The 60,948-nt window shown below is 44.0% G+C and overlaps 1 protein-coding gene across 2 annotated transcripts; it reads right to left on the bottom strand.

Moving 5' to 3' along the window:
* Positions 1–391: 391 nt before the first annotated feature.
* Positions 392–29,962, bottom strand: LOC129702889 (NXPE family member 3-like). Of its 2 annotated transcripts, none has more exons than XM_055644962.1 (6): positions 29,823–29,962; positions 20,549–20,705; positions 17,863–18,650; positions 8,095–8,168; positions 5,277–5,486; positions 392–3,016 (listed from the first exon to the last, which is right to left on the bottom strand). In XM_055644962.1, the coding sequence occupies exons 2-6, from the start codon at positions 20,663–20,665 to the stop codon at positions 2,463–2,465; spliced, it is 1,743 nt and encodes a 580-aa protein (XP_055500937.1). In that variant the 5' UTR covers positions 20,666–20,705; positions 29,823–29,962; the 3' UTR covers positions 392–2,462. The 2 variants fall into 2 exon arrangements, with proteins under 2 accessions (XP_055500937.1, XP_055500938.1); XM_055644963.1 differs by lacking the exon at positions 29,823–29,962 and adding an exon at positions 28,777–28,915.
* Positions 29,963–60,948: the final 30,986 nt, after the last annotated feature.

The following is a 60,948-nucleotide window of genomic DNA, read 5'->3' as shown; positions in this document are numbered from 1 at the left end:
TCATTCCATACATGAGTGTAATCTAACCATTAACCTCAAAAGCAGGAAGTGCAAAGAGAAAAATGCAAGAAGGCAGAATATAGATTTAAGCATTTCCATACAACATGATAGAAATGTATTCATCCCCCGAGGAAAATTGGTTTGCCAACAGTCACAACACACAAGATACACGAAAGCTTGAAATTAAAATTAAAAGTGAAAAAATAAGAAAAAGGACATTGGCTGGCTGCCGTGTGCACAGCCTTAACTGGAACAAATGAAAGAACAAACAAACAAACACAGGCTCATCCCCTGGGCAAATGGTTCTAAAACTAGAGTGCCCTCCCCCTCCCCACACCGGATCCCCCTTTGTTCACCCAATGTCCCTCAAGGCAACCCCCTCATGCCGGGTCCCCATTGTTTTCCCCTGCCCCCTCACGCTCATCGACCGCTGATTGCGGGTCGATCGCGAGGCCCCACCACCGCTGAGGCTCCCGTTGCTGCTAAGGCAATTACAGTTAAGGAAAATAGTGTTACAGTTAAGGAGAAAAAGTCCAGTGCCCGCAATGACTTCACAAATGGCTGAAGTGAATGAAGATCGGGTCGGAGCAGAAAACCAAGATCATTGTTGCCCCTAATTAATACAAAAGAAAAAACTGCTCTGACGACCAACCAATCCCACTGATGGGGGATGTATCCCTGTTTTATAGCTGTAATTTCTCAGTGAACCTGTAAACCTTCTCAATTTCTTGACCCTTCGGCTAACCTATAAATCTTTGGATAAAAATTAAAACCTACATAGAATTCACAAAAATTGATTAAAGTTAGCAGATTTTATTTGAGCCTTGAGAGAGTAAGAAAGGCGAGCAACAGAGAGAAAGAGACAGCAAGATAGACAAGTAGAGATGGAGACAAATTCCGAGAGACAAAAAGAGACGGGTATTTTGTCTACATGCGGAATTGCATCCATTATGTTTAATTCCACTGTGTGCACCCACTGTAAGGAATTATCATGAATTTATTAAAGCTATCGGAATTTATGTGAAAAGCTTGGACGAGGTCATAGCCTCAGAATTAAAGGACAATCTTTTCGGATAAATGAGGATAAATTACTTTAGAGGGTGGTGAATCTGTGGAATTCTTTGCCACAGAAGGCAGTGAAGGCCATCAGTGAACACTTTATAAGGCAGAGATAGATAGATTCTTGATCAGTACTGGTGTCAGAAGTTATGGGGAGGCAGGAAATGGGGTTAGGAGGGAGAGATAGATCAGCCATGATTGAATGGTGGAGTAGACTTGATGGGCCAAATGGCTTAATCCTACTCTTCCTTATGACCTTATGAGCCTTGAGAGAGAGTAAGAAGGGTGCGCAACAGAGAGAGAGAGAGAGAGAGAGAGAGAGAGAGAGAGAGAGAGAGAGAGAGAGAGAGAGAGAGAGAGAGAGAGAGAGAGAGAGAGAGAGTGAACAAGAGAGACAATTAGAGATGAATGCAGAGTCAGAAAGACATAGAGAGAGGGCATAATTCCTCTGATTACTCCAGGTTTATGATTTAACTAGTGCATTGAATCATGCCTGAGAAGAAATGTTTAAGGCATGCTCTGAACAGGGGTGGTGAATCTGTGGAATTCTTTGCCACAGAAGGCTGTGGAGGCCAAGTCAATTGATATTTTTAAGACAGAGATAGATAGATTCATGATTAATACAGCTGTCAGGGGTTATGGGGAGAAGGCAGGAGAATGGTGTTAGGAGGGAGAGATAGATCAGCCATGATTGAATGGCGGAGTAGACTTGATGGGCTGAATGGCCTAACTCTGCTCCGATCACATGACCTTATGACCTTATGAAGTGGCTAGCTGGTAGAAGAGTGTTTGGTATCTGGAGCTTCCTAAGAAACTAAAGATTAAATCACACGCAATGGAACAGCACATTAAAGGGACACAATGGTAAACAAATTAGAATATGTTAGCAGATGTCTTCTTTAAATGCATACTCATTAAAATTGGCAAGATCGTTCACTGGCAAAAACTTAAAAAAAGGCCGAGAAATTCTAGCCTTTGGAGCCTTTATCTTGGTAAACATAACGTAGGGTAGTTGGGGAGCAACAAGCGGAACATACAGGAGCACGTGGAAAGGTCACTCATGCTGGGATCGTTCCGGTCGCAAGTGGGAAAATCAAGAGATTGTTGAGGCTGGAAAACAGAAAATGCTGGAAGCACTCAACAAGCCAGCATTCTCCGCTTTAATTTCATACGTCAGTTTAGATAATACCAAAATTATTTACTGACTCACACATAATTCAAGATAATGCAGAGGGGTAAGAAAATAAAAGATAGTTTTCTTTAACCAAATCATTGCATATTCCTACAAAATTGAAGTGTTAAATAGCGCAAAAGGAAGCTGATATCAACGTTTCAAATGTTAATCGGTTTTAGGTTGTTCAGGCAAACCTTTGATTATGTCACAACGGAACAAATAAAACTGCTTAATTATTCTCAGAAGGGCACATATATGAAAGAAACACATCTATTTCATTCTTTACAATGACTTGATGAGGGTGTATGTTATGGGGCAGGTAGTGGGCTATGGTCATTTCCCATGCATCCACAAATGCTACGTTGATGCCAGCCAATATCCTTCTCAGCACTGAATCAAGCTGATAGGAAAACCAGTCACTCTGGTAGATGCTGAGACGTTGTGTGAGAGCGCGTACGTTCGCTGTCTTTATCACCACCAATGTATCCGGACTCCTGCCCAACAGTCGTAGAATTGATCTCCGGATGGACTGCAGCCTCCAAATATACACTTCTATCGGATAAGCGGTAAAATGGGCACATAAGGTAATTCCGATAACTGTGTTTCTCCCTCCTTTAATTTCATCTATTTTGTTTGAAATGTACCGCAATTGCTGACTCCAAATATTATAGAATTGAACTGGTGGACCATGTACGGAAAACTCCACCATGATGTTGTGTTCCTTGTCCAAAGCGCAGAGAGGTCCAGCATTTCCAGAATAGCCAAGGTCAAATGAATTGAGACCTGGAAGGAAAATATTCCATTAAGTGGGATTACATTAAGTTCACATTGCTTGGTTAATATTTACATGCATTCAAATGAGCAGGATATTTTCAAACCTAGGGAACCAATTAGAGATACTAGTATGACAGGGATACATACTTGGCCAAAAGATTTATTCTGACTTCTGACTCTGATATTCACTGGAATTTAAAGGATGAGAGGGATCTTATAGAAACATATAACATTCTTAAGGGATTGCACAGGCTAGATGCAGGAAAGGTGTTCCTGATGTTGGGGGAGTCCAGAACCAGGAGTCACAGTGTAAGAATAAGGGGTAGGCCATTTAGGACTGAAAAAACCCTTTTCACCCAGCGTTGTAATTCTATGGAATTCTCTGCCACATAAGGCAGTGGAGGCCAATTCACTGGATGTTTTCAAGAGAGCGTTAGATATAGCTCTTTAAGCTAATGGAACCAAGGGATATGGAGAGAAAGCAGGAATGGGTTACTGATTTTGGGTGATCAGCCATGATCATATTGAATGGCGGTGCTGGCTCGAAGGGTCGAATGGCCTACTCCTGCACCTATTTTCTATGTTTCTGAACATATTAAATCCTTTTCTCTTTTCGCACATCCCACCTGACTTGCTGCTGAATGTTTCAAGTCTTTTCTGTTTTTATTTCAGAATTCCGGCATCGGCAGCATTTTTCTTTCTATTTTTAATAAAGGTCTCAGGAGTTGTGTTATTTGTATTTTCTTCCACAGCTATTGGTCCAAGTCTGACAGGGTCTCCCAACCCCAGTGGGCAAATGACACTTTGCTTTCTCTTCACCAACAGCTGTGTGAAAAAACCATCATGTGTGCACTCTCTGCCCATGAGCCGATGCAGTTTCCAAAATGCCATTCCCTATCTGCAGTGGCAAGAATATAATGTGTACAACATTGGCTTCAAGCTGATTTGACCTGTTGTACATCACTCATAAAGCAGATTTGGGGCGGCACAGTGCACAGCGGTAGAGTTGCTCCATTATGGGCCTGTCCCACTTAGGCAATTTTTCACGCGATTATCAATTTGCCGGCAATCGCCTGAAAAACTGGCAACTGGAACAGCGATTGTCAGAGTGGAACACACACAAATGTAGCAAAGGCGGGGGCCAGGGCAAGCGGGGGTGGGGAGTGGTGTCTGAAATTCACACGGTGCAAAGCCAAGGGACAGACACACACCGCGATGAACAGGAAAGTTGGCGCTGTATTGAAGACGGCCAGCACAGTGTACTGCAAGTCCTTTAAAAGAGGGGGAGGGAAGAGAAGGGAGAAGGAGGGAGAAGAGGGAGAAGGTGTGGAGACAACTGTTAAGAAGCCAACCCACTTGGGCCTCCTTGCGACCCACTTACGGCTCAAGAATTCTCGTTGCTCTCCATGGCGGCTTCATTCTAGTCACCGCAAATTTTTCATCATATTGACGACCATAATGAGGCCGCGACTAGTTCCCAGAATGTGGGAACTCCTCACGACCATGAAGGCGACTCCCCGGCAACCACCCGCGAACATGTGTCAACTGCAAAGTCTCCTGCAGTCGCCTAAATAGTTGCCTAAGTGGGACAGGTCCATATGGGAACCAGATCCCTGCGTTTGTTCCTGACTATGCGTGCTGCTTGTACAGAGTTTGTACGTACTCTTAAGCGGTTGGACTGGCTAGATGCAGGAAGACTCTTGTTGGGGAAGTCCAGGACAAGGGGTCACAGCTTAAGGATAAGGGGGAAATCCTTTAAGACCGAGATGAGAAAAAACATTTTTCACACAGAGAATGGTGAATCTGTGGAACTCTCTGCCACAGAAGGTAGTTGAGGCCAGTTCATTGGCTCTATTTAAGAGGGAGTTAGATGTTGCCCTTGTGGCTAAAGGGATCAGGGGGTATGGAGAGAAGGCAGGGACGGGATACTGAGTTGGATAATCAGCCATGATCATATTGAATGGCGGTGCAGGCTCGAAGGGCCGAATGGCCTACTCCTGCACCTGTTTTCTATGTATCTATGTAAAGACATACAGGTCCGTAGGTTAATCGATTTGGAATAAATGTAAATTGTCCCTAGTGTGTGTATGATAGTGTTAATGTACGGGGATCGCTGGTCAGTACGGACACGTTGGGTTGAATGGCCTGTTTCCACGCTTAATCTATAAATTAAACTAAACTAAGCTAAAGAAGACCAAATTCATATGTAACATAAAGCATTTAATATGCTCCCCTCTAAAATGAGGACTGAAAAATGAACACAATTCACCTGGAAGAAATTTAGCCAAGTATTCAAACCACTGGTAGATTGTGGAATCGCCAATCAGATAAATCCTTTTCCCACGAAGACAGGATGTAACATTTGCAGGAGTGTTAAAGTGACGAATATTGCAGGTTGTTGACATCCACTGGTTCTTATAATAAAAGCCAGATGGTGTTGTCATTGGTTTTCCCCGGATACACTTACCAAGAACTGCAACTGAAGATAAAGTGAAGGGAAAGACAAAAAAATGTGTTACACTGTATTACTGTACATTCAACTGTGCATTCATTCCTGGTTAATACATTTGTTAAGATACCAATCAAGTAGACTGCTTTCACCCAGGTCACATTGAAAGCAATTGGAGGGGATTTCAACCAGGAAGTCAATGGTAGTGGCAAATTCCAGGAAGTCCTTCAACAAATTTCCACCAAGTTTAGTTGTATTCATTTATTATATGTGGGCATCACATGTTGCTGGTATTTATTAGTCATTCATACTGGAGATGTTAGTGAAGTCCTGGTGGTGAAGATACTCCATAGACTGTTCGGTGGGTATTTCCAAGCTTTAGGCCCAGCAGCAATGAAGTAACACTGATTTTGTTTCAAGTCAAGGTATTAACTGTCTTGCGGCAAACTGGTAGGTGGTAGAATTCCCATCACTTGCTAAGTGGCACTTCTGACGAGTAGACGCTGAGCATTGCCAAATAATCCTTGGCAGTGTGATGTAGTGAGTTTTATGTTTTTATGAATGGCTCACTCTACAGCTATGGTGTGTCAGGTGTGGAGGGAATGATTAGTTAGGGTGACGGATGTGATATCAATCAAGATGACTGCTTTGTCCTGGCTGGTGTTGGAAGCAATTGCAGGCGCTCTCATCCAGAAAGATGGATGGGGATCTATCACACTCCTGGTTAATGTGTGTGGAAAATGTACCGAGTCATCAATAAATAAGTAACTCCTCACAGACCACACAGTCTCTGACCTGTTCTTGCAGACACAATATTCACATGGTTGGTCCAGTGATGTTTCTGGTCAATTGTGGTGACCCTCAAGTTGTTGATTGTGGGATACTCAATTGTGGGTGTCAAGGATACATGTTATTCTTGTTTGAGAAGATCATTATCTGCTCTGAAGTTCACCCATCTAGAGTACTCACTCTGTGACCTACTATTTCCACTGCTTCTCCCACATTTTGTACAAACTGTAGGAGTTGTGATTCAACTGCTGAGGAAGAATGGTAGCAATACACAGAAGGAGTTTCTCGCCTGTGCTTGACCAGGTATTGTAAGACTTCATGGAGTCAGGAGTTAATTTCCCAATGTGGTCTACTGTATCTGCCTGCATATCATATTGCCACCACCTCTGGTATATACTTCTAATGAAGCAGAATATCGTTCAGAATTGTGCTTGAGGATTCTGTGATGTTTTGTCTATAGGTACAACTAAGGATGGCTTTCACTACAGACACGATCACCTAATTCAGGATGACTTGGTTAACCAGTATGAGTTTGCCACTACCATGCGCAGATTCAGCAGCTTGGTCAGTGGCGGGATGATTTATTCTTATTGTGAATTGTTTGATCAACCACATTGCACTGGCAATGATGAACTCAGTAACTAAATGCTGTCTCTAAACATGCATGCAAAGAGAAAAATAATCCAAGAAGTATTCTGAACAACGTTGTACCCATGTTGTACCCATGTCTAACCTGATGCTACACTAAGCAGCTTCATTGTGATTGGGTGGTAATACACTGTACTGTTATTATTTGCCGTGAAAAGTACAATAGTCGTCCACAAAATTGTTTCCAGAAATAAAATAAAAAGGAGTACAGATCTTAGAGATTGTACCTCATCCCTAATTTTCAACAACTGGATTCTTTGGAGTGGATCCAAATCCAATCTGCATTCTACCGGGGAAAAGAGTTTTCCGCCAAAATAATGCTGTCCTTCTCTTACCCCAGCCTTAGAATATGGGGAACATGAACTGTTTACGGGGAATCACACAGCCATTTTTACTTGTTTTGACAAGTTTCGGGGGATATGGGCCAAACACAGGCAGGTGGAACTAGTGCAGGTGGGACATGTTGGTCGGTGTGGGCAAGTTGGGCCAGAATGCTCTCAGCATCTGTGATGAGGGTAACAGAGTTAATGTTGCAGGTTGATGACCTTTCATCAGAGTTAATGTTTCATCATTCCAACAATGGGCCATTTACCTGAACCATTGACCGTGTTTCTCTCTCACAAATACCGCTTGACCTTAATCTTCAGTTTCATTTCTGATATCTAGCATTTGCAGTCTTTAGATTTTCAATTTTAATTTCCTTATTTTATTACAGAGCATGTTAACAAAATCCAAGTGTTAAAACTAACCCACTAAATACTGTACATTTTGAGATGGCACCAGGTTTATCAATGCAAAACACGACTTAAAAACATTGGTTCTGCATCAAATGTGCAAGACAATTCACCTTGATGCCGCAAACAAATTTATATATTTATAGAACTTAACATATTATACCATAAATTTCATTTTTCAAATCACCAATTAAAATTAATGTCTTTGATATGATGCCTGATGCTGAATGTATATATTTGAATTTTTTGGATTCTATTCCATTATATAAAACATATTTTGCTGGTTAAGATTTACCTGGTCCAGCTAAGTTTAACATAAATTGTTAATCCAGTTCAGTGAATAACTACATGGGCCTTTAAACATGGGCTGAGGTCTTGCATATTTACAGCATGAAACTGCACCACCATTCCGCTTCTAGTTCTTAACAAACCATTAATTTATTAATTATACATATAAATAATCTTACTTGCCCGCGGCGAAGGTTTCACCATTATATAATCAGTGGCATTGGGTAATAAACGCATCTTGATGTTGACTTTACTGTAAATGGAAAAATATTATAGCATCAGACATCAAATCAATGTATAAAGGAAATGTTTACACACGCACACACACACACACACACAGGTACACACACACACCCAAACACATATGATAGATATAATAATAATAATGTATAATACATCCAATAATTTATTGTATAGCTATCGTTGTTGAACCTAACATGCCTGTAAAGCTGCAGGATGTAAGAATGTTATTGTTCTGGTTCATAAGTTTTCTTGATCTTGATCTCTTGATATTTTCTTAAGATCTCTTCCACATCTTTGAATCTTCTCTATTTGCTACCTCTGCAGGTACGGTACCTTATGTGGTTCACACAATTCTGGGAAAACCTTGAATTTAGAACTGAACAAAGAGCTCCAATTGTTTCCAAATAAATAATGTATAAAAGGGTCAGTTTGACATGTTAGCCATTGATTTATCAATCATCCTTTCAAATCAAAATGTTATATTTTTTCTATTGAACAATGTTCTCACCTTTAAGGTTTCAAAGTCTCAAGGTCAGTTTATTGTCACGTACCAATTAAGGCACAGTGAAATTCGAATAACCATACAGCTATACTAAAAAAAGCAACAAGACACACAACTACATAAAAGTTAGCATAAACATCCACCACAGCAGATTCCCTACGTTCCCCACAGTGATGGAAGGCAATAAAGTCCAATTTTCTTCCTCTTTTTCTCTCACGGTCGCGGCAGTTGAACCATCTGCAGTCAGGGCGATCGAAGCTCCCACAGCCAGCGGTCATAGCCCCCACGCCGGGGCTGTCGAAGCTTCTGCGGCTTAGAGCTCCCGAAAGTCGGTCTCTGCCCGGAGACCGCAAGCTTTACGATGTTAAATTCTGCAGCTCCCGCGAGTCGACCCCCGACAAGGATCGCGAGCTCCGTGATGGTAAATGCGCAGGCCGCCAACTCCTCGACAGTGCAGACAGAGATACGATATGGAAAAAAGAGCTATACATTGATAGAAGATTGCTTGGCTAACAAAAAAAAAGAGAATGGGCATAAATGGTCCTTTTTCTGGTTTATCGAACATATTTAGAGAAATTATGTTGATGAAGACTCTGAGGGAATGGTTGATAAGACTGGTAGCTGTGAAGATATAAGGAGACTACAAACGGATAGCTGGGTTAAATGTGCAGACAATGATGTGACAAATGGAAAATAATTGAGAACATATTAAATTTGCCATTTTGGCAGAGAAATAATCTCGTATTTTATCAAAATACTGAGAGATTACAGAGCTCTGTGAGACAGAGGGATCGAGTGGCTGAGTACAGATTTCAGGGAGTGGACATAAATTTGGAGACCAAGTTACAAATAGGTCAACCATGATCTTATGTGACGGATCAGTGTCAAAGGGTGGGCGGCCTTCACCTGAAGTCAGTCTGTTTGAATGTATGGCTAAACAGTTTACAGGATACAGCCTGAAATCTTGAAACCTGCTCTGCAGAGTAGTTTTGTTTAGTTTAGTGGACACAGGCCTTTCGGCCCATCGAATCCCTGCCGACTAACAATCACTCATACACCAGTTCACTCCTACACACCAGGGGCAATTTACAGAAGCCTGACTACGGATGCTGTCTGTACGAAGTTTGTACGTTCTTCCAGTGGTAAAACGGCATGGTTTTTCCCCGGGTGCTCAGGGTTTTCTCCCGCACTCCAAAGACTTAGAGGTTTGCAGGTTAATTGGCTTCTGTAAATTGTGAATTGTCCCTGGTGTGTAGGATAGTGCTAGTGTACGGGGTGATCGCTGGTCGGCATGGACTCGATGGGCCTGTTTCCATGCTGTGTCTCTAAAGTCTAAAAAGTCTAAAGTCTACTGCAAGTGTAGGTATAGTCACTGTCAAACCCAGCATCATCCCCGATGCCACAATAGTGTTATCTGATTTGATCCAAACGCATGCAACACAAAGCTGCTCCCTATACTTCAGAACATGTGACAAACATAAACTTAAACCTAAACCTAAACCCATTGGGATTGGCAGGTTTGGGCACCATATCTGAGGAAGGATGTGCTGGCTCTGGAGAGGGTCCAGATGAGGTTTACAAGAATGATCCTAGGAATGAGTTCTAAACTTACGATGAGCACTTGGCACTTGGCGTGTACTCACTAGAGTTTAGAAGGATAGACAATAGGTGCAGGAGTTGGCCATTCGGCCCTTCGAGCCAGCACTGCCATTCAATGTGATCATGGCTGATCATCCCCAATCAGTACCCTGTTCCTGCCTTCTCCCCATATCCCATAACTCCGCAATTTTTAAGAGCACTATCTAGCTCTCTCTTGAAAGCATCCAGAGAACCCGCCTCCACCGCCCTCTGAGGCAGAGAATTCCACAGACTCACCACTCTCTGTGAGAAAAAGTGTTTCCTCGTCTCCGCTCTAAATGGCTTACTCCTTATTCTTAAACTGCGGCCCCTGGTTCTGGACCCCCCCCCCCCCGGATCTAAACCGGATCTAAACCGCAGCTAACATTGAGTGACCTGTGGAACAAGGAACTGCACATACTGCTTTTTATGGTGGGAGGGAGGGAGAAAAAGAGGATTGGGGAAAGGAGAGGGAGGGAGAGGTAAGGGAAGGATTTGGGGAGAGGGGGAGGAGAGGGGAAAGATGTGGGGAGGTGAGGATGGAGAGTGGGGGGATTGAGGGAGAGGAGGGGGTAGGGAGGGAGGAGGGGGGGGAAGTGCGGGAGGTGAGGAGAGTGGGGAGGAGGGGGAATAGAGGTAGAGGAGGGGAGGAATGGGGGATGTAGAGAGTGGGGAATAGAGAGGAGAGCAGTGGGGGAGGTCAGGAGGGATAGTGGGAGAGGATAGGGAAGATGAAGAGTGGGGGATAGAGGGATAGAAGGGGGTAGGGAGGGGAGAGAAGTTATGGAGGGAGGGAGGGAATGACTGAGGGTAGTGGAAAGGAGGGAAAGAAAGGCGAGGGAAGGATTGGATGAGGGGAGGAGGAGAGGGGAAAGAAGAGGGAGGGTGAAGAGGAGGGGGAGGGAGTGTTGGGGGATGAGGGAACATGAGCCGTGCCTGCGCAGTTGGGGGTTAAGCATGAGTGGTGGAATATTGCGTTGGGGGAACGGGTTGCATTGGGGATCAGGTGAATGGTGGAATATTGCCTTGGGGTAGCAGACCCAACAGGTCTGCACTTAGTGTAATGATTTTTAAAACTTCAATTATTAAAATGTTGCTTTAACTCTCCTTGGAAGAATGACTGATGAATGTCTGGACCTGGAAGCAAGAACTCGGAGATATAACCTGAGGTTTCTCGGAGTAAAGGAAGGACGAGAGGGACATGAATCTCAAGCATGTACTTTCGTTACTGATTTACTCAAAGATATCTTTGAACTGTCGGAAGAACCAAGAATAGACGTCGCTCACCAAGTTGGGCGTGTTGCAAGAGGAACAAATTATTCAAGACAGATAATTGTGAAATTCCGTGACATCCCTTCAGTGGAATTTATATTGAAAAAGATCACATGGGAAGAAGCAGACATACCGTGGGGATAATGTGCGAATATTTCGCGACACACTTTGAGGGATGTCCCGGGAGTAAGATATGGAATATACTTTCCCAGAAAAATGAAGGTATCTTATAACGGTGTTGAACGCTCATTTGCAGATCCCGGAAAAGCTTTAAAGTATGCAGAGGATATCGTTAAAAAAACATCGGGGCAAGCTGCCAAGGAAGAAGATTGAATTTTTTACAGAGTTTTAAAATGGCCGAGTTACCGAGACAATTATAAAGCTTATCTCGTTGGAATGTGTTATTCAGAGAGCTTGGTTATATTCAACCTTGGATGAAAAGCTCAAAGTTTAACCCCTTGGCACCTGCTTGTACGGTAGTTAACCCTTTGGTACCGGCTTGTATGATGTATCGTAGTTATAGAATGGGATATTATGTAAGAATCCAGGGTGGATATATATGGGAAAGTTTAGATTAGATTAAGATTGGATAAATTGGAAGGACATATATACTTATATAATTGTGTATATGTTGTGTTCTATATTTGTTTTGTTTTTTTACTCCTTATGTCTCTTGCTGATTATTTTTTTTTTTCTCTCTCTGCTGTCACTGGCACTGGTTTGATAAACTCATATAAGAAAAGACAAAATATGAAACGGAATGTAACTTTTTATGAGGATTCACCAAGGGGGAGGAGCTCAATGTATAACAACATCACGGAGGTCTATACATTTTTTGCCATCATTGATGGCTATTCGTCCTTAAGGTATCTTCCCTTAGATACCTTAATAGCACCTTTTTTTTTAAAGCACAATCAAGATTTTTATCTGTTTAATTTTTTTGAAAGTAATTGTATATCACATTTTCTTTCATTTTCTAAGGCACTTTACAAGAAGGAGATGCAATATAAATCTAATAAACCGGGATGACCACCCAACTAAAATTCTGAGGTATTTGGTTGCACCATATGATTCAGGAATATTACCTTGATTTACAATGCAAGACGATAGACAAATAAAGAATGGAGGAATTACATTTTGTAGTTGGAATATAAGGGGTGCCAACGAACCAATTAAGAGGGGTAAAAATTTTTGCTCAACTAAAATCGTTGAAAAGCGACATCATGTTTTTACAGGAGACACACATGAAACAACAAACACAAATTAGATTAAAGGCGAATTGGATAGGCCAAACATACTACTCATTTACTTCTAAATCTAGGGGTACAGCCATTCTTATTAGAAAAGGTATTCCTTTTAAATTAAAGAATACTATATCAGATAAAGAGGGAAGGTATATTATAGTTTCGGGAGAAATTTATGCAATCCCACTAACTTTAATAAATATTTATGATCCGAATTTTGATAACCCCCAATTTTTTGATAAAAGTATTGACATAATATCAGAGTTTAATTACCAAAATGTGATAACATGGGGGGACTTTAACTGTGTTTTAGATTCATATCTAGATAAATCAGCAAAACAAAAGAAGAGTAATTTAAAATCTAAGACTAGTGAACTTCTAAATACATATATAAAAAATACTAATATAATAGATGTATGGAGATCTGCTAATCCAGTTGGAAGGGAATACTCATTTTACTCTTCGGTACATAAAACGTATTCAAGAATTGATTATTTTTTAGTGGATATGAAATTAATGCCATATACAAACAACCCAACATACCACATTAGTAGTATCTCAGATCACTCTCTGTTGACATTTTCAGTAAAATTTGAGGGAATGCCGGGTAAAAAAATTTGTTGGAGGTTTAATACACATATTTTAAATGACGTGCAAGGCTATCAATATTTAAAACAACAAATGAAACTTTTTTTCGATACAAATGATATACCAGGTACTTTGCCTTCTTTATTATGGGAAACTTTTAAGGCTTTTATGAGAGGAATTATAATTTCATATCAAAGTTTTCAAAATAAAAAGAATAAGACAGAACAATTGTTGTTAGAACAAGAAATCAGACAGTTGGATAATGCCAAAGATTCCACGACAGATAAACACAATAAGATAATATTACTGAAATTTAAACTTAATCGAATTTTATTGGCAAGAGTAATAAGACTATTTCAAATTACAAAACAGGAACATTTTGAGTTTGGTGACAAACCACATAAGCTTTTAGCTCACCAATTGAAAAAACAGGAAAAGGAAAATACTATAAACAAAATTAAATCAGAGAAAGGTGAATTACTAATACCTTGCCCAATTTTACCAAAACTTATATACATCTAAAATTAAAATAGAAGATAGTAAAATAAAAAAAATTCTAGATAACTGTAATCTTCCAATACTGGACCTTTTGGAACAAGAGGAACTAGGAGCCCAGATTACAATCAAAGAAATAGGTGAAACAATAAAATCGCTGAAAAATGGTAAGACACCGGGACCAGATGGTTTTAATAATGAATTTTATAAAGAATTTCATGTGATAACGACCCCTTATTTATTTAATTTATACTCCCATGCTTTTAAAGAAAACAAACTACCTGAAACACTAACAGAATCAACTATTATGCTTATTCCAAAAAAAGATAAAGATTTTGAAGATCCGGGCTCGTACAGAGCTATATCACTTTTATATACAGATCAGAAAATTTTAGCAAAGATTTTAGCAAGAAGATTAAGCAAATATATTAGTAAATTGATAAACCCTAATCAAACGGAGTTTATATCCAAAAGATACTCATTTAATAATCTGAGACGCTTGTTTAATATAATGTACTCGCATAAAGTAGAGGAAGAAGATATATCAATTATTTCTTTGGATGCAGAGAAAGCATTTCATCAGGTAGAGTGGCAGTACTTATATAAAGTACTACAAAAATTTAATATGGGAGAGAATTTTATAACATGGGTAAAATTATTATATGATAAACCGATGGCAAGAATTTTAACTAACTAATCTCAAAAATTTCAACTATCAAGGGGTAATAGGCAGGGATGTGCACTATCACCCCTGCTATTTGCCCTTATGATAGAACCCCTGGCTGAAAGTATAAGAATTCATCCGAATATTCAGGGCTATAATACCAGGGACTCAAAGAGTAAAATCTCATTATATGCAGACGATATACTTTTATATATTACAAAGTCACAAACGAGCATACCAAATTTATTAAACTTAATAGAGGAATTTGGGTCTTTTTCTGGATATAGAATAAACTGGAATAAAAGTGAAATCATGACATTAAAACCTCAAGAACCTACACACTTATTGAAGTTCCCCTTTAAAATCGCAACAGAAAAATTTAAATATTTGGGTATTCAGATTACTAGAAAATAGAAAGCATTATTCAGCGCTAATTTTATACCTTTATTAAATAAACTTAATACGCTGATTAAATTTTGGAAAACACTTCCCTTATCATTATTAGGTAGAATAAATGCAATAAAAATGATCTTCCTACCACAATTACAATACCTATTTCAGTCTATATTTGTGGAGTAGGAGTGTGGAACAAATTGAACGAGGAATTAAAGCAATGATAAAACATGAATCATTTTAAAATGATATATAAAATAATAATTTTCAAGGGGTACCGGGATGGAGGGGATGGTTGACAAGTGGAGGTTAATGTTTATCTATTGCTTTACAATTGTTTACTTATGTTTGGTTACTTCATATATGAAGTTTGTATGTGTATAATAGTTGTATGTATATATATGTCTGTAGGTATTATGGGAAATTGCCTGGGGTAGTATTATTATTATTAATTAATTGATTTTTAAATATGGTAGAAGTTGGGGAAAAGGGGTGAGATTTAATAAGTTATTCTTCTTCTCACTCCTTTTCGAGCTTGTACAGACACAGAGTTGGACATTGGCAATTTGCTTTTTGTTCTTTTCATTGCTTGTAAATATTGATTGTAATGTCCAATTGTTTGATAATTTCGATTTTGTTACTATTAATGTCTTTAATGTCTTTACTTGTTCGGAATTAATAATAAAATAAATAAATAAATAAATAAATAAAATATATTTTGGTATATATACCAAAATATTAAAAAGAAAAATTAGACTCTACTATTACTAATTATATTTGGGACTATAGATCACATAGAATCACAAAAAAACACTTATGTAAACCAAAAGAGGTCGGGGGACTTTCACTTTCGAATTTTATGTATTATTACTGGGCAGTGCATATTAAGAATATGATTTATTGGTTGGATAGTTCAACCCAACAGACAGAATGGATAAAAATGGAGAAGGAGGATTGCCATCCTTGTAATATAGGAACGATCCTCTTCTCCCCCAAAAAACTGAATAACACAATATATAAGAACCCAATTATATATGGTACAATAAGAATTTGGAAACAAATAAAATTATCTTTAAAATTAAGAAATCTATCACTGTTAATGCCAATTGCGAATAACCCTTTATTTAAACCATCTCTTATTGATAAGACATATAACCAATGGGAAAGTCTCGGAATTAGAAGGATCGGGGATATATACGAAATGGGAAACCTACTATCATTCCAACAATTACAATTAAAATTTAAATTGAAAAACAACCAATATTTTAAATATCTTCAGATTTGTGATTTCATGAAAAAATATATACAAGGATATCAAAAAGTAACTCCTGACTTATTGGAAGAAGCAATGAATATTGAAGCTGACTCACAAAAATTAATATCATATTTATATAATAGTATTCTAAATATAGACCTACCATCGACAGAGGTACTTAGAGAAGAGTGGGAACGGGAACTAATGATAAAAATTACAAAGGTTAAATGGGAAAAATACCTGATATATATTCACAAATATTCAATTAATGTAAGACATAATCTAATTCAATTTAAAATTGTACATAGATTATATTATTCAAAAACAAGATTGAACAAATCTTATCCAAATATATCCGCCACTTGTGATAAATGTCTAGCCCAAAAGGCAACTATAACACACTCCTTAGTTTCCTGCATAAAACTTTATAGATTTTGGAATGATATTTTTGAAATATTTACAAAATTATTCAAGACAAGAATGGAACCTAATACTGAAATGATTATATTTGGTGTAATGGAAGATGGGAATAAATTGAACACATCTCAAAATCTATTCCTTAACTATGGTTTAATAATAGCAAAAAAATTAATACTTAAATTTTATAAGGGTACATCAATACCAACGCTTAAAATGTGGATTGCAAGTATGTTGGACACAGCTCATCTTGAGGAAATGCGATTCCTCCTAATGGATAAATCAGACCAATTCATAACGAGTTGGTCTCCATTCGTCGTTTTTTTGGAATCATATGGTGCAACACAATTGTAAAAGAACTGTTTCAGGACTGGACGAGGGTTGGTCAAGATTATAAATAATGATCTCCTTTTCTTTTTTATTTTATTTTCTTTTCTCTATTTTCTCTCTCAACTTTCTTCATTTACTCGTTTTCTTTCTTCACACACTATATATTTCACATCTTTCTATCCTTTACTATCTAACTTCTTTTTCTTATTCTAATCTTTTTTCAATGTTAACAAAAAAAAAAAAAGAAGTTGTACATAAAATGTATTATGAAAATATATATTAGGCACTTTGGTGCCATATGACTGTACTTACTTCTAATAAAATAAAAAGGAAAAAAAAAACTCTCCTTATAGTACACACCAGCCTGGAATGAGAAACCAAACCAAACAAACGACATGAGACAAATTATCGAGGTGCATGCAAGCACTAATTCCCATCCTGTATTTTGAAGCAACAGAAATCTATTGCACCAATATTGACTTCAAGTCAATGTGCCAAAAACTGAAGGTTTTTCATATTGTACTTCGCAATTGACATTCCAGTGTTGGATAATTTCCTGAGCTCTGTGGGAATTAACAGATGAAATTTACAGGAACGTACTTACAGTATTCTTACAGTCTGAGATACCACCATCAAATATACAGTATTAAACATTGCTTTTATTTTCTCCTTTTGGCAAATACATCTTTAATTTCTGCAGTAGACTCCCAATGGAGCAGATATCTATCTCCAAACAATATTTCCATAATAGAGCAAGGCATGCAAATGCCGAAAAATATTTGGGCACTAAAACATGAAATGATTGTAATCTACAACATGCAAAACCTGCAACACTATACTCTTCCATACCTCGTATACATACAACAGCCCTGCTAGATTGAACAATGAAAAATTATGGTTAGAAATGAATGAATGTAAGCAACATACCTTTGGAAAAACTTGAGTTCATCATCAATTAATAGGGGCTTCATATATCCTCCTCTGTCATAATTCACACGAGCAGAGCAAGGAAGCTTTTTAGGTTTGTAACAGAACCAGGGCTCCCCAGTCTTAAGATCAGTAAAATTACAAAGTGGTTTAGTCTGAGGTAAAAAGAGATTGCACACCGTGGCATCTGCAATCGCCCCGTATTTGAAGGTACTTTTCAAAAACACTCTAAATGGCTGTTCTTCTCGCATTCTCTGAAGCACCTGGACCCCTTCACTAGAATGAACCAAGGTGACAGACACTTGGACTTTCCCCGGCCAGAGTAAAATAAAATTTATGTAATACAATCCATTTTGGTTATCTATGACTGTTCCTGCTGATCCGGCCTTTAACTCTGGCGTGTGGATCCGCGCTTGGAGATAATCGCCCCCATATTGTTTCGGATTTCCTTCAAAATCAAACATACGCAGCATCACTTGCAATTGATCGCCGACATAGAAAGTCTTCCCGGAATCCAAAATAACAAAGCGAACACGCGATGGGTCGCTGCTCTTCTGATAAGGCACGGCAGATTTGGGAGGTGTTGGCCATTTAAGCATTTTGATCAGGACTGTGCCCTCTGACCTTTCTTGAGGGGTGAAGCAGTGATTCTGGTAGCCATACCCCACCAGCTTATGTGCCCAATCATTTTTCAACATTTGCATGTCTTGTCCTATTGTGGAATGATTCTTCGGAGGTGGATATCTGCTCCTTTGGGAGCCCGATTCAGAAATTGAATACGTATTGAACTGTGGAAAGAAATTCAACATTATATATTTTATGGAGGTATCCTAGACAAGAAAAGTATGTTCCTTGAAATTCTAACTGTTAACATCCTGACAGCACGGAATTTATCCAGATATTTGATTTCTGCTGCCTCTTTTGTGAAGCACCGTTGAGATTTGAGCAGAGAAGGGTTAATGAAGTGTTAGTGAGCCTTCCTTTGAGTGTTTTTAGCATCGGTAAGAAGCACCCATCTCAATTCAATATTCACTCTGGCAATTGAGAAAAAAGGGAGCCTGAAGCTTTCCAGCCCAAGGAAGTCCCCAAGAGGGGAATTCCAGTCTGCATAAAGGCAAACCCAGTATTCCCAAGTTGATGAGGGGAAAAGCAGTTGCCAAGTCAGTTGCCTAACAGTTGCCTGGTTGGCCCACCTGATCATGGTCCAATGTATCCTGTTGGGCAGTGAAAGGAATGAAAGAGATGAAGCTTCACCATAATGTTCTAATACAGGGTCAGGTGTTTTGTTTACAATCATGGCCAAGGTTAAACTGTGGAAAATAATCTAGTCAATATGCCAGAAACCACGGGGCAGCTACAGAGCTGTCCTCTGTCAAAATTAGTTTTCTTACTTCATTCATAATCTTGAATATTCCACGTTTAGCGATACAGTGTGGAAACAGGCCTTTTGACCCACTGAGCCCCTGCCGATCAACGATCACCTGTACACTAGTTCTATGTTATCCCAGTTTCCCATCCTACATACTAGGGGGTGGTATACAGAAGTCAATTAACCTACAAACCTGCCGGTGTTTGGAATGTGGGAGGAAACCAGAACATGTGGAGAAAACCCACATGGTCACGGGGCAGGCATGGTGGCACAGCGGTAGAGTTGCTGCCTTATAGCGCTTGCAGCGCCGGAGACCCAGGTTCGATCCCGGGTGCCGTCTGTATGGAGTTTGTACGTTCTCCCTGTGACCACATGGGTTTTCTCTGAAATCTTCGGTTTCCTCTCACACTCCACAGTAATGTAGGTAAATTGGCTTGGTGTATGCGTAAATTGTCCCTAGTACTAGGATAGTGTTAATGTGCAGGGATCGCTAGTCAGGGTGTACTCGGTGGGCCGAAGGGCCTGTTTCCGCGCTGTATCTCTAAACTAAATTATACACAGTGCAAACTCCAAACAAACAGCACCCGTAGTCAGGTTCGAACCTGGGTCTCTGGCGCTGTAAGGCAGCATCTCTACCGCTGCACCATTGTGCTGCTTCGTGTTGTATCAACACCAAGATATTTTCAGTCTGAAATGTCCAAGAGCACCAAAACCTAGTCTGTCACTGATTAGTAATAGCACAATTGTGCATGAGAATAGAAGATAGACCAACCAACTGATGATCTGTGTGCTGAAATGTTACCATCACCTCAGTTCTTTGATAGGTATTGCTGGAGGCAATGGTAGACAAAGATGTCAGGAAAAAAATTGTGCATTTAAAACTTTCTTAAATTGTATAATCTTAATACATTAAAATTATCTTACATGCTTTTAAGGACACAGGGACCATAAATCAAAATGAGTCTGCTCTGCCCAAATCCCAAAGTGACTTTGTGGTGGTAGTATCAATAATCAAGACTACTTGTAGAAGGATAATAAGGAATTGGATAGGGGAAAAGGACAAGATAACCTCGCTAGACATGTGTTGTGCATCTCCCAGCTAATGGTCAAATATGTAGAGCTGTGGGCCACATGTGGAGAGTACACAACCCAGACGAGCCAAACAGGGAGAAACCCAGCTCTTGGTTAAAAGGCAGCAATGGGTCTGATCCTTTCCTTCAGAAACAGGTGCTCCATAAGAAATAAACTGTCCCGCTTTTCAACCCTAGTTTACTTCATAATTTTTTCTTAGAGCTTTGGTTTTACCGTTCAACACACCTTGATGAGATGCAAGTTTAGGATCAGCATCAGTATTGGCAGCAATACCAGAAACATGACAAAAAGGCGTTGAACGCGGAAGTGGAGAACAGTTTTTTTTGTATTTTGGTCGTCCATACTGGAAGGGCCCCCGCGCTCCCACTTCAGCTCAATAAATCTGAAATTAAAAAGATTCAAAAATTTAAATCGCCAAGTCACTGGAACCTGAGAGTTCCATTCAAACGTGTCAAAGAGAAATCTCTGACCATATTTTACAGATCTCATGAAAGTAATGTAGTCAGTTAATATTACATCAAACAATTTTATTTCTGTTTATGATAAACTACTGGCCTACAGCCAAAAGAAATTTGAGAAAATTGCATAGGGACACCAGCAAATATCAGCAAAGGTGGAACTGGAGGATCAAAGCAAATAGAATTTAGATGTGCAGATTTGTAGATTAATTTGCCTAAATTGCCCCTAGTGTGTAGGGTGTGGATGGAAATGTGGGATAACATAGATCTAATGTGAATGGGTGGTCAATGGTCGAAGTGGACTTGGTGGATCAAAGGGCCTGTTTTTGCCGCATCTTTCAATCATTAATAGATGCTGCCTCTCAGTGCCGGAGACTTGGGTTCAATCCTGACCTTGGGTGGCGGCTGCAATGGGTTTGCACATTCTCCCTGAGGTCATGTGGATTTCCTCAGAGTGCTCTGGTTTCCTACCATGTCCCAAAGACATGTGAGCTTGTAGGTTAATTGGTTTCTGTAAATTGCCCCTAGTGTGTAAGGAACGGATACGAAGGTGGGATAACATTGGACTAGGCAAAAGTGCTGGCGAAACTCAGTGGGTGCAGCACCATCTATGGAGCGAAGGAAATAGGCAACATTTCGGGCCGAGTCCCTTCTTCAGACCATTGGACTAGTGGGACCAGATAATGGATGATTAGCATAGATCCGATGGGCTGAGGGCCTGTTTCCAAGCAGCATCTTTCATTCGATTTGTTAAAGATATGGCCTTAGGGCACTGTAGCAGGTATTGTTTTTGACTATGTGGCATTGAGAAGTTTGTTTAAGTCTTCAAATTCTTCATTGTCTAGATCAAGATGGCGGCAGCGCTGGACAGGAGAGAAGATGGATGCATGTGAGAGACTGTGGGCTCGCCTCGGAAGCGGTCCATGGGTTTTGAGATCAACTATGGGGGGGACGGCCGGGTGCAGTGAGTGGCAGTGGGAGACAAGGGAGAGCACGTCACGGGTTGAGGTGACCAGGGTGTGGGCCACTAAAGGTCCTACAGCAGACAATGGAAACAGGCCCTTCAGCCCACCAAGTCCACGGTTATAGATTAGATTTCTGTGATGTTTTTCATCCAGAGAAGGCTGGGTTTCTGATGGAATATGTGAGAGGGAAGGGGTGAGGATGTTGCAAATGGTAGATTTTCAGTTGTTCATTGGCATGAATTGGACTAGGGACACTTTTTTGTGCAAAATGGGATACGCAAGTTGCCCCAGGAATCCTTCTCTTTTGTACTTGTTGACGTAAGATGTTTGGGGAACTGATCTATACGCAAGGAACCAAGCAAACCTTAACAGAGTAGATCTGTAATCACTGACAATGCCTCAGGAAGTCTTAGACTTCCTTACAAATGCAGACAATGCAGACAATGCAGAAATCTGAATTGCGTAGAAAATTAGAGCCCGTTTAAAACTTTCACCCTGAAACCCAGCAACGAAGCAGTGACTCACCACAGGGAAGATCTTGGTGCCCTTTGCACTGAGCTCTTTGTTTCACACCAAATGGGGCTGGCGCTAAGCATCCATTAGACTGACCATCCAACAAGCCCAGTGGCAGAGGCTTCAATGCATTGTTAGTATATTATTGTTTTTGGTTAAATGTATTATTTTCTTGCTTTTAGTTTTTCAAATATATTTAAAAAAAAATTGTTTCAAATTCTTTCGAATTTCACAAGATTTAAAATCTGTTAAGAAATATTTAAAACTTTATTGACCCCGTACCCCCTCCCCTTTCTCCCCCACACATGTCTTTCCTTGGACTTGTACCTATTTCTCCCCTTCATCCATATTCCTTCCTAATCGTCACAATTAGGAACACTTCAATCTTTTATTCTCACACTTTCAAAACCCCCCTCATCTGTGATCACATGCCGGTCTTTATCCAATCTACCTCCCCCCCTCCCCCGCTAATGTCTAATGGAGGATCTTGATCCAAAATGTCACCAATCCATGTTCTCCAGGGATGCTGCCTGACCCGCTGAGTTACTCCAGGACTTTGTGTCAGTGAGTTCTGGGATCACGGGTGCTGGACCAGCTACCTGAAGCCCAGTCGTACCACAGAATCTGCTCTATCTGGCCAGAAGCACACCGGGTAGAGGGACCTAGTTTGTTTTTGTCCTCTGCAACAGAGGAGGAACACTGCAGGCAGCCAGGTTAAGTGGAAAGTCGATCCAGCCAAATGGGTTCATAGTTCAAATAATCTGGATTTCTGTGGGATGTTGGCAGTGGTTTAAATATATGATCCTGGGCCACAAGGATTCCCCAGCCCCACTCTGAATATGACATGAATCTAAAGAAGGGTCCCGACCCGAAATGTTCCAATCCCTCCACAGATGCTCTCTGATTCATACCCAGGCGGTATGAACTTTGACCTATAACTTTGTAGCCCTTGCTTTGTAGTCCTTGCTTTATATATTAATGATTTGGACGAGGGAATTGAATACAACATCTCCAAGTTTGCGGATGACACGAAGCTGGGGGGCAGTGTTAGCTGTGAGGAGGAAGCTAGGAGGCTGCAAGGTGACTTGGATAGGCTGGGTGAGTGGGCAAATGCATGGCAGATGCAGTATAATGTGGATAAATGTGAGGTGGCAAAAACAGGAAAGTAGATTATTATCTGAATGGTGGCCAATTAGGAAAGGGGGAGATGCAACGAGACCTGGGTGTCGTGGTACACCAGTCATTAAAAGTAGGCATGCAGGTGCAGCAGTCAGTGAAGAAGGCGAATGGTATGTTAGCATTCATAGCAAAAGGATTTGAGTATAGGAGCAGGGAGGTTCTACTGCAGTTGTACAGGGTCTTGGTGAGACCACACTTGGAGTATTGCGTACAGTTTCGGTCTCCTAATCTGAGGAAAGACATTCTTGCCATAGAGGGAGTACAGAGAAGGTTCACCAGACTGATTCCTGGGATGTCAGGACTTTCATATGAAAAAATACTGGATAGACTAGGTTAGTACTCGCTAGAATTAGTAGATTGAGGGGGGATCTTATAGAAACTTACAAAATTCTTAAGGGGTTGGACAGGCTAGATGCAGGAAGATTGTTCCCGATGTTGGGAAAGTCCAGAACAAGGGGTCACAGTTTAAGGATAAGGGGGAAATCTTTTAGGACTGAGATGAGGAAAACATTTTTCACACAGAGAGTGGTGAATCTCTGGAATTCTCTCCCGCAGAAGGTAGTTGAGGCCAGTTCATTGGCTATATTTAAGAGGGAGTTAGATGTGGTCCTTGGGGCTAAAGGGATCAGGGGGTATGGAGAGAAGGCACGTACAGGATACTGAGTTGGATGATCAGCCATGATCATATTGAATGGCGGTGCAGGCTCGAAGGGCCGAATGGCCTACTCCTGCACCTATTTTCTATGTTTCTATGTTTCCCTCTCTCTCCATCCCCTCGCCTTCCCAGTCTTACTGTCTCCAACTACATTCTATCTCTGACTGCTTTGTTTTTACCTTCTCCCAACTAACAATGATCTGTTCTACATTTTCATTGGACCTCATTCCCTTTGTCCTGTTTTCACACCTTAACACTTCCTTATTTATACACTCCCTTATATATGTACCACATACTCCCCTGACATCAGACTGAAGAAGGGTCTCGACCTGAAACGTCCCCCATTCCTTCTCTCCAAAGATGCTGCCTGTTCCACTGAGTTACTCCAGCATTTTTGTGTCTATCCTCCAAAGATGCTGTACGACCCCCCTTGAGTTCCTTCAGCACTTTGTGTTTTCCTCAAGATTCCAGCATCTGCAGTTCCTTTGTCTCTGACTAGACATTCCCTCAGTAATGATACTTGCTATGGAACACTATGTTCACGTCATACCACTTGAATAAATGTCCTTTATCATTCCCACTCTTTTCTACCTCCTATCTAATAATCTAATCAGATTCACTGTGCTAATCCTCAGTGTTTTAAATGCAAATCTCCACTGGAATCTTACCAAATGCCTTCAGTCAGCCGGAATAAATACAGGTGCACAACCTTTTATCCGAAAGCCTTGGGACCAGACACTTGTCGGATTTCGGACATTTTCAGATTTCCGAATGGAAGATTTTTAGCGTAGATTAGGTAGGTAGCGCGGGCGGCTTAAAAAGTCTGGAGCGACTGCCTCCTCCCCGGAGACCGGGGAATCATTGTAAATCATTGCATAAATGTTAGTCAGTTAGTTTGGAGGGATTTTATGTGGTGGTGGTGGTGGTGGTGGGGTGTGTGGATGAAGGGGGTGAAGGGGGAAACTTTAATTCTTAGTCCCCTACCTGGTCGGCGACTCCCAACATCGCGGAGCTGGGGGCTCTGTCCGGCCGCGGGCGGCGCCGGTTGTAGCTCCGATCCCGGCAACTCTACCTCTGGCTGCGAGGCGCTCCAAATCCAGCGCCGCCCGAGGCCCCAGCTCCGCGAATGTTGGGAGAAGGCGGCCTCCGCGCCCTGGAGCTTACCGCACAGCGACCCGGTAAGGCATTGCCAGCTCCCCGCTGGTATCCCAGCGCTGTGGAGCTTACTGCACGGCGACCCGGTAAGGAATTGTCCGCTCCCCGCAGGTATCCCAGCGCTGCGACGCCGCCGACTCCCAACATTTGCGGAGCTGGGGTGGGGGGCGTCCGGCCGCGGGCGGCGGTGGATTTGGAGCGCCTCGCAGCCAGGGGTAGAGTTGCCGGGGTCGGAGCTACAACCGGCGCCGCCCGCTGGCGGCCACAGCGCTGCGGAGCTTACTGCACGGCGACCCGGTAAGGCATTGACCGCTCCCCGTCTCTCCGACCAGGTAGGGGACTAAGAATTAAAGTTTACCCCTTCAATCCCCCCTTCACATAAAAGCCCTCCAAACTAACTGACTAACATTTAAGCAATGATTTACAGATGTTTAAGTGTCTCCCGGTCTCCGGAGAGGAGGCAGCCGCTACAGTAGTACAGACCTGGGTTGACCGTGGGTCGTTTCGGGTCAAGTTTGGCGCCAAACGCGAGCTTTGGTGTGCCGATGACATCCTGGAAAAAATGGCCGGTTTTCGGAGGTTTTCGGTTTCCGGAACACCGGATAAAAGGTTGTGCACCTGTACCATTCATAGACCCTCCCTTATTCACACAATAGCTATTGCGAATGCAAAACATCTAGATTTATTAAACATGCCATTCCCTTTTAACATTAACCTGGTTCCTCCCTGATTAAATGTTTGACATTTGCTCTCCAACATTTTCTGCTCTTTTTAAAGTATTTTTAACTATTATTTTGGCAACCTAGCCAAATCACATTCATTCATTTCCTTGCATCTCTTGCATTATGAGATGTTGTACAATGAAAATGTCCACGAATGTAAATTGTTGTTGCTAATGTTTTTACAATATTTTAATTTTGTAATCTTATTAAATTCAATAAGATTAATTCAATCTTATTAAAATCCAGGCAAAAAGATACAAAAATCCAATGAATCACTAGATTTGGCATACATGCAATCAACAAGTTGTAGACTAGAAGTCCATTCAGCCCTTCTAGGCTGCTTGGCTGAGGGATTGCAAACTGTGTTACAGAAGTAGCAATATGTGGTCAGCATTGAACGATGTGCACTGGAAGCCAGCTTGGTGTTAAATAAGACAGTAAACTAGTCAAATTTACGCCAATGGATGGAGACAATAACAAAATGAAGATGAGGGCAGGAAGTTTTCAGAAACTCAAAGAAATAAATGTCTTCTGACTATGACACAGGAGAAACCAAAGATCACGCCGAAAGGGATGGAGTTAGAAAGTCATTCAGCATGGTAACAGGCCTTTTGGCCGCTACACCCACCCAAACCAGAGGACACCCTTCCATATTAATGTAGGAAAGAACTGCAGATGCTGGTTTAAAATAAAGGTAGACACAAAAGACTGGAGTAACTCAACGGGTCAGGCAGCATCTCTGGAGAGAAAGAATGGGTGACATTTTGGGTCAAGAGTTAATGCCTGACCAATCTCCCGTCCCCTTCGCCACCGGGTCTGACTAACTGTAGGTGCTGGAGATCTGGATTGCATGGGCCGTGGTATGTAACAGAAATTGGCTGGAGTGGATAGCCAGGATTAAACAAAGGTTTGTACTAAGGAAGCTGCACTCCCTCGTGGTTACTGATAAGAACCCGTGAGGTGTTCGTGGGACTGCTGTACTTGGTGCAGGTATGGCCCATTCCCCACACTCCACCCTCTTGATCATTCAGGCTATCTCCCAGTTTATCAGGATCAAAGATGGAAAAGTTCTTCCAGACCAACTCCTTTGACCACAAGCCCTTCAGGCAGTGGTCAGCATACGACATCTTGCAAGCACTGCGGGACAAGGAATCGATGGATCTTATGGGATCCTTAATCTCAAACACTGTGTAATAGGGCTCTGATTTACGGGCTGTTCTCAGGAACACATTCGGAGATGGACAACAATTGCTGATGGAACACCAGTGATAGATGCCCTTTGGTCTGCTAGTAAAGTTGCCAACTGACTCATTCAGATTCAGATTCAGATTCAATTTTAATTGTCATTGTCAGTGTACAGTACAGAGACAACAAAATGCATTCCAGACTGCAGGAGTACATTCTGAGGGATACACTGAAGCTCAGTACAAAGGCACTGTGGAGAAGGACCACAGTCTAAGGTCCTTTTGTCACTGGACATTGAAGGGCAGAGTCTGGTGGGAACACCCCTCAAATAAGGAAAGTGATATCATCCCAGGGTGCCACACGAGTGACAATGGTGTTTGTAAGGGAAAAGAGATGTGCTAATACCACTTGGTAAAACACCAACAATATTGAATGTATAGGTGGACTAAAAACTTATAAAGAATTTTGCATTGTTTTTGTTTAGTATATTTTTTAATGACTAATAAAGTTTAATTTTGCAATTAAATAAAGGTAGCATAGGAGATAATGGATGGACTACAGATCCCTCCAGTTATGCTCACAACCCCATGAATATGATCCAGGTTCGATCTTGACAGGTGCTGTCTGTATGGAGTTTGCTCATTCTTCTTGTGACTGCATGGGCTTTCTCCGGGAGCTCCGTTTCCTCCCACATTCCAAAGACATGCAGATTTGTAGTTTAATTGGCTTCTGTAAATTATCTCTAGTGTGTAGGATAGAACTAGCGTAAGCATTGGTTGGCGCGGCTCCACGGGCCGATGGGCCTATTTCCACGCTGTATCTCTAAACTAAACTAAACTAAATATAAGACCATGATGACTGTAGTGTTGATATGTTCTTATTATGGTATGTTGGAACGTTTCCCATTTAAGAACACTCCATGTGCTTCCTCTTGACTTCTGTGCATGCCTTGTGTCCCAGGTATGGAAATAAAGAAAGCAGCTATTGGTACACTATGCTTGGCAGTGGCCCTGGATACTCAATGATAAGTACAGCTGCTGCCAGATTCTGTTCTTTGAAGAGTTTCAGCCATAACAAATTTCTGCGTTGGTATTTTCATCCAGTATGTAAGACTTCGTGCAGCTGTATCTGATGCTAAGTCAGCCTACCAGTTCACACCGTTGCCACCCCAGAGATAACAAATACTCAAAATTTAATCAAATTGAATTTAGGCAGGCCAGTTTATAACAATGACATGCATTTAAATGAACTGTAATCCTCAGTACATTCACTGGTTAGAGGGATACTGTGCGGAAACATGCCCTTCTACCGACCATGTCCGCACGTCTTAGGGTTGTGGGAGGATAATGGGGTAACCACATGAAACCCATGTGGTCACGGGGGAACACGCAAACGCTGCACAGACAGCACAGAGGCCAGGTTTGAACCCAGGTCAATGGAGCTGTGAGGCAACAGCTCTACCAGTTGCACCACCGTGCCACGTATCCCATTGTACATGGACATAAGCAAAATAAATGGCTGATCGATATTGCCACCCCCCTGGAATGGAGCTGAGACTGGGAACTGTACTGCCCTTGCCCCCTCCCTCTGCAACTGCAAACAAACCCACTCTCCTGCTCACCTGCAAGGGCGGTACAGTTCCCAGTCTCAGCCCCTGTACAGGAGGGTGGCCGAATACGTCAGGACCACCAGAAGCCGCTCGCCGATGGGCCGCTACGGCGACAAGTGGCAGTTCGCCCGCAGCCCGAGCTGCGCCCCTTCATCGGGACACCGACCCCCAGGCCCACTGCAAGCACGGAGATCCCAGATCAGCAAACCCAGCCCAGCCCCGCTCCAACTCCAGAGGAACACGCTCCCCATAGGGGCAGAAGCTGATGTTGTGCAAGTTGCGTCTTGTTCTTGGGGTGGCGCAGCTCGGGCTGTGGGCGAACTGCCACTTGTCGCCGTAGCGGCCCATCGGGGAGCAGATTCCTCTGGAGTTGGAGGGACAGGGAGACACAGCGGCTTTTGAGAATGGTGGGCAATCACTTCCAAAGTTCTGCCCACACAGTCAGTACACCTCTCCTATACTTGTCTCCCGCACTAAGATTATCTCGCAGAGAATGATCCCAGCCTAACCCTCCATATTCTCTCCTAGGCGCAGATTACAATCTGTCTGCTGTTTACATTTCGTATGTAATTGTCTCTTCACTGCGTTAAGTACAGTGTTCTGTTAGAAAATGGCCATCTGTCGCGTTACATGACTTCTGCTGAAGCTCTCAAATTTCGCAACTGGTTCCAATGTCAATATAGTCTAATATTCTGGTCCCTGAACCCAAGAAGACGCCCGGTAAAACATCCGCATGCATCCTCCGCAATTTTCCGCCCGACATCGGATTTATTGATCAACCTGTGATATTGATTTAGCGTTACGCCATTCATCATGAAAGTCAATCTATGATCTGCCCGGTGCTTTAAATATTGTCGAAAACACATGAAATAATAGCTCTATGAATCAGCCCTCCATCGACTAGTTTACTTTCGGACTATAAAAATGCGGGACCTTTCAGTAAAGTCCCCTTTAAAGATTATAGTTATTTTCTTGAATCTCACTAACATAACTCATGAATAAGTTGATGTCCATATGCGGATGCAAATGTTTATTTTTTTAAGACAATTTTTACTCACCTTCTGTCCCCTCTGTTCCAGGAGTTCCTACCGTAACCGCAAGAGTCAGTACGGAAATGTTCAACCACAAGTGTACGTCACTCTTGGAGAAATTCAAGCTTGTTTGAATTTTCTCCCGAGTCACCAAGTTACACGAGTACCTGCCGTTAGCGCCACGGTGGTCCACGAATGCCGTACGGTTATCGCAAGAGGTTCCCACGATGTTTAACTCTGGTTAACTCTTATAACATATACCCATATAACCATATAACAATTACAGCACGGAAACAGGCCATCTTGGGTAATGCCCTATTTTGCTTCCGTCAGGTGGAAGCCTCACACAACCAGGTTCTATCATGAATTCGTTTTTCTCATTGTGAACACTGATATCCTGCTTTCCATATATGTTTTATTATTATTCTTGCCTTTCACCTCGAGGAGGAAGTCAGAATTTTCCTCATGGAAGTTCAAGACACAGTTTTACTCCGTGCTGTTCATGATGTCAATGGCAAAACAAAATAACTTTCACTGAATACTTTAATTTTTATTAAAATGAGTGTAACGTTTATTTCGTCTGAAGAATGGTCTGATTACTTGGTTGAGCACGGAACAGGAGCGCGTGTAGAATAAATGGGTGTTGACAACTGGATAGCAAAACTGGGAGGAGCCGACCTCAATTAACGTTTGAAGCATTCGTTCGTGCTAAATGTGACCAGGTAATACCAAATTCCTGCAGATAGTTTCAAAGCTCCTGATGTCAATGAAAAGAAAAGAATTGCTAATCGCAGGTAATTCAACGCCGTCACGAACTTGTTTATGGTATTATGTTTTAGAATCAAATAAACTGTTCGTGCCTGAGAAAACACCCTCGCGATAAAAGCAGATACAAGGAACCGCAGATGCTGGTTGACAAAGAAAAATACACGAAGTGCTGGAATAACTCAGCGGGTCAGGCAGCACCTCTGGAGAACTGGTGACTCTGGTCGGGACCCTTCTTCAGACTGAGTGTGGCGTGGAGGGTTTTTTTTGGTGGGTAGATATTGGTGCCCCAGAAACAGTATATCCGACCAACTACCAATACAATCTCTTCAACCACCACAATCCGTCTGAAGAAGGGAGTCGGTCCTCAAACTCAATCTTATCGATGTTCTCCAGAGATGACGCCTGACCCGTTGAGAACTGGATGGTGGAAAAATACTTGATGAGAGATGGCACATACTTGAGATGATTCATATAGATGCTTTCTATGGTGAGATGTGTTGTTCCCCCTGATAGATCGGGATGAGGCCACCAGCCTCCTGTGTTGGATTTGCCACAACATCCAACTCCGCCATCAGTCAAGGTGCTTTCTCAGTATATTATGCAGAATCTCTTTAAACCGAAGAAAGTTTAAGGTGATAAGGGAGTGAAACAAAATTGACTTTTTAAGTCAAGGACTCTTCATTGGAATGAAAAAAATATAAGAAACCAATTTTAAAGGTCTCTTTCCCAAAGAACATCTTGAAAGGGGCTGCACAATGAATTGATCACCCTTAAAGATGGCCAAAAAAGTGATTGCTGGGATTAGCGCCAGACTTACTGATACAGTTAAAAGTTCAAAAATGTCTAGTTGTGTAAGAGAGTACAGAGGTTATGCAATTTTATGTCGCAAAAATAAATGAGTCAATATCAGATTAGCTTATGGTTATATAATAGGTTGCAATTATACAGCAAGCAGTAAATGGCAATTATAGATACACTTATAAACACAACAACAAATACAAAGCCGATTTGGGGAAAATATTGCTGTACTCTTTGGTCAAGCAAAGACAATAAAAGTGCAATCATGGAATAACTCTATCAGGTAGATTTAAGAGTAAAAATATGTCAGCACCTCTGGAAGGGAGTGTGAAATAGGTGGTTGGTTCAGGGAATGAAGCTGTTTTTAAGTCTGCATGATAGGCTTTCAAGCTCCTGTCTCTTCTCCCAGAAGGTAAAAAAGAAACAAAAACGTTTCAGGTTTATTATTGTCACTTGGACAGAGGTACAGTGAAAAGCTTTATTTAGATGCTATTCAATCAAATCAGAAAGTTCACACATGAATACAATCAGGTTAAACTCAAGTACAATAAGTGGGGCAAAGAAAAAGATACCAAATGCAGAATATAGTTCACAGCATTGTACCATAACTGTTTCAGAGAAAATTACATTGTCCAGATTGGCGTAGGTTGGAGAATTGGAACTGTAATCTAGCTTATGAAAGGACTGTTCAGAAGCCTAATAACAGTGAGGAAGAAGCTATTTGTAAGTCTGATGGTGCGTGCTTGCAAGCTTCAATATCTCCTGCCCAAACAGAGAGCAGGGCCAGGGTGCTAAATGTCCTTGATTATGTTGGTTACTTTCCTGAGGTATAGTGAAATGTCGAGACAATGGTGGGGAGACTGGTCTGTGTGATAGTCTGAACTTCTTCCACAACACTTTGCAATGTTTTGTGGTCTTGGGCACAGCTATTCCAAACCAAGCTGTGATGCGACCCTCTGACAGTATAGTTTCATTGGTGCATCTGTGGAAGTTTGTAAGAGTCATCCTTTTACTGCTATCCAAATGCCCCATTATTACCTCTTTAATATTTGATTCCAGCATCTTTCCCACCACCGAAGTCAGGCTAACTGGTCTGTAATTCCCCTTTTTCTCTCTTGCTCCTTTCTTGGATAACTTTAGCTATCCTCTAATCCACAGGAACTGATCCTGAATCTATTGAACATTGGAAGCTACTTAAAGCAAGACTCCAGTCTGAAAAGACTGGACCCTTTCCCATGCACCTCTCTCCAATCACCACTTCACACCCAGTTACCCACACCCTCTGTGCTGTACAACATCACTTCTCCATCATCTATATATATATAAAACTCTCGCCCTATCCGACCGCCTGCCGTACGGCGCGCTTCCTGCCTTTCGATTCGTTCCCGCCATGCGATGTCACAATGCCCGATGCTCGCAGACGTCCAATCGCGACGCCCGACGCTCGCAGACGTCCAATCGGAATGGATCCATTTACATGTACGGCTACCGGCCGCGTTTCTTCCTTTGATTCCCTGCAACTCCAAAACCAGACGCAGAATGGCCGACATCTTTTCCATTTCGGTAGAGATTTCACTTTTCTTTCAAAGTATCCACTCCTCATTACATTTCGTCGTGTTTAAGTACACGTTTTTAATCAAATCCTTCACCCCCCCACCCCAAAATTTCAAAAATAAACTGGCTTCTCACCCATAGATGCAGCACCAGCCCCAGCCCATGGTGAATGTTCCATCGTGTGATGTCACAATGCGCAATGTTCACATATGTCCAATCGGAATGGATTCATTTACATATGCCTTTGCAGGAGCCCCAGCCCTTGGTGAACGTTCCATCGTGTGATATCACAATGCCCAATGCTCAAGTACATTGTTGCCATAGAGAACGCTCAGCGATTATTCAAATTCTTCACTAACCGTCATTCTGACTTTGCTTGTGAAGAGAAAAGTCCTGAATTGCATTTGTCTGATGCAGGAAGATTGTTCCAGATGTTGGGGAAGTCCAGGACAAGCGGGACACAGTTTAAGGATAAAAGGGAAATCCTTTAGTACTGAGATGAGGAAAACATTTTTCACACAGATAGTGGTGAGTCTCTGGAACTCTCTGCCACAGAAGGTAGTTGAGGCCAGTTCATTGGCTATATTTAAGAGGGAGTTAGATGTGGCCCTTGTGGCTAAAGGGATCAGGGGGTATGGAGAGAAGGCAGGTACAGGATACTGAGCTGGATGATCAGCCATGATCATATTGAATGGCGGTGCAGGCTCGAAGGGCCGAATGGCCTACTCCTGCACTTAATTTCTATGTTTCTATGTTTCCCTCTCCTCACCCCTCTCCCTCTCCTCTCCCACCCATCCCTCTCTCCCCACCCCCCTTCCCTCTCTACCCCACCCCCTTCCCCTCTCTCCCCCCGCCCCCTTCCCCTATCACTCTGTCCCTCTTCCACCAGTCTCTCTACCCCACTCTTCTACTTCTCTCCCCTTACCCCACCCCTCTCCCTCCCTCACCCCTCTTTCTACCCCTCCCTGTCACACCCCTTCCCCTACCCCTCTGTCCCTCTTCCACCACTCCCCGTCCCTCTTCCACCACTCCCGCGGCTACCCCTCCCTCCCTGCCCACTCTTCCACTTCTCTCCCCCTTCTCTCCTCCCCCTCTCCCTCTCCTCACCCCTCTCCCATCCCTCTCTCCCCCCACCCCTTCCCTCTCTACCCCCACCCCCTCCCCTCCCCCTCCCTCCCCCGCCCCCTTCCCCTCTGTCCCTCTTCCACCACTCCCCCTACCCCTCCCTCTTCCACTTCTCTCCCCTTACCCCAGACCTCTCCCTCCTCCACCCCTGTCTACCCCGCTCTCCACAACCCCTTCCCCTACCCCTCTGTCCCTCTTCCACCACTCCCCCTGTCCCTCTTCCACCACTCCTGCTACCCCTCTCCCCCTCGATCCCTCCCCCTCCCCACTCTTCCACTTCTCTCCCCCCCCCACACTCTTTACCCTCTCTCTCTCCCCCCCCACCCCTCTCTCCCTCCCATCCCATTCCCCCCATCCCTCCACACTTTTCCTCCTCTCCCTCCTCATTCCCTTACCGTGCACAGTCTCGGCCTTTTAGAAGGAACTACAGATTCTGGAAAATCGATGGTAGACATAAAAAAAAAGCTGGATACACTCAGCGGGTGCGGCAGCATCTATGGAGCGAATTGAATGGTCAACGTTTTTGGCCGAAACCCTTCTTCCGGGTTTCGGCCATAAACGTTGCCCTTTTCCTTTGGCCCATAGATGCTGCTGCACCCGCTGAGTTTATCCAGCTTTTTTGTTGTTGTTCCAGCCTCTCTCTCTCTCTCTCTCTGCCCTTCTCTCTTCTCTCGACTCATGCACGCCCGCTCCAACCCTTCCCCCCCCACCTCTCTCCCCCATCCTCTCCTCCCCCCTCTTCTTCTCCTCCCCCTCCCCCTCCCCCTCTCCACCCTCCTCCTCCCCTTCCTCACACAATATTTTTTGTGGAGGCGGGTCCACAGTGTGTGTGACTGTTTGTGGAGGCGGCCACGCACTCTCCATTCAAGAAGACGCTCATCTGTTTGTGGAGGTGCATGCTTAGTATGTGACCAAAGATCTTATAGCGGAGCTCACCGCTCCAAGATCTTTGTGTGTGACGACACACGCTACCCCCCCCCCCCCCCCCCCTCCCCCCTTTGGTGCAGGAGGCGCGCGCAGCATCTGAACGTTCAGCGATTGTTCGAACTCTTCACTAACCGTCATTCTGACTTTGCTTGTGAAGAGAAAAGTCCTGAATTGCATTTGTCTGATGCAGGAAGATTGTTCCCGATGTTGGGGAAGTCCAGGACAAGCGGGACACAGTTTAAGGATAAAGGGGAAATCCTTTAGTACTGAGATTAGGAAAACATTTTTCACACAGATAGTGGTGAGTCTCTGGAACTCTCTGCCACAGAAGGTAGTTGAGGCCAGTTCATTGGCTATATTTAAGAGGGAGTTATATGTGGCCCTTGTGGCTAAAGGGATCAGGGGTATGGAGAGAAGGCAGGTACAGGATACTGAGTTGGATGATCAGCCATGATCATATTGAATGGTGGTGCAGGCTCAAAGGGCCGAATGGCCTACTACTGCAATTAATTTCTATGTTTCTGTTTCGCTCTCCTCACCCTCTCCCTCTCCCACCCATCCCTCTCTCCCCCACCCCCTTCCCCTCTCTACACCACCCCCTTCTCTCTTCCCTCTCTCCACACCCCCTTCCCCCTACACATCTGTCCCTCTTCTACCACTCCCTCCTACCCCTCCCTCCCCACTCTTCCACTTCTCTCGCCTTACCCCACTCCTCTCCCTCCCCCACCCCTCTCTCTTCCCCTCCCCCACATCTTCCTCCTACCCCTCTGTTCCTCTTCACCACCACTCCCCGGGTCTCTTCCACCACTCCTGCTACCCCTCTACACCTCCCTCCCTCCCCACTCTTCCACTTCTCTCCCCCTTCTCTCTGCTCTCCCTCTCTCCTCACCACTCTCCCCTCTCCCATCCCTCTCTCCCCCCCACCCCCCTTCCCTCTCTACCCCACCCCCTTCGCTCTCTCTCCCCTGCCCCTTCCCCCTATACCTCTGTCCCTCTTCCATCACTCCCCCTACCCCTCCTCCTCCTCCCTCCCCACTCTTTCCACTTCTCTCCCCCTTCCCCTCCACTCTCTCCCCTCCCTCCTCTCCCCCCCCCTCCCCCTCCCTCTCCCGTCCCCTCCCTCCCCCCCCCCCCTCCCCCACATCTCTCTCCCCATCTCTCACCCCCTACCCCCGCTCTCCTTTTCCTCCCGAATCTATCCCGTTTCCTCCTCCTCCTCTCCCCTTGCTCCACTCTTCTCACCCCCCCCCCCCTGCAAACGCCGTTGGGGAAACAGACCCGACGGGTCTGCACTTGGTCTAGTCAACAATAAAATTAAAGGAGGTGGAGAGCCTTTTCAGAAGACAGAAAAGCCGTAAATCTCTGGGACCGGACAATGTTTCCCCTCTACACTCAAGCTCTGTGCTGAACAACTGCCACCGGTCTACACAGACATTTTTAACTAGTCCCTGCAAACCTGTACTGTCCCTGCCTGCTTCAAAATCTCCACTATTGTCCCTGTACCCAAAAAGGCAAGGAATACTTGTCAGGCCCATTGCACTGACCTCTGTAGTCATGAAGACCCCTGAAAGGCTTGTGCTGGCCAAGCTGAAAATTATCACAAACCCTGCTGGACCATCTGCAGTTTGCATATCGGGCCAATAGATCTGTGGATGATGCAGTCAACCTGTGCCTGCACTTCATCCTCCAGCACCTAGACCGCCAGGGGACCTATGCGAGGATTTTGTTGATTTTAGCTCTGCATTCAACACCATTGTGCCAGAGCTACTACACTCCAAACTTTCCGAGTTGACTGTGCCTGAACCCCTCTGTCGGTGGATCACCAGCTTCCTGACAGACAGGAAGCAGCATGTGAGGCTGGGAAGCACATCTTGGACCCACAAATGCTCAGCATAGGAGCACCACAAGGCTGCATACTCTCTCCTCTCCTCTACTCTCTCTACACCAATGACTGCACCTCTACAGACTCCTCTATCAAGCTTCTCAAGTTTGCGGATGACACAACCCTGATTGGACTGATCCAGGATGGGGAGGAATCTGCCTACAGACAGGAAGTGTCACGGCTGGCGTCCTAGTGCCATCGCAACAACCTGGAGCTCGATGCTCTCAAGACAGTGGAATTGATTGTAGACTTTAGGAGAGCTCCCCCTCCCCTCACCCCACTCACCATCAACAACACCACAGTCACATCTGTGGAGTCTTTTAAGTTCCTGGGAACCATCATCTCCAAGGACCTTAAGTGGGGTCAAAAAGGCACAACATAGAAACATAGAAAATAGGTGCAGGAGTAGGCCATTCGGCCCTTCAAGCCTGCACTGCCATTCAATATGATCATGGCTGATCATCCAACTCAGCATCCTGTACGTGCCTTCTCTCCATACCCCCTGATCCCTTTAGCCACAAGGGCCACATCTAACTCCCTCTTAAATATAGCAAATGAACTGGCCTCAACTACCTTCTGTGGCAGGGAATTCCAGAGATTCACCACTGTGTGAAAAAAGTTTTCCTCATCTTGGTCCTAAAATATTTCCCCCTTATCCTTAAACTGTGACCCTTTGTTCTGGACTTCCCCAACATCGGGAACAATCTTCCTGCATCTAGCCTGTCCAACCCCTCAAAATTTTTGTAAGTTTCTATAAGATCCCCCCTCAATCTTCTAAATTCTAGCAAGTACAAACCGAGTCTATCCATTCTTTCTTCAAATGAAAGTCCTGACATCCCAGGAATCAGTCTGGTGAACCTTCTCTGTACTCCCTCTATGGCAAGAATGTCTTTCCTCAGATTAGGAGACCAAAACTGTACTCAATACTCCAGGTGTGGTCTCACCAAGACCCTGTACAACTGCAGTAGAACCTCCCTGCTCCTATACTCAAATCCTTTTGCTATGAATGCTAACATATCATTCGCCTTCTTCACTGCCTGCTGCACCTGCATGCCTACTTTTAATGACTGGTGTACCATGACACCCAGGTCTCGTTGCATCTCCCCCTTTCCTAATCGGCTACCATTCAGATAATAATCTACTTTCCCGTTTTTGCTACCAAAGTGGATAACCTCACAATTATCCACATTATACTGCATCTGCCGTGCATTTGCCCACTCACCCAGCCTATCGAAGTGAACTTGCAGCCTCCTAGCATCCTCCTCACAGCTAACACTGCCCCCTAGCTTTGTGTCATCCGCAAACTTGGAGATGTTGCATTCAATTCCCTCGTCCAAATCATTAATATATATCGTAAATAGCTGGGGTCCCAGAATTGAGCCTAGCGGTACGCCACTAGTCACTGCCTGCCATTGTGAAAAGGACCCGTTTACTTCTACCCTTTGCTTCCTGTCTGCCAGCCAGTTCTCTCTCCACATCAATACTGAACCCCCAATACCGTGTGCTTTACGTTTGTACAGGTGCACAACCTTTTATCAGAAAGCCTTGGGACCAGACACTTTTCGTAATTCGGAATTTTTCGGCTTGGAAGATTTTTAGCGTAGATTTTAACGGCTGGCTCAGTGGTAGAGTGCTCGGCTCATATCCGCAAGGTTGCGAATTTGCGCCTCGATCCCGGCAGTTACTCGATCGCGAGTTTGAGTCTTCAATGTAGTTGTTTCTTGCAGAATAGGAGAGTATAGGGAGGGTTAGGCTGGGATCATTCTCTGCGAGATAATCTTAGTGCGGGAGACAAGTATAGGAGAGGTGTACTGACTGTGTGGGCAGAACTTTTGAAGTGATTGCCCACCATTCTCAAAAGCCGATGTGTCTCCCTGTCCCTCCAACTCCAGAGGAATCCGCTCCCCGATGGGCCGCTACGGCGACAAGTGGCAGTTCGCCCACAGCCCGAGCTGCGCCATCCCAAGAACAAGACGCACCTTACACACCATCAGCTTCTGCCCCTATGGGGAGCGTGTTCCTCTGGAGTTGGAACGGGGCTGGGCTGGAGTTGCTGATCTGGGATCTCCGTGCTTGCAGTGGGCCTGGGGGTTGGTGTCCCGATGAGGCGGCGCAGCTCGGGCTGCGGGCGAACTGCCACTTGTCACTGTAGCGGCCCATCGGCGAGCGGCTTCTGGTGGTCCTGACGTATTCGGCCACCCTCCTGTACAGGGGCTGAGACTGGGAACTGTACCGCCCTTGCAGGTGAGCAGGAGAGTGGGGTTCTTTGCAGTTGCAGAGGGAGGGGGCAAGGGCGGTACAGTTCCCAGTCTCAGCTCCTGTCCAGCGGGGTGGCCGGAGACGTCAGGACCAACAGGACCCCACTCCCCGATGGGCTGCTACTGCGACAAGTGGCAGTTCACCCACAGCCCGAGCTGCGCCCCCTCATCTGCAACCTGGGTTCCTCTGGAGTTGGAACGGGGTTGGGCTAGAGTTGCTGCTGGCTTTGAGTCTCCGGGATCACTGTGCTTGCAGTTGGTGTCCCGTTGGTCCTGACGTCTTCTGTCCTGACAGCTTCTAAATGGGTGAACCTGTTCACAAGAGGTACAACACCCGGGGACGTTTGCATTCCATGCTTCCCTCCCTTTCTCACTGTCTCCTACCTCCTCTCTTCCAGTACCTTAGGTGTAACAATCTTACCGTAGGACTTGTCGAGGAACGACTCAATTTATTGTACGAAACGGAGGTCATCCACTTGCTTCCCCAGTTCCCCAACACGGTCCTTCAGGAGCTCTACCTGGATGCACTTCTCGCATTTGTAGCAGCCAGAGGCACCAGCGGTGTCCTTGACCTCAGTTTTCAACTGTTTTCCCGGCACTGGCTCACTTCTCTCCTCCCACTCGGGCTAGAGCCAATCAGTCGTATCGCTTGCTAATCTCCTCCTGCTGTTGCTCCCAAATCTACAGCAGTTCTCAGTAAAGTCTGCCTGTGTTTGGCTTCTACTTTTCAACTGTTTTCACCCCTCTGACGCACTTCTCTCCTCCCACTCGGGCTAGAGCCAATCAGTCGTATCTCTTGCTAATCTCCTCCTGCTGTTGCTCCCAAATCTACAGCAGGTCTGAGTAAAGTCTGCCTGTGCTTGGTGCCTACAACAGAGGATGTACTTCCTACGGCAGCTGAGGAAGCACAATCTGGTACAGGCAATGATGGTCCAATTCTATACGGCCATCATAGAATCTGTCCTCACCTTCTCCATCATGGTCTGGTTTGGGATAGCCACCAAGCACGACACCCAGGGGCTACAGCGAATTGTCCGATCAGCTGAGAAGGTTATTGGCTGCAACCTTCCCTCCATTCCACTGCAAGGGCCAGGAAGCGAGCGGGTAAGATCATCTCTGACCCCTCTCACCCTGGCCACAAACTCTTTGAATCACTTCCATCTGGAAGGCGACTCCGGACTGTCAAAACTGCCACAGCCAGACATAAAACAGCTTTTTTTCCACGAGTAGCAGCTCTACTCAATAACCAAAAATCTGTAGCCTCCTTTTGCTCTGGTATTTGTTTGGTTCACTTGCTTGATCAAAGGTGTTTTATTATTGATGTTTAATGTTTTATGTATCATTCGTAACTGTCAGTGTATGGCATGTTGTCACTTGTGGGCGGAGCACCAAGGCAAATTCCTTGTATGTGAATACTTGGCCAATAAACATATTCATTCATTCATTCATTCATCTGCAAACTTGTAGTTGGAGTTAGAGTAGAGTTTCCCTACACTGTAGTCGTGAGTGCGTGGAGAGTATAGTAAGGGACTGAGAGCACATCCTTGAGGAGCACCAGTGTTGATGATTATTGTGGAGAATGTGTTGTTGACTATCCTCACTTATTGTGGTCTATGGATCAGAAGGTTGAGGATCCAGGAGCAGGGAAGTATGCTGAGTCTTTGGTCCAGATTTTGGAGATGAGGACACGGGCCAGTGGCATTCTGCCGAATCACTCTCAGGAAGGCCGAACTTACATCTGCCCCAGTAACCAGTTTAGGTGGGATTATGGTGATGAAGGCGGATCTATAGGTAATGAATGGGAGGTTGGCATGGGTGTCTATGTTGTCCAGGTGTTCTGGAGATGAGCTTTGGGCTAGGGAGATGGTATCTGCTGTGCTGCCATGTATGTAAACTGCAGTGAATCAAGGCTGGTGGCTGGTGTTAATGTGCGTTACCACCGACATCTCTAAGCACTTCATGATGGTGGATGTCAAAGCCACTGGATGATAGTTATTGAAGCACACTACCTTGCTTTTCTTTGGTCCCACGATGATAGTGGTCTTCTAAAAGCCCCGACGCGGGAGCTTCGATCGACCCAACTGCGGATGGTTCGACTGTCCCGACTGCGGGAAAAATGGAGGGAAAAAGATAATACGTTATTGCCTTCCATCACAGTGCGCTGTGTTGGATGTTTATGTTAATTTTCATGTAGTTGTGTGTCTTGCTCCTTTTTTGGTATGACTGTATGACAAATCAAATTCCTTGTATGTTTTTACATACTTGGCTAATAAATTCTTTGTATCTCTTGTAAAAGCAGGTGGGGATTTCAGAATGGAGTAGTGAAAGTAGTGGAAGCTGGTTCATGGAGGCCCTAACAACATGACTGGAGACTTCATCCAGGCCAGTGGCTTTCTGCTGAATCACTCTCGGGCTTATCTTACAGTGTCAGCCACAGTAAACATTGGTTCAGCCATACCTGAGACTGATGGGGTGGGTGACATTCGTCCACTGACCTTCTGATCAAAGCGGGCCTAGAATTGAGCTCATTGGGGAGGGCCCCATATTTACCAGCGATACAATCTGACTTCACTTTGTAGCCTTTCATAGCATGTAAACCTCGCCACAATCCACGGGTGAGTGTGTTATTGCCTAGGGACTCCAGCCTGGTCTGGAATTCCCTCTTGGCATCCTTAATGTCTTTGTAAAATTGCTAGATAGTTTTCTTGTAGCTTTTGGGATTGTTTGACTCATTTGACTACAAAATTGGATTTCAACGGGTTCCTCGCGGTTCATCCATGGTTTCCGGTTGGGGCACACATGTATTGTGTTTGGTATGCATTCCTCTACACACTTGCTGATGAAGTCTGTAACAGGTGTGGCACACTCATTTTGGTTAGCGACAGACTCCTTGAATAAGGATCAGTCCATCAACTCAAAGCAGTCGCCTACGATCTCACTTGTTTCCTCAGACCAGCACTGCATGACTTCCTGTACTTGGTCCTTCAACTTCAAAGTCAGATTTACCAAAATGTGGTTGGGGGATGGAGTCTTTGCTGGTTCTGCAGCAGTGGTTGAGGGTATTTAGATCTCTGGTTGGACAGGAGATGTGCTGATAGCATTTTGAAGTCAAGCTCTTGAGTTTGGCCAGATTGAATTCCTCAGCTATTATGAACAAGGCCTCAGGGCACTTTGCTTCAAGACTAATGGTGACGGTGTGCAAGATTATCATCAGCATTTTTATGGCAGGTAGTAGGAATGGCATTTCACTGTGAGGTATTCTTGGTCTGGGGAGTGGCGGTTCGCCAGGATGGTAGGCATCCTTGAGAATACTTCCAGCCTTCCAGGTGCAACACACTGTATATGAACTGGATGAAAGGAATGATGAGCCTGTGGTGGGCTGGGCTGTATTCTCCACTCTCTGCAGGTTCAGGCAGTCAACAGCAGATACAAAGGATACAATGGGCATTTATTATCACATACACCAATTGGTGTAGTGAAATTTGACTTGCCATGCAGCACACAAATAAAGATAAGACACAACATTAAAAATTTAACAATGAACATAAAAACATCCCCCCACAATGGTTCCCACTGTGAGGGAAGGCACAAAGTCCAGTCCCCATCCCCATGTCCACCCATAGTCGGGCCTATTGAGGCCTCCGCAGTCGCCGTTACGGAGGCCCAGTGTTCCAGGCCGTTCTTGCCGGGTGATGGTGCTCCGGCGTTGGGAGAATCCTCTCAGCGGCTTGGGGTGCCAGGAATGGCTGCCCCCTTACTGGAGACCGCAGCTTCCAAGCCGACAATCTGCGCTGAATGGAGCTCCAACACTGGCGATCTCGGTGAGAGATCCCAGGCTCCGCAATGTTTAAGGTCAGCGCCGCAGCCCGCGGCTGGCCGCTCCACAATCCTACAGCTCCTCGATGCTTTTGTCGCTGGTCCCAGCATACCGGAGCTCCAGCGCGGCGACCCGGGCAAGGCCTCGCCCGCTCCATTCCGCGATAATGCTTCAGCGCTGCGGCGCCGCCAAAGCCGTGGTTCTGGCCGGTCCCGTCAGGAAACGCCGCTCCAGACCCTCTGGGACGGGTTGAAGGTGCAGCCCGGAGGAAAGCAGCTTCACCGACCAGGTAGGGACTTGAAAAAGCAGTCCCACCCCCCACCCCACCCCCACATAAAAAACGTTAGAACTCCGAAAACAAAAACTCAACTAACTAAAAACTTAAAAAAAGAGATGAAAAAATGGACAGCTGCAGGCTGGGCAGCCATACCCGTACAGGAAGAGGTGTATACCATCAATATACCCTCTATAGCGCATCTGTAGAAATTCGAGAAAATCCTTGGGGACATGGTAAATCGTCTCAGGCACCTACTGTAAGAAAATAAACATGCTGATTCACTTTCTTGATCACTAGATCAGTGTAAAGGGACCTGGTAAAGTTGCTCGTGATAGGGATACCAAGAAACATGAAGCCGTTAACCATCTTTGCTGATGATCTATCTGTTCCCATTCCATTGATGAGTACAGATTGTGTTCATCCTCTCACTCCTTGAGTTAACAAACACCTTTTTGGTCTTTCTGATGTTGAGGGCTAGATGAAAAAAACATTAGGCAAGATTTCAGTATAAAACACAATCAGGAAAATTAAATCCATAGTAGTGCATGGATTGGTCCTTGTACAGTATTCCATGCTGATTTAGTATTAGGGTTGTGCAAATCAGTTTAAGAAGCTAGAGTAGATGCTGCTTGTCCTGTCGAACAAATCCACCGTTTTTTTTTGCTTCAGATCTTCAGCATCTGCATTGCTTTGCTCCAATGAACCAGTAATATCTCCGGACTAATATTTTTGTGTGTTTATTTTCTTTCAAGTTTGTGATTTTGAGAAAGAAACAAACACAGCATTTTAACATGGACAAAGTTCATTAGCTGGACACAGGATAACAATATAATTCATCAAAGCAAAAATAATTGGCAAACTCGTCAAGATTACTGTCATACACAAGAACACAAGTTGGTGCAACCATGGTAATGTGATACTAAGTTGGGGACTTTGCTGAGGTGTTATAATTCTAGTTTATTTTCAGGTCACAATGTTGCAGTGGAGGAGGTGTAGACAGACAAGTGGTGAAGGGAGTGAAATTGAGAATAAATGAAGGAAATTCAGAGAGCAAGTGCACAGCAAAACGACCACTCAATTTGCGTTTCATTTCTCCAGTGTAAACGAAACCAAACTATGAACATCGAATGCACTGCATCTGATTGAATGAAGTGCAAGTGAATCACTGTTTCATCTAGAATTATTATTTGAGGCGCATTTTGTTTTTCCTAGGTGACTACCAAAGATGTACCAAACATTTAACCACGATACCTCCAAATGCCGTCACCAGTGTATGTGAGCACGTGGAGAAAGCCCACGCAGTTCCTTCCTACATATTTTGTCTGCTTCACTGAGAAATCTCCTCAAGGTATGCCTACATTAAAGAAGTTCTCCTCTCTCGCTGCTACAGTATGCACCTTTATATCTCCCATTTCCCTTTCCCCTGACTCTCGGTCTGAAGATGGGTCTCAATCCAAAATGTCACCTATTCCCTTTTCTATACATGTTGCCTGACCCGCTGAGTTATTCCAGCTTTTTGTGACTTTTCAGTGTAAACCAGCATCTGCAGTTCCTTCCTACACACTCGTCCTGCCTTTATAGGTGGAATTGGACTCTCTTCTTGCAAGGCCCTGTTCTCGTTTTAGGTCGGAGCCCGGAATAGTCAATGGGAATTAGAAAAACAAATGTGCCGGGAGATTGTAGACAGCTCAAATAAGGTTGTTGTAGTAGGGGATTTTAACTTTCCCTATATAGACTGGGAAAATCATAGCGTGAAGGGTTCAGATGGGGTGCAATTCCTCAAAAGTGATCAGGAGAGTTTTCTTAAGCAGTATGTGGAGGCCCCCACATGTGAGAGGGCAACGCTGGATCTAGTATTGGGAAATTGGAAAGGGCAAGTTAATGAAATGTGTGTGGAGGAGCCCTTTGGGACCACAGTTTGATTAGTTAAGATAGTTATGGATCAGAACGGAGAGGGTCTATGTGTTAAAATGCACAACTGGAGTAAGGCTAACTTTGAAACATAGAAACATAGAAATGAGGTGCAGGAGTAGGCCATTCGGCCCTTCGAGCCTGCACCGCCATTCAATATGATCATGGCTGATCATCCAACTCAGTATCCCGTACCTGCCTTCTCTCCATACCCCCTGATCCCCTTAGCCACAAGGGCCACATCTAACTCCCTCTTAAATATAGCAAACAAGATTGAAACATTTGAGGGTATGAGAGAGGGTCTTGCTCAAGTTGATTGGAGCAGGTCATTAAATGGTAAAGGACCATCGGCCAAGTGGGATGTTTATAAAAGTGTACTGAAGAAAGCTCTGGATGTGTACGTCCCCGTTAGAGTGAAGGCAAAGCAGGCAAACGTAAGAAAGCTTAGCTGACGTGAAAATTAGACATTAGTCAAAAACGAGAAGGATGCACGGGACCGGTTTAGGCAGTTGAGATCAAGTGCATCCTTGAAGGCGTTTTGGGAGCTAAGGAGTAAACTAAAAAAGGAAATCAGAAGGGCAAAAACAGGCCATGAGATAGCTCTGGCAGGTAGCATTCAGGACAATCCCAAATGATTTTATAAATACATAAGGGGAAAAGGATAACTAGAGGGAGAGTGGGACCACTCAGGAATCAAATCGGTCACCTCTGTGTGGAGCCACAGGAAATGGGCAAGGCCCTAAATGAGTATTTCTCCTTGGTATTTACCAAGGAGAAAGACAGGACAGAGGAAATTGGATCAGTCATTGGAAGTGTTGTGAGAGCAGTCTGGATTACTGTCAAAGAAGTACTGATGGTACTGTTGTGTTTGAAGATAGACAAATCTCCAGGGCCTGATCTGCTATATCCGAGGACATTGTGGGAAACTAGAGAGGAGATTGCAGGAGCCCTGGTTGAAATTTACGAGTCATCCTTAAATACAGGAGAGGTGCCGGGAGACTGGAGGGTGGCAAATGTTGTACCTCTTTTCAAGAAGGGCTGCAGGGAAAATGCTTTTTTCTATTACAAATCTCATATTGTGGAGAACAGAGGCAAATAAATAAATGATGGGGCTTTGTCCAGGCCTGCACGAAGCTTTCCAAAAAGGGGGGTAGCATGACAGGATTACAGAATATTTAATGTGAAATAATGTGCGCGCTGCGCACATCTCGAGCGCGAAGCGTGAAGTCCCACGATGCCAGGGTTTAGATGCTCTCTGATGCGTTCCAAGCCTTATTATGGAGCATTTTTGCACCAAATTTATGACCAATATTTCAGTAATTAACAGGAATCTGAGAGGTAGCTTTTTCACACAAAGGGTGCTGGATGTATGGAATGAGCTGCCAGAGGAGGTAGTTAAGGCTGGGACTATCCTAATGTTTAAGAGACATTTGGACACGTTTAGATGGATATGGGCCAAACGCGTGTGAGTGGGACTAGTTTAGATGGGGCATGTTGGGCGGTGTGGGCAAGTTGGGCTGAAGGGCCTGTTTCCACACTGCATCATTCTATGACTAAAAAGTTAAGGATAAAAATGCATGTAGATAAGTAGAGCAGATTTGAAAGAGGAGTTAAATGTAAAGGCAGAGAGAGGTTTATGGGTGGAAAGGTACATAGAAAAGGAGGGGGGAGAGTCGGCTTGGGCAGATGGGTGAAGGGAAAAACAGCAGGCAGTGAAGAAAGCTAATGGAATGTTGGCCTTCATAACAAGAGGATTTCAGTGTAGGAGTAGAGAGGTTCTTCTGCAGTTGTATAGGGCTCTGGTGAGACCACATCTGGAGTACTGTGTACAGTTTTGGTCCTAATTTGAGGAAGGACATCCTTGTGATTGAGGCAGTGCAGCATAGGTTCACGAGATTGATCCCTGGGACTGTCATATGAGGAAAGATTGAAAAGACTAGGCTTGTATTCACTGGAGTTTAGAAGGATGAGGGAGATTCTTATAGAAACATATAAAATTATAAATGGACTGGACAAGCTAGATGCAGGAAAAATGTTCCCTATGTTGGGCGAGTCCAGAACCAGGGGCCACAGTCTTAAAATAAAGGGGAGGTCATTTAAGACTGAGGTGAGAAAAAACTTTTTCTCCCAGAGAGTTGTGAATTTATGGAATTCCCTGCCACAGAGGGCAGTGGAGGCCAAATCACTGGATGGATTTAAGAGAGAATTAGATAGAGCTCTAGGGGCTAGTGGAGTCAAGGGATATGGGGATAAGGCAGGCACGGGTTATTGATTGGGGACGATCAGCCATAATCACAATGAATGACGGTGCTGGCTCGAAGAGCCGAATGGCCCATTCCTGCACCTATTTTCTGTGTTTCTATGAAAATAGACACAAAGTGCTGGAGTAACTCAGTGGGTCAGGCAGCATCTGTGGAGAATATTAATAGGCGATGTTTCACAAAATGTTGAAGTAACTCAGCGGCTCAGGCAGCATCTCTGGAGAACATGGATAGATGACATGTCACAGAGTGCTGGAGTAACTCAGTGAGTCAGGCAGCATCTCTGGAAAAAAGTTATAGATTATATTTCGGGTTGTTGACATATATGAAAAATATGCTCTCAATTGTAAAGAAGTTAATCTTAATGTTGTATTGTTACTCAGACAATCTTGGTGCAGGTAGTGAATGACTGACAATGATAGCAGCCAATAATAACTGACAATGATAACAGCCAAAGAGAGGTGCTGTTATTGACAGCCAATGAGAGGTACTGTAATTGATGTGTGAGCAAGTGTGTAAATAAAGTTTCTCTTCCACTGTGTTTTTTACTGCTCTGAATTATCTTTGGTCTAGCACTGGGTAGGCTGCAAGAATCGCTGCACAATGCACCTCTGCCAACAGGTTATGGGCCCAGCTTTACCCAGCTTTACCTAGAGTTACCCAGAGGTACCCAGAGACAGTTACCCAGGGATTTACCACCGAGAGTAATGTCCGGTGAGAGTTAACTTGCTAAGCTAGCACCATGAGTAGACGGAGCACCCAGTCGAGTAGCCGCTGGTCTCGGCTAGTTTTTGACGGAGATGAAAAGAACTATGAGCTGTGGGAGACAAAATTTTTGGGCCATCTTCGGTTACAAGGGCTAAAGGATACCATCTTGGAAGAGCCTACCGACAATGAAGAAGGAGACGAGGCCAAAAATTCAGAGGCATATGCTGAGCTAATCCAGTTTCTGGATGACAAGAGTTTGTCGCTGGTAATGCGAGAAGCAGCAGACGATGGGCGGAAAGCGCTAACTATTTTGAGAGATTATTATGCGGGTAAGGGAAAGCCACGTATAATAAGTCTGTATACAGAACTGACTTCACTTCAAAAGTTGAGCAGCGAGAGTGTAACTGAATATGTTATAAGGGCAGAGACAGCCATCACAGCATTGAGAAACGCTGGTGAGGTATTGAGTGACGGACTGTTAATTGCAATGATTCTGAAGGGACTGCCTGAATCTTTCAAACCATTTGCTATCCATGTCACGCAAAGTGAGCAGGCAATGCCTTTTGCCAAATTTAAAACTAAATTACGGAGCTATGAAGACACGGAAAAGATGCGTGCGGCAGCATCCGACGACAATGTCATGAAGGCACGTGTGCAACCGAGTGTGAGACCCGACACGACAAGTACAAGTGCGGAGAGAGCAGACATTGTGTGCTTCAGGTGTGGCCTAAAAGGACATAAAGCCAGAGCATGTCAATGCAAGCAGTGGTGTAGTCACTGTAAAAGCACCACACATCGGGACGCAACCTGCAGACGGAAACAGCGGCGGGACGACGCACGACAAGTTTCCGGGGAGACTAACAACAAGGAATATGCATTCCTGGTGAGTGAAAGAGACGCGAAGAGCCAGTCAGAGCGTGGAGTCGAGTTGAAAGGACTGATGGTCGATACGGGGGCAACTTCGCATATCATCACTGACATAGCAAAGTTCAAGAAGTTCGACGATATGTTCCAGTCCGAGACACACTGCGTGGAGTTAGCTGACGGCACAAGGTGTGATGGAGTCGCGGAGCGCAGAGGAGATGCGGAGGTTTGCTTGGTCGACAGCCAAGGGCGCCGCCACAACACAACACTGAGGCAGGCATTGTACATCCCCTCATACCCGCAGGACATCTTCTCTGTAAAAGCAGCTACTTCCAGCGGAGCAACCGTAATCTTCAGGGACGGGGAAGACGTCCTACAACACAAGGACGGTACAAAATTCCACATTCATGAGTACAACAGACTGTACTATTTGCACACGGTAAACATTGAATGTGATGACCAATGTAAGAGCAGTTATGATATGCAGACATGGCATGAGATTCTAGGGCACTGTAATTATGAAGATATTCAAAAATTACCAAGTGTTGTTGAAGGTATGGCAATTAAGGGCAAAACAGACAAACCTGCTCTACACTGTGAAGTGTGTACTCAGGGAAAGTTTATCCAAACTAGGAACAGGGACCCTGATGTAAGAGCCAAAGCAGCTTTGAAGTTGGTACACACAGGTTTAGCGGGACCGATAGACCCAGAGTCCAGAGAGGGGTACAGGTTTGCGCTATCATTCACTGATGATTATTCCAGTGCAATGTTTGTGTACTTTCTAAAGAATAAGATTGACACAGTGCAAGCCACCGAGAGGTTTCTTGCTGACACAGCCCCATACGGGAAGATTAAATGTATGAGGTCTGACAATGGTACTGAATTCATGGGAAAGAATTATCAGGCACTACTCAGCAGAAATTGCATTAGACATGAGACATCAGCGCCATACTCACCACACCAGAATGGTACTGCTGAGCGAAATTGGCGCACCCTGTTTGACATGGCCAGGTGTATGCTAATAGAGAGTGAGTTACCTAAACAGTTTTGGACCTATGCAGTGCAGACAGCAGCTGTAGTGAGGAACAGATGCTTTAACAAGCGCACAAAGCAGACGCCTTACTTGATGCTGACAAGCAAACGGCCCAACCTGTCTAGGATGCAAAAGTTTGGGTCTGAGTGTTATGCCTATAAACAGGACAAGAGAAAACTGGACTCAAAGTGTGAGAAGGGAATCTTTGTCGGGTACGACAAGAATAGCCCAGCTTACATGGTTTACTATCCTGACAACGGGAAAGTAAAGAAGCACAGACTGGTGAAGTTTGTGACCAAAACAATTATAGAGAGGCAGACACAGACTGACATGACCCCCAGTGACGATGACTTTGAGGTGCAGAATAGGGCCAGTAGGATGAGAAAAAATACTGATGAGAGTCCAGGACATACTCAGGGCCAAGATCCAGTAACTAGGCCTGAGGTGAATAGCCAAGCACAGATAGGTGAAACCAAGCATGAGCCTGCACGTTACCCTTCTAGATTGAGGAAGAAACCAGGTTACTTAAGTTAATATGTAACTGGCAAGGCGAGTGATGATCATGTAATGATTAACATAGATTATTGCTACAGATTGATGTGTAACATCCCCCTAACATTCAGGGAAGCTGTAACCTCAACTAACTCAAAGGAATGGGTTAACGCAATGCATGAGGAAATGCAGTCGCTGAGAGAAAATGACACATTTACCCTAACCAACTTGCCTGAGGGTAAGAAAGCAGTGGGGGGTAGATGGGTATATGCAATCAAGAACAATGAGGATGGATCTGATAAATACAAGGCACGGTGTGTAGCCAAAGGATACAGTCAAATATTGGGTGTAGACTATGAGGAGACATTTTCTCCTACTGCTAACCTGACCAGTATCAGAGTGATGATGCAAAAAGCAGCACAGGAAAACCCGATTTTACATCAGATGGATGTCAAAACTGCCTACATACATGCACCAATAGATTACGAGTATTGCCCAACAGACCAGATGGTAGCAGATGTGATGACTAAACCTGCAACAAAATTTAAGTTGATGGAGTTTGCAAAGTTTATGTTTGGAGAGTAACCATGTATGTAAAAGTCTACATGATGTAAGGTAGAAAACCTTAGGATGTTTTATTTTGAGTTAAGATAACAATGCGAGAGCAAGTGGGGGTGTTAATCTTAATGTTGTATTGTTACTCAGACAATCTTGGTGCAGGTAGTGAATGACTGACAATGATAGCAGCCAATAGTAACTGACAATGATAACAGCCAAAGAGAGGTGCTGTTATTGACAGCCAATGTACTGTAATTGATGTGTGAGCAAGTGTGTAAATAAAGTTTCTCTTCCAGTTTGAACAAGATGGATGCCCCACTGTGTTTTTTACTGCTCTGAATTATCTTTGGTCTAGCACTGGGTAGGCTGCAAGAATCGCTGCACAATGCACCTCTGCCAACACGGGTCAAGACCATTTTTCAGTAATATTCATGATGTGACATGCATAGACATTCTTGAATGTTACCCAAACCATCGTGAGCTACTTTGTTACAGTGCTTGCCATCTCCTATAACGTCTCTGCTGCCTAGGGTGATGCAGGACAGGACACAAGCTTTGGGACACAGTGTGAAACTGTTGCCGTCTGTTCCAGCCTGGTAAAAACCTGGATGGAGTGGATGTGGAGAGGATGTTTCCACTAGTGGGAGAGTCAAGGCCCAGTGGCCACAGCCTCAGAATTAAAATACATTCCCTTAGGAAGGAGATGAGCAGGAATTTCTTAAGTCAGAGGGTGGTGAACTGTGGAATTCATTGCCACAGACAGCTGTGGAGGTCAAGTAAATGGACATTTTTCAGCAGGAGATTGATAGATTCTTGATTGATAGGGGTGTCAGAGGAAATGGGGAGAAGGCAGGAGAATGGGTTTGAGAGGGAAAGAGAGATAGTCATAGAGTGATACAGTGTGGAAACAGGCCCTTCGGCCCAGCATGTCCCATCTGCACTAGTCCCACCTGCCCACGTTTGATCCATATCCCTCCAAACCTGTCCTATCCATGTATTTGTCTAACTGTTTCTTAAATGTTGCAATAGTCCCTGCCACAACTACCTCCTCTGGCAGCTTGTTCCATACACCTACCACCCTTTGTGTAAAAAACATACCCCTCAGATTCCTATTAAATCTTTTGCCCTTCACCTTAAACTTATGTCCTCTGCTCCTCGATTCACCTACTCTGGGCAAAAGACTCAACCATATCTATTCAAACCATGATTTTATACACCACTATTAGATCATCCCTCATCCTCCTGTGCTCCATGAAATGGAGTCACAGCCTACTCAACCTCTCCCTATAGCTCTGGCCCTCTAGTCCTGGCAACATCCTCATAAATCTTCACTGTACCCTTTCCAGGTTGATGACATCTTTCCTATAACATGGTGCCCAGAACTGAATATAATACTCTGAATGCGGCCTCACCAACTTCTTATGCAACTGCAACATGATCTCCCAACCTCTATACTCAGCCTGACCCGCTGAGTTACTCCAGCACTCTGTGAAACGTCACAGAACAGGGCAAGATTAGCAAATTTGCTGATGATACAGAAGTGAGTAGTTTTGCAGATAGTGAAGATGGTTTTGAAAGATTGCAGCAGGATCTCGATCAATTAGCCAGGTGGGCAGAGGAATGGTTGATGGTTGCATGGTTCCTTGAAGGTCTCTGGAGGGAAGGAATGAATGACGTCTCTGGAGGGAAGGAATGGATGACGTTTCGTGTCGAGACTCTTCTTCAGTCTGAAAGAAGGGTCTTGACTTGAAACGTCACCCATTGCTTCTCTCCAGAGATGCTGCCGGTCCCGCTGAGTTACTCCAGCATTTTGTGTCTATCTTCAATTTTCTTGGCCCCGCTCTTTTTCCGTAAATGTTTTTTATTAGATTTTCAAACAAATGTACAATTTACAAGGGAAGGTAGAAAGCTCAAACAATTTAAAAAACACTTCAACAAAATTATCAAATTAAAATATTAACATTTTTATCTATAATATATTGAACCTCCTGTGGTGACCAGCGTTTACAGAAGGCCTCCACAGTCCCCATGGACACCGCGTGTTCCCGTTCTAGGGACACGTGGGCACGGACGTAACCCCGGAAAAGGGGTAGGCAGCCGACCGCTGTGCGGCCATCGACTGCCCGCTGCCTGGACCCGCGAATGGCCATCTTGGCCAGGCCCAGGAGCACACCGACAGGGAGACCCCCTCCTCCCTCCCGACCCTCCCCCCTCTGTACCGGTTGCCCATAAATCAATAGCGTTGGATTAAAATGTAGCCAAAACTTGAGGAGCAGCCTCTTCAGATACTCGAACAGTGGCTGCAACCTCTCAAACTCTATGTACACATGGAACACGGTCTCTTCCTCACCGCAGAAATGACAAGCAGGGGAAGAGTCCGTGAACCGGCTCAAATACCTATTACAGGCCACGGCTTTGTACCCCAGGTCCCCGATGTAAAGGGGGAGGACTCCCTTGTAGAGAGACCTCCACTGAGGACCGCTCCCCTCATCAGGTGGTAACACGGACCGCCAGGGTGTGTCTGGACGGAAGACGAGGGCGAGGAAGTGGAGAGTGTGCAAGAGCAGCCTGTACAGTACACGCCTCTCCGCGTCACAGAACGGCACACTGGGCATCTCGGAAATGCGGCTCATGTTGCATGGGGCCGGCTCTCGGGGAGGGAGCCGGGCCGTGGGCCCTATGAACAATTCCGACTGAGCGGGGGTAAGCTCGTCCGGAATCGCTCCATGCTCACGCCTCTCCTTAACACCCACCGTCACAGCTACGACACCCCCCTCCACCAAATTCCTGGCCTTCAGGAGGTCACGGTAAAAGCCAGGCAACTCCCGCCTATCCCACCTAGCGCGTCGAATCATGCCAGCTACCGGGAGCCGTGAGCCCTCCTGGCGGAAAAAGTACGTCGCCAGCACGTGCCATTTAGGAGGGTAGTCCGAGTAGACGTACCTCCGCAGGGCCCTGAGTCGGAGACTTGGCCCCGCTCTGGGAGTAGAAGTGGAGGCGGATCCAGACCCCAACGGCCGTGAGCCCCAGGCCGAGTTCGGTGATCGTTTGCCTGCTTCTGCTGCTATTGGAGTTGAGATGTTGCGTCGCGCCAGGGTCTTGGGCCTGTCCCACTTTGGCCGCCAGTTATGTGACAGGCCGTTGCCGCGCAAAGATTTCGTTCGCTACAAAAATTTTGGAGCGCCGTGCGATGTCGCGCACAACTCCATACCCCTCTACGATTCTCAGTGGGACCGGCCCCGCACGGCCATACGATGCCCGTGCGCCTCAATGTGACGACGAGGTCGTGTAATTTGCGTGCCGAGGACTCGTAAGTGGGGCAGGCCATTAAGTCAATCGCAGCTTCATCTGGAATGATTATTTGAGGCATGTTTTGTTTTTCCTGGGCGACTACCAAAAATGTAACATTTAACCCCAGAACCGCCAAATGTGCTCGTCAGTGTATGTGAGAGGAATCCAAGTTCATTTAAATCTACCCACATATTAAATACGTCATGTTGAGATGCCACATCAGTTTTATAACAGAACTGATGATCTGATTATAAGGTCATAAGTGATAGAGGAATTAGGCCATTCGGCCCATCAAGTCTACTTAGCCATTCAGTCATGGCTGATCCATCTGTCGCTCCAAATTCCATTCTCCTGCCATCTCCCCATAACATCTGACACCCGTACTAATCAAGAATCTATCTATCTCTGACTTTAAAATATCCACTGACTTGGCCTCCACAGACTTCTGTGGCAAAGAATTCCATAGTTTCACTACCCGCTGACTAAATACATTTCTCCTTATCTCCTTATCAGAACGTCCTTTAATTCTGAGGCTATGACCTCTAGTCCTAGACTCTCCAACTATAGGAAATATCCTCTCTGCATCCATTCTATCCAAGCCTTTCACTATTCCAGACGTTTCATTAAGGTTCCCCATCATTCGTCTAAACTCCAGCAAGTACAGGCGACGTGTCGACAAATGCTCATCACATGTTAACCTATATATTAACATATGTTTATCTACCAGTATATTCCCTGAGAAATATTAATTAATTACAAACAAATTTAAAACACACCACAGAAGTAATAGTCCAATTACAAATCTGTTGTATAAAGTGAAACTGTACTCTTATAGTAACGGCTAACTAAAATGGGATTTCACCTTCAATACAGCACACTCAGAGGTGCAGAGTTGGAAAAGGAAAGTGAAAGTTCATAGGAAGCTGCACTTGTTCCCCAATGGTACATTGTGTACTTTGTGAAACAGTGTGTGTGCATTTGCACTATAAATAATTTTATATCAGGGAAGATACAGCATATAAACAGGCCCTTCAGCCCATTGTGTCAACACCGACCATTGATTGCCGAACACCAGATCCCAATGTTATCCCACTTTTGTGCGGAAACTCCACACCGAACACTAGCTGTGTCACTTTGCCATCCTGATAATATCCCACCTATACAGATTCACAACCAAAATGGCACTCTTAACACTGATCATGCACTCAGGAATTGAAGAAGGTTGCTTGGAACACCTGCTTGTAACAGTAAAATTGAGCTGACCCATCTTAATCTTGGTTGATTGGAGAAGATGATGTTGACAATTGTAGACTTGCCTACCATGGAACCAAAAACTACTTGTGGATCAGAGAAGATTGAAGTGATAATGTGACTCCAATCCTATTCGTCACATCATACCTCTTGTACCTTCTCCTCTTATACCATTAGCATTTGCTTGCAACAGGACATAGAGAGACCAAACAGCTCCTTACTAGACTTCTCCCATGATTATAATCATATGGTCATGCCTTTCTAAATATGGTCACTGAAGTTATTGTCACGGTCTTGTTTGGATGTAGTACATGCTGACTAGCTTGGTTGTCGTGAAGATTATTTCTGACATGATTACCAACAGGAGAGGTGGCAATATCAGATTGGTGTCACTCAGTGGAAATTAGTTTCTCTTTGTTCATTCCCCGGGGATGGTTGTTGGACATTTCAACAAGGTCAGTATTTATTGATGATACCCTTTTTCCTGAGAGATAAATCTTTGAGAAGTCAAGTGGTGAAAGACAACCTAGACAGGAATGCAGTCTTTAGGTTGCAATTAGATCAGCCATGATCTTACTAAGTACACAGTGAATTGGAGGATCGAGTGGTATACTCCTGTTCTTAAACCAATATTTAAACAACATTGACCAAAAGTTGTCCTTCTGCCCCAGCACGCCACAAGCAACAGTAGGAGGTTCTCCGAAGAGACTTTTAATATTGTTTATCAACCAGAATATTTTCCCAAATAAATGTAAACAAATTCACAGTTTACTCACCTTCATTCTCATAACTGCACATCAACAGATAAGTATTCAACAGATTAAGAACCTGTTAGGAATTCAGTTCATCCCCATTAAAGAAACCTTGTGAAAATTGATGAAAACCAAATAAATAAAATAATTTATGTGAGTGTATGACTTTATGTAAACATAAATGATACCATTGAGAGAGAGGTAGCTGCAACAATTGTCAGAGGTGGGAATTTTTCTATTAAAAGTTCTGCTTGGAACTAAGCTCAGGGCATCTTGAAAGGGGCTGTAGATTGGATTGATCATCCTTAAAGATGGCCACAACCTCTTTCAACTGATTGCTGGGATCAGATTCAGGCTTTACGAGATAGTTTGCATTAGGAGTTAAAGTTGTGTAATGCTTTAAGGGTACAGAGGTTGTGTAATTTTATGGAGCAAATGTCAGTTGGTCAAATTCAGATTAGTTTATTGTTTATATACCAGGGTGCAATGAAGTTCCATGTTCACATGAAGCTCACAAAGTGAACAGTATTTAGCAATGATTAGTACATCAATATATACAAGAAATGTAAAACAGCAGAATAGTGCAAAGATTGCTGTACAACCTTTGGTGGAGCAAAATATATTCTGGAAATGCAATAATGAAATAACCATATGAGACCATGTTGAGAATAAATATACATCACAGCACCTCAGGAAAAGAGTGTGAAAGAGGTAATTGCTGTAGGAGTCTAATAACACTGGGGATGAGGCTGTTCTTCACTGATTGGTTCTCCACCCTGCTCTAAACTACTCATCAATAAGAACACTTGCGTCAGGCTGTTATCCATCAACTACAACTCAGTGATCAACACCATCATTTCCTCCAAGCATGGTACTAGGTTCAAGGAACCAGGTCTCTGCGCATCGTTTTGCAAGTGGATCCTCGAATTTCTCACAACACAATGGGTACGAATTGGCAACAACACTTCCTCCTCAATAACAATTAATGCTCAGTCCACTGTGCCACTCACTTTTTACCCATGCTGTGCGGCTGGACACAGTTCCAACTTCATCTTTAAATTCGTAAAGACACTGCTGTTGTTGGACGAATCATAGGTAACAATGACAGAATGCAGGAGGGTGCCAGAACAACTTAGCTCCCATAGTCAATAAGACTAAGAGCCGATTGTTATCTTTAGAAGAGATAGGCCGAGGATTCACAAACTTTTCTTCATCAAGGGGTTGGTGGTGGAGAGTGTGCACAATGTCATGTTCTGGGCATGTATATCTCTGAAGATCTGTCCTGGACTCAGCTCGTTGATGCAGTCATAAAGAAAGTCCATCGATGCCTCTACTTCCATAGAAGATTGAGGATATTCAGTATGTGAAAGAATGCTCTCCTGATTTCCAACGGGTGTATGGTAGAGAGCATATTGACTAGTTGCATGATAGCCTGGTTCAGCATTTTCAAAACCCAGGAATGAGGAAAATTACAAGAAGTGGTGGACACTGCTCAGTCCATCATGGTTACTGACCTCCCCACCATCAAATGGATCTAGAGGAGGAGCTGGCTCAAAATAGCAGCCAGCATCATCAAGTACCCACACCATTGTGGCCACAATCTCATTTCACTTCTGCCATCAGGAAGAAGGCATTGGAGTCTGAAAATCATGATCTTCATGTTCACGAACCGTTTCTTCCCAATAACCAATAGGCTTCTGAATACTACAAACGGCAACAAAACTATGAACCTCAAACTCCCTTCATTGCATTATGGACTATGAGCATTTGTTTTGTACAAATACAATTTTTTAATAAATTGTTGAACTTTTCTTTTTGTTCTGCATGTTATCTATGAGTTCTGTGTTTATAGACCTATTATGCAGCAGCAAGTAAGAATTTCATTGTTCTGTTTTTGGTACATATGACGATTAAACTCTTGTCTCTTGGTTGGGAAGAGATCAATGTGGTAGACACAAAATGCTGGAGTAACTTAGCAAGCCAGGCAGCATTTCTGGAGAGAAGGAATAGATAATGCTTTGGGTCGAGACCCTTCTTCAGACCAATGTGGTGTGTGATGTCACAGGCCAGGTGCCATGTACTCCTAGCTCACAGAGAGATGCAGCACGAAAACAGACCCTCAGCCAATCAAGTCGACAATGTGAATCAAGCACCCATCTACACTAATCCTATTTTTTTTCTAATCACCCCACATTCTGATCTATGTCACCACTCACCTACCCACTAGAGGCACGTAAATCACGAACTTGCATTTCTTGGATTTACGTGGCTGCTGACCCAAGGCTTGAAGGGGATGGAGGAGTACTACACCTTCTGCCGATTTTGCCCTAACCCATCTAAGACAATTGTCACTGCCTTTCACCCAGTATAATGTGGATAAATGTGAGGTTATCCATTTTGGTGGCAAAAACGGGAAAGCAGACTATTATCTAAATGGTGGCCGATTGGGAAAGGGGGAGATGCAGCGAGACCTGGGGTGTCATGGTACACCAGTCATTGAAGGTAGGCATGCAGGTGCAGCAGGCAGTAAAGAAAGCGAATGGTATGTTAGCTTTCATTGCAAAAGGATTTGAGTATAGGAGCAGGGAGGTTCTACTGCAGTTGTACAGGGTCTTGGTGAGACCACACCTGGAGTATTGCGTACAGTTTTGGTCTCCAAATCTGAGGAAGGACATTATTGCCATAGAGGGAGTGCAGAGACGGTTCACCAGACTGATTCCTGGGATGTCAGGACTGTCTTATGAAGAAAGACTGGATAGACTTGGTTTATACTCTCTAGAATTTAGAAGGTTGAGAGGGGATCTTATAGAAACTTATAAAATTCTTAAGGGGTTGGACAGGCTAGATGCAGGAAGATTGTTCCCGATGTTGGGGAAGTCCAGGACAAGGGGTCACAGCTTAAGGATAAGGGGGAAATCCTTTAAAACCGAGATGAGAAGAACTTTTTTTCACACAGAGAGTGGTGAATCTCTGGAACTCTCTGCCGCAGAGGGTAGTTGAGGCCAGTTCATTGGCTATATTTAAGAGGGAGTGAGATGGGGCCCGTGTGGCTAAGGGGATCAGGGGGTATGGAGAGAAGGCAGGTACGGGATACTGAGTTGGATGATCAGCCATGATATTATTGAATGGCGGTGCAGGCTCGAAGGGCCGAATGGCCTACTCCTGCACCTAATTTCTATGTTTCTATGTTTCTAACAAAACAACCAAACAAATTATAAACACAATCATACATCATACGTTATTTTAAATTTGTAATTTTGAGAAACAAACACAGCATTTTTACATGGATAAAGTTCATTAGGTGGACACAGAATAACAATATCATTCATCAAAACAAACGGGTATACTGTCTCCATGTACTTCTTGTTTGCTGTCTCAGTGTACTATTCCTATACACATGTATTTTACTATGATTTTTCTTGTGTATAATGATATTTTTACTGAACTGTACGCAAAGAAGAAATTTCACTGTACCTCGGTACATGTGACAATAAAGTACCTTTGAAACATAATTACAGTCATACATAGTAAAGCACAATTTTCACGTTTTACATGAGGATGAAACGTTCCCGGTCACAGACTAAGAGAGGGTGTCTTTGCAAAACAGGAATGCCAGAAGTCATCCAGTCCAGCAGGTTTGGTGGGGAGATTTGTGTCAACAGTTTTGGTCAGCTAATCTTTTCTATGCTGCAGGTTGGGGGTGTGCAGAGTGTTTACAGTTTTAAAGTAGAGCAAAAAATGATCTGTAAGACAAAACGATATTCCGATGATCAGATGATAAGGAGCATGGGTACAGATCATAAGAAATATAATATAAGACAGTGTTGAATAAGGGACACAAGCATGGCAATGGAAATAACCGGGATGTTTAGCTGAAGTTGGGGATTCAGTCTTCATTCCAGAGGGTTACAAAGTGCCTGAGGTTACCTAGATGTTGTTATTTTAGTTCATTGTTGGGCGAGGGAGTGGAGGATGTGCAGACAGGCAAGTGGTGGTGGGAGTGAAATTGAGAATTGATATGGCAGGTTACAGGAAACTCAGGTCACTCTTGCCCACTGAGCACAGGAGCCCAGCAAAGAGATCACTCAATCTACGTTTCATTTCTCCAAAGCAAAGAACACCACATTGTGAACACCGGATGCACCGCACCTGATTGAATGAAGTGCAAGAGAATCGCTGCTTCAACTGGAATGATTATTTGAGGCGCATTTTGTTTTTCCTGGGCAATTACCAAAGATATAACATTTAACCCTAGAACCGCCAAATGCCCTCACCAGTGTATGTGAGAGGAATCCAAGGTCATTTAAATCTACCCACATATTAATGACATCATGCTGCTTACATTTGAGATGCCACATCAGTTTTATAACAGAACTGATGATCTGACCAGGATATTCCCAGGGAAATGTTAATTCATGACAAACAAATTTAAAATACACCACAGAAGTATATAATAGTACAAATAAGAATCTGTTGTATAAAGTGAAACTGTACCCTTATAAGGGGTATCTAAAATGGGATAAACCAATAAAACACACTCAGAGGCTATAGTTGAAAACGGATTAGCCCATAAAACTCTGTACTGAAGCGATACTTCATAGGGACCTGCACTTGTTTCCCAATGGT

This window comes from Leucoraja erinacea, chromosome 13 (assembly GCF_028641065.1).
Source record: "Leucoraja erinacea ecotype New England chromosome 13, Leri_hhj_1, whole genome shotgun sequence".
In the NCBI taxonomy this organism is placed as follows: Eukaryota; Metazoa; Chordata; class Chondrichthyes; order Rajiformes; family Rajidae; genus Leucoraja; species Leucoraja erinaceus.
Note: the sequence above shows the minus strand (reverse complement) of the source record. Positions and strands in the feature narration are given on the sequence as shown.

Coding starts and splice junctions, on each gene's coding strand:
- LOC129702889 (XM_055644962.1), bottom strand. CDS start 20,665: ATGGACGACCAAAATACAAAAAAAACTGTTCTCCACTTCCGCGTTCAA. Junction 5,487..8,094: donor GAAACCTTCGCCGCGGGCAA/GTAAGATTATTT, acceptor CTTTATCTTCAG/TTGCAGTTCTTGGTAAGTGT. Junction 3,017..5,276: donor CTTGGCTAAATTTCTTCCAG/GTGAATTGTGTT, acceptor TTTTCCTTCCAG/GTCTCAATTCATTTGACCTT.